General features: G+C 44.0%; 1 protein-coding gene across 1 annotated transcript; it reads left to right on the top strand.

Annotated features, from left to right (window-relative positions):
* The first annotated feature begins 200 nt into the window (after window positions 1–200).
* On the top strand, window positions 201–48,988 carry CCND2 (cyclin D2). Its single transcript, XM_060254103.1, has 5 exons — window positions 201–737; window positions 3,177–3,392; window positions 13,565–13,724; window positions 41,066–41,214; window positions 48,725–48,988. Exons 1-5 carry the CDS (start codon window positions 537–539, stop codon window positions 48,872–48,874), a joined length of 876 nt encoding a protein of 291 aa, XP_060110086.1. The 5' UTR covers window positions 201–536; the 3' UTR covers window positions 48,875–48,988.
* The last annotated feature ends 9,265 nt before the right edge of the window (window positions 48,989–58,253 follow it).

Below are 58,253 nucleotides of genomic sequence, written 5' to 3'. Positions count from 1 at the left end.
CACAGCCGATTCTGTTCAGCGTCTGAGTTCTGGACGGGGCTCATCAAGGTTAGGGCTGCTTGCATCTTGGGCTTAGAGCAGGGAATGAAATCCTAGCTGTGCTTTACTGCCTTGTGCAGCGGGGTTAGACTAGATGACCCTTGGGGTCCCAGCTCTACGTTTGTATTTAAGGCCACTGATTTCAACTTTTTCAAGGGGATGGCCCTGTTCGTTTGACTCTTCGATGCAGCCAAGATTGCCGACCTCTGGGCCAGCTGGCGTGTGCTGCTCGGTAAGAACAAGAAGGCCCAGCGCTGCCTGGCGTGGATTGCCTTTATTGCAAGTTGCGGAATCGAAAAGAGAACCAGAAAGGGAAGAAGGGCTTGAGGCGGCAGCGGAGGAGGAGGAGGAAGCGGGCGGCAAACTCTTCGGCGAGGGTTTCTCCTCCTCCTCTTCTGTTTTCCCCTCCCACTTCCCTCCTCCCCAACTTTTCCACCATCGCGGAAAAAAAGGAGGCGCCGGAGGTCGTGGCATCGCTCTCCCTCCTCGGCGGAGCCATGGAGCTGCTCTGCTGCGAGGGAGCCGCGGCCGCCACGAGGCGCGCAGCGCCAGACTCCAACCTGGTGCGCGACGAGCGGGTTTTGCGCAACTTGCTGGCCGTCGAGGAGCGCTACCTGCCCAGCTGCTCCTACTTCAAGTGCGTGCAGAGGGACATCCAGCCCTTCATGCGCAGGATGGTAGCCACTTGGATGCTGGAGGTGGGTGCCCGGGTGCAGGAGGGCTCGCAGGGAGTTGAGCTGAGTTGACCGGGCGGGCTGGCTGGCGAGCTCCCGGGGAAGGGTTTGAACCTCGGGCAGTGCCGAGAGCTGCAAGCGTGCCGCTCCCGGGCATTCTACAGGGCTTGCTTCCCCGGGGGAGGGGAGGGGGGGGGGAGAAAAAGTGCGCCGTGGTAGCCGCCTACGTGCAATCCTACTCTGGAGCCAGCCCCGCTGGTCACAGCGGGCTTGCTCGCAGGTAAAGGCGCAGCCCCTTGGTGTGCGTTGCTCAAGTGAGTGCGCTCGAGTCTGGCAGAAGGACGGGGGGGGGGGGGGCGGGGGGAAGAAGGACGGGGCAATTGCCGCGTGCGCGTCTCCTCGGAAGCAAGCGCTGCTGAGTGCCCCGCGGGCCGGGCTTCGGCATTGGCTGGCTTACTTGAAAGTAACCTCTTTTGCACTTCAGAGTAAAAAGGGGGGGGGGCATCTTAATGCAGACCTCCGTACCTTTGGGCCGCTTTAAGGCGCCTGGATGGGGCCAAAGGAATCCTTCCGGGAAAAAGAGAATTAATTTTCCTTTTTCAGTCGGGGGGTGGTGGCGGCGGCGGCGGCTGCAGGGACATTAACGCGATCGCTTCCGACCTCCCCCCTCCCTCCTCCGGTCTCTCTGTTTGAGTCTGGAATGCCCTTCCGGGGCTGCGTGTTGGGGGTGCAAAAGGGGGTGGTTGGACGAGAAGAGCCGCAGCAGAAGTTTCCAAGGCGGAGGGGGTTTTCCGATCGCGGGAACAGCAGGCGTGGTTGGAAGGAAGGCCCCCTCCACACACACCCCTTTCGGGGGACCCCGTTCAAGAAATGCATGCCCCAAGTTGGGGTGCCCCCCCCCCGCAAAGTTTGCTCAAGCACTTTAGTGCCCACGTATGCAAAGTTCCGAGCATGCCGCATTTTTTCTCTCCCCCCCCCCCCTGCCCTTCGCCATGCTGCCTGAATCTCCTTGCTCAGGAAACCTCCGCTAACCCTGCCCTGCCAGGCTGACCCCCTCCCCTCTTTGGATTACAACCCCCCCCCCCCCCGTTCCTGCAAGTCAGGTTGCAATTCGAGGGGTCGTCTGAACGTTCTTTCTTCTCCTTTTGCAAAGCTTCGCAGTGCGGAATAAGTCTGAGCCCCAGGATCTCCACTTTGGCTGGTGGTGGTGGCCCCTTATTTTGCGGGGGGGGGGGGCATTTCAGCCTCAACCTACTGGCACCAGGAAGCCCACACACTCTTCGTAATATTCATATGGAATTGGGCCCTCTGATGTATTATCCTGATTTTTAATTAATTTTTGAAACCATAGTCACTGTCCTTCCCTCTTCTCTTGTCCTCCCTTCTCTTTCTCTTTGTGGGGGAGGCTGGTGCCTTGCTGAGGGATTTTGGCTGTGGTGAGGAATGATAACCGGTCACCTGAGGCTGCTGTTTCTCCAAAACTGGAACCCTGGGGGCTGTTTGGATATTGGTATCTTTTGAAATTAGGATGAAATGCAAAATTCAAAAGTGGGAGAGGACACTGAGTCTTGAAAATCTTGGCTGCCAAGTTTAGAGGGGAACTTTTTTCTCTCTCTCCTGAATGAGATTTCAACTCCCTCACATTATGGCGTGAATTCATTTCTTACTGAATGCATCAAAATAAATGCGAGGATTGCTGACAATTTCATGGCCTCTGACCTTCCCCAAATCTACCTTGCACCCCCCCCCCCCCCAATTTAATTACCAAGCACTCTTTCCTAAACTATGTCGCTCCTTTTTTTCCTCACTTTTTTTTTCTCCCTGTGGGAGCGTTGAAAGCACACCTTGTTATTGCTGGAGAGGCATTTTACTTTCAGAGGCGTGTACTGATTTGGAAGAATTTACTTACAGATCTGACATGGCTGCTCTTTGAAAAAAGGTGAGCCCAGACTGAAGACTCTAACAGAGGTGCTGCAGGGAGAGTGATTTAGCTTTGTTGCCACATTGGGAGTGATTGAATGGAGAAATCAAAGCTAGCCATGTGGGGGCAGAACTACTTGCCTCCAGCTGAGGTGGAGTTAGAAGATGGCAAAGTCAGAGCAAGGACTCATACAGAGGTTCAGCAGTCATCTTCTGTGGATGGCTCCTGGGAGCATTGACATATTTCTCAGAGCATGCACAGTGCCATCTTTAAACAGAACCACGCTCATCTGTCCGTTGAAGTTGGCATATTTAAAAAGGTTTGACTCTGCTGAGGACTGTACTGACTATGGCAATGTAGCTCTTAAAAAGACCCTCTTAAGTCCCTTACACATTTAGCAGTGCTGTTCTATGCAGAGTCGTTCTAGTGTAAGTCCATTGATATCACTGAGTTTACACCAGAATAATTCTGGGCAGGATAGTTTTTCTTTTACTCCACAGGGCGTTTGTTCCCCCTTTCGTCACTGACTCCTTTTTCCACAGGTCTGTGAAGAACAGAAGTGCGAAGAAGAGGTGTTCCCCTTGGCCATGAATTATCTGGACAGGTTTCTAGCTGTGGTGCCCACCCGCAAATGCCACCTTCAGCTTTTGGGTGCTGTGTGCATGTTCTTGGCCTCCAAGCTGAAAGAAACCATTCCCCTCACGGCAGAGAAACTTTGCATATATACAGACAATTCCATCAGACCTCAAGAGCTCTTGGTAAGACATCCCCTCTCACCTTCCATCTTCTTCACTTTGCCAGGCACCTTTTCGCACTCCCTAGTGTGAAATGTGTGCTGGTTTTATTTTATTTCCCCTAAATGGTTCTGTATATTTTGTGAGGAGGGCTGCAAATTTATTTGAAAGGTGCGCACGTGTGTGTGTATATATATTTCCAGCTTCTTAAGAAGTCTTTTCCTGTCTCATTTCTTGTTGATTTCAGTTGATAGGTTGATTGTCCAAATTTTGGAATGTTTGGATGAGAAACATTTTTGGGACACAAATAGACTGAACGGAATTTTGTGTTGAATAGAGCCCATGTGCTTGAAAGCCCCTATTTTTCTAAGCCCTGGTCTTTTTCTGAAGGCGGTTTCTTGTTGGTGTTTGACTGCCATCTGGTGTTAGAAATGTGCAACTCACGGTGACTTCACCTTTGAACCTTCGCCAGCTTTCCCCCCTCTTGTTTGCAGATATTTTTTTTTTCTTTAAACGAGCTTCCTCCAGGACAGGACCACTAAAATGCCAGTGTTTTATTGGACTGATCAAAGTTATGTGCAGAGTAAAACAAATCTCTCACAGCTAATTCACTGGAAAATAAATGGATCACTGTTATTCGTGTGCATGTAGAGTGCTGTCAGGTCGCTGCTGATGTATAGCGTTGGCAACTCCATTGGGTTTTCAAGGTGAGAGATGTTCAGAGGTGGTTTACCATTGCCTGCCTCTGAGGACCAACCCTGGACTTCCTTGGTGGTTTCCCATTGGTAGTTTTGCTTGGCTTCCAAGATCTGATGAGATTGAGCCAGCCTGAGCCCTTCCTGTGACTGTATAAGCAAACAGTTCTTCGTAGGTATGAAAAACACCCAATGAAAGCAGTGTGTGGCCCTTAAAGCTGGGACAGTGTGTGGCATTTGAATTAGTAGATGTCTCATTCTTGCTCAGTAGTTGGTGGCGTGTACTGCATTTTGTTTGGAGGCCTTGCCTTTTGATCTCCCAAGGCTGGGGAAAAACTTTCCAGGTTTCATTATCTATTGACAGTATTACAGTAACAATGACTTAGGCCTGCAAAGCGGACCAGTTTATACTTGCAATATGTGTGTAATAAAGCTTATCCTGGACTTTCATCACTTCCAAATTATGGGTGGGGATGGCATGTTTAAATACTCCTGATAAAAAAGGCTTCCTGAATGTTGAAAACTACCCCATCTTAGCTCAGCTTAGCTTTGTCCTTTCTGTGTTTGGGGAGGCAGCGTACAGGCAGGCAGATTTCCCTGTGGAGTCAGAAGCATAGGAAAGCATTACAGTTTGCTTTTTGAGGAAGGTATAGATTGGCCCCCGTGTGGTCCCTGCCGTAATCTGCATGGTATAGGCTAGCTCAGATCTTGGAAGCGAAGCAGAGCCAGCCCTGTTTAGTGCTTAGATGGGAGAGCGCCAAGGAAGCCCAGGGTCATTATGCAGAGGCAGGCAATGGCAAACCACCTCTGGGCATCTCTTGCCTTGAGAACTCTTTGGAGTTGTCATAAGTCAGTTGCAGTTTGACAGCACTTTATACACACAGTGTGTTTCCTGATGCTGTCAACACCCACGCTACTGTGAAAACAAGGTGTCTTTATCTAATCGAGCAGTTGGTTATTGTGGGAATACTGCTGCTTTGTTAATCAGCAAGTTAGCAGGTTTGATTTTTATGTTTTGGGTGTTTACAGGACAAAGAGCTACCAGAACTTTTGGTTTCTGGATGGAACTCAAGTTGTATCTCTGACCAGTGAAAGCTGAATAAACGATGGCTGAGTCACAGTTTTCTGGTTTGGGATGTTAATAATATACACAAGTTCAGGAAGTGTGGATGAAATGAGCTTCCTATTTTTGTGTGTCCAGTTTGTATCTGAAGTGGGATCACTTCCCTCCTCCAGCAAGGGAGATGGCTGTGGTTCTTGTAGTGGTAAAACATCTTCCTAGAGCAGAGGTACACAGACCTTTGCTTTGCATACGGATCATCTGCATGAATGCAGGAAACCGTGACTCAGACTTCCTGCCCTAGCATCTGTCTTTATCGTTTAAGGGTATACAAGACAGTTAACAAGACTTGAATTTGTTGATTGTGTGAATCTTCAGAACATGCTAAAAGCCCTGCTGGATCAGACCAGTGTCCCATGTAGTCCAGCATCCTGTCTCACACAGGGGCCAACCAATTCTTCTGGAGGGCCAACAGTGGGGCATAGAGGCCAAGGCCTTCCTCGGTGCTGACTCCTGGTGTTGGGATTCAGAGGTTGACTGCCTCTGAAAGTGGAAGTTTCCTTTAGTCACCATGGCTACTTGAAACTAATAGACCTACCCTCCATGCATCTGTCTAATCCCCTTTGAAAGCTGTCTACACCTGGGACCCTCACTACATCCTCTGGCAACAAAGTCAATGTTTTAATCACCCTCTGTGTAGAGTAACATTTCTTTTTGTCTGTCCTGAATCTACTTCCCATCAACTTTGTGGATGCCTTCCAGTTCTAGTTAATTAGAAACGGTCTCAAATACAGGGAGGAGGGGTGGCTACTGGGAGGGGGGATCGATGCAGTAGAACCCCTTGTTTCTTTTTGGTAGTGCACACTCTTTCTTGTCCTAGGCTTTATTGTCTGAAAAATTATTGTTTAATAAGGCCCTCACCACAAGCCTTGAATTCAGCAGGAGCTCACAGGAGCACAGCTCCTGAACCTTTCTGAGGGTTTCCCCTCTTCTTCCCCACCTACCTACCTTGTCCATTGAATAGTAGGTGCAGCTGCATAACAATCCCTGGATGAGCTCCACCACCTGTTTTCCTGCAAAATGACCCCTGCCCCACCATATGGAATGGTCTACCTGATGAAGTCAGGAAGGCATCCATTCTCCTTGCTGTTCATTTATTTATTTACTTCATTTCTACCCTGCCTTTGTTCCCAGTAAGGACCCAGAATGGCTTACATAATTTCCTTGGCTTCCATTTTATCCCCACAACACCTTTTAGAGGTAGTTTAGGCAGAGAGTGAGTAACTGGCACATGGTCATCCAGAGAGCTTCCATGGCAGATTGTGGATTTATGCTGACCTTTTCCAGCAAACTATGCAAAACTGTTACTCAAAAAGGCTTTTTTACACTGATAATAGGGTTGTACTGTAACAAAGTGGTTCCGAAAGTTACTTGGTTAAAGGGTTAGCGATGTGGTCTGTATGGTTGGTGCCTGTTGCTGTAGGAAGTTTCCTACTTATGTAATTTTTGTATCGTTTAACACGTCAGGTTAGGCTTCTGCTTTGCTTCAGTTTTGTTTTCAGATTTCTGGTTAGTTCCATATTTCTGGAATCCATTGTTTATTGGAGGTCCCATTGTTATTTATGATTTATGATTTAATTTGTTTGTACCCTGGTTTATGTCATTCTCCATTTTATCTTCACAACAACCTTGTAAGATATGTTGGGCCAAGAGAGAGGGACTGACTCGTGATCACTCACTGAGGTTCCATAGGTCTCCCAGATACTAACTCTTTCACACACATTACGTGGCTCTCGAACCCCTCACCGCCCTGTCGGCTGGCTTGGGGAAGACATTTCTCTCTTTAAATCACTTTTCCAAGCCAAGCAAGCCAGCAGCTTGGAGAATGCATTTAAAATTAAAGTTGCTTTCTTTCCAGCTCTCCTCCCTCCCCCATCTATTTTCCTTCTCGCCTGTCTGCTCTCAGACATCTGATGTTCATGTGTTGGCAGCTCTCAAATATCTGATGTTTATTCTATGTGGCTCTTGCATTAAGCAAGTTTGGCCACCCCTGCTCTGAAGTTTGCAAAATTTGAAGGACAAAGGGAAGCAGTTCAGAAAACAGGTGGCCAGGAGGACAAAAGGAAGCAATTATTTCATTAAGCAGGGGGTCAGGGGTCACCTAAAGTTCCAGGCTTCATGGTTCCCTCAAGTCTGGAAAATATGAGGTTCAGAGGATGCCTACAGACATGTCCTGGACTCCTGGCTTGACTTGCATTTGGGTATGGGATGACCCATTTCCAGAAGTGCAGTTCAGCTCAATTTGAGCTTTTCCATGAGACCATGGGCATGAGGGAAGCTTTGATAGAGCACAAACACAGGGCTTTTACCTGCTCCTACTATATACTCAACAATTCAGGTTACAAAACCTACTTTTTCTTGGGGTCATTCAACCACCAATTCCAAAAGTGTTGTAAAGCCTCAAAGCCAAAAAAAGTCTGCTTTCTTGTCCAAGTTGTCCTTCAATGCCCCCACAAGATGGCCTCCTAATCTCAGAGGAGAAGGACCCCTCACGGTGAGTGTCCAAGAGTCGTTTTCACTGTTTGCTCCACCTGTCTATAAAATGGAGATAATAGGTATTGGTCTATCTATTTAGACACGTGAACAGTGCTAAAATTATTTTTTCGATGTAGAACCCCAAATTACAATTATGCTTAGTGCTTTCATATTCAAGCTAGTTCTGTTGGGGGCCAGATTGACCCCATTTTCCCTTTTGATGAAACAGAAAATTAAAAAAGAAAGGCAGAGGGGAGAGGGGGGACTTCATGGCACTGCAGTTCACTGAGAAGAAAGCATAACAGGAAGCTGGTGTCTAGAAAGCTTTAAATGGGTAAACCCAATTTCCCCCCATGATTCCAAGGTCAAAAACACACCTGATTTCTTGGGAGGGTTAAAGACCAACAGAATTTTCCAGGATATAAGCTCACTTCCTTTGGCACCAAGTTTATTTTTGTATTTTTGTATAGAATCATAAAGTTGGAAGGGGTCATACAGACCATCTAGTCCAGGGGTGTCAAACATGCAGTTTGGGGGCCAAATCAGACCCCCGGAAGGCCCCCGAGCAACTGGCTGTCCTCTGCTTCCTTCTCCTTATATCTTGCTTTGTTCTGCATAACAGTTTGCTTTGCAAGGCTTGCTCAGTAGCACAGGAACTACAAAGCAAAACCTCTTATTTTCTCCATTGGGGAGGAAGGGGGGGGAGGCACAGCTTGTTTTTCTAGGCTACTGGAAAATTGCACAGCAAAGCTACTGAGCCAAGCCTCTCTTCCTTCTATTGGCTGTGGCTCCCCAGCCCTATTCCCTGGGGAAGGAAGGAAAGAGCCAGATCTTCCTTTGCCCAGTTCCCTGGATCCCATGGGAGAAATACAAAGAAAGCACCTTTTAAGACCAACAAGCGCTAATGTTTTCAGCATGTTTTAAGTTTTTTAAAAAATACATTTAATTGTGTTTGTCTATGTCCTTTAAAAAGTTTTTATCTCTGCTACCTAATCTTAAATAGATACACATATGGCCCAGCCCGACATGGCCCAGACCAACCCAACATGGTCTGGCCCAGCTCAACATGGCCTGGCCCCTCAAGGTCTCATTTATGTCAGATACAGCCCTCATAACAAATGAGTTCGACACCCCTGATCTAGTCCAACCTTCTGCTCAATGCAGGATCAGCCTAGAGCATCTCTGACAAAGGTTAGTTCAGCCACTGCTTACAGACTGCCAGCTACCTACCTGTCTCTCTAGGTAGCTGATTCGACTGTTGAACAACTCTTACTGTAAAAAGAGTTTTTCCTAATAGCCAGCACCTTCCTGCCCTTAATGGTAAGCCCATTATTGCGAGTCCTATCCTCTGCTGCCAACAAGAACATATCCCTGCCCTGCTCTAAGTGGCAGCCCTTCTGTCATGTCCCCCTTCAACCTCCTCTTCTCCAGACTGAGCATTCCCAAGTGCCTCAGCCTTTCCTCACAGGGCTTTGTCTCCAGGTCCTTGATCATTCTCATTGCTCTCCTCTGTACCTGCTCCATTCTGTCCACATCCTTTTTAAAGTGAAGCTTCTAGAACTGTACAAAATAATCCATGTGCAGCCTAACCAATGCAGCATACAGAGGGGCTATGACATCTTGAAACTTGGATGTTATGCCTCTGTTGATACACCCCAAGATTGCATTAGCCTTTTTTGTTGATGTATCACACTGGCTGTGCTCATATTTAAGTTAGAGTCCATCCGTACCCCAAAATCTTGTTGACACACATTGCTACCAGTGTTCCCTCTGAATTAGTGTGAGTTAGCTCACAATTTTTTAGCCTCCAGCTCATGCATTTTTGTCTTAGCTCAGGAAAAATGGCCCTAGAGCAAACTAATATATGCAGTAGCTGACAACTTTAACGTCAGTAGCTCACAAAGTAGAATTTTTGCTCACAAGACCCCACAGCTTAGAGGGAACATTGAAGTATATCCCCCAACTCAGCACTTTCCCTTGTTAAATTGCATGTTGTTCACGTCCAGCCGCTTTTCTAATGTGTTCAGATCTTGCTGAATTCTATCTCTATCTTCTGGTGTATTCTGTGTTCCTCCCAATTTGGTATCATCTGCAGATTTAATAAGTAGCCCCCTCATCCAGATCATATTGAAAAGTACCGGGCCCAGAATCAAGCCCTGTAGTATTCCACTGGACACCTCCCTCCATACAAATGAAATTCCATTGACATCTACGCTTTGAGTGTGGTTTTCTAACCAGTTCCCTATTCACCTGACTATCTAAGGGTCTAGTCCACAGTCCTCTAGTTTATCCATCAGAACATCATGGGAAACCCTGTTAAAAGCTTTACTGAAATCCAGATAAACAATATCAACATCAAGCGGTCATTGAAGATGTTCAAAGATGTTTCATGTGGCAGATGGTGAAGTCTAGCCAAGTTTCTTGTATTCTTCCACTGGTATATGATGTAGGGAACCAAAGAAAATGTATGCTCTGGAAAACGTTGGTCTTTGAGATGCTGCTGGTTCCAAATTTTGTTCTGCTGCTAACAGCTACTCACCTGAAACTACCTTACACAGGTCAGTTTTGAACAAGTAAATAGATTTATGAGGTTGTGAAGAACTGAGGCCAGCTTTTTCAAGATGTATCTTATTTTTTGCCATCTGAGAAGTAGGAAATAATAAAATTGGAAAATAGAAACCAGATTTTGTACAGTGTGTTTGGGCAGAAAGAGCCTAATGGGGCTAGTAGTATGCTGAGTATTGTGCTAAATGTTACAATAGTGTATGCAGACCTTATACACATAGCTTATTGTGAACAAAATTAGTTGCACTTAATGTACACAACTTTGAAAATATGGTGTGTGTGTGTATATAGGTATATAACAGAGTTATTGTTATCTAATGCTGTAGATAGTCTAACATAATAACCTTCATGCTGTATGTTCAGAATGAAGAAAACCTTGTCTTAAAAAGCATTTCACTCATTCCAGAAGATAGTATTTCATAGGAATTTCTTCAGTGCTCAGTAAATGCTTAGAGATTTGCTAGAAAAAAAATCTGAAAATGCAGTGTATAGTTCTTACATGAAGCTATCTTATATGAAGTAAGACCATTATTCCACCAAGATCAGTATTATCTTCTCTGATTGCCAGGTGACTCTTGGGTCTCGGACTGAGGAATGGGCTTTCCCAAAACCTGCTATCCATTGATCCTTTCAGCAACAGAAGTTAGATAGTTTTTATTATGACCACTTGAAGCAAGCTTTTAAGTTCCCCAATACTCTTCTACAATTAGGTAACAAACAAAAAAGGTTAAGGTGCTGGACAAAAATGTCTTTTGGGGTCAAGATATTTCTAGCATTTTTTTTTAAAGCTAAATTTGGGATTTGCAAGGCCTTGATTCTGATTGGGGCTGCACAATGAGGTAAAAGTGGGATTAAATTAGGGTTGCCAACCTCCCAGTGCAGTCTGGAGATCTCTCGCTTTTACAGCAGATCTCCAGATGTCAGATACCAGTTCCCCTGGAGAAAATGGCTGCTTTGGAGGGTGGGCTGTACGGCATTGTAACTTACTGAGGTCCCTCCCCAAACCCTGCCCTCTCTTGGCTCCACCCCCAAAATCTCCCAAGTATTTCCCAACTGAGAGCTGGCAACCCTAATATTGTTCTCCCCCCCCCCATTAGCCTTACAAGGAGAATAGTTATCCACGGTTTTTGTGTGTGTGTTTTTTATTCCAAAGCTAACTGATGCTTATGTTTGATAGGCACAATTGAACAAGATGGAAGGATAACTCCTTTCCTTCACTTTCAGTTTGAATTGGTGCCTCCATGTGTCTGAAATTAACCTTTTAAAGGAGAGGGGCTGTGTCTCTATGGTAGTGCCTCTGCTTGGCTGGTAGAAGGTCCCAGGTTCAATCTCTAGCATCTTCAGTTTTAAAAAAAAAGGTCAGGTGTGATATGAAAGATCTCTACTTGAGAACCTGGGGAGCAGCTGCCAGTCTGAGTAGACAATACTAACTTGATGGGCTGGTGGTCTGATTCAGTATAAGGCAGCTTCATGTATTCAGAAATACTGAAGGATCTGTGGTCTGCATATTTGTTAGCTCATCCGTCTATTTGGTGAGATTGTGCCTGGTGCAAAACAGGTTTCTTGGGCAGTGAAGCAGTGACCTCGCCTCCCTTTGATAACATAAAAACCAGCAGTTAATTGAACACTGAAAAGCTTGCTTGGTCATTTGAAATATTTTTTTTAGTAACTTCCTAATAGAAGTCACTGCATTGTGATTTGTCTGTTGTCTTTGCCTATTTTCCCCCCTAGTGGAACAACATGGCAACTGGTAGTTTTTAACTTGTTTTGAAAAAAATCTGAATTTGCTGATCCAGAGTGGTGAATGCTAGAACTGGACCAACTACTGAGGGGACTTTGCTGGTGGTGGGTGTTAAACAGACTTCCAACCACTAGGTATTACTGCCAAGTCTGACTTTTATCAACCTTTTACCTAACATGCTACCTAAAATTACGTGGCTTTACTGTTGATGGACCATCACTTTTTTCTTTGTTTTCTTCTCCTTCCCTTACAAGGAACCTTTTTGTTTCTGTTATAGGTAGGAGCAGATAGGAATAAGATTTTTTTATATTCTTAAAGCAGGTGTGGGTTGAATCTCATGCATTGATCATATTAATGATGGCTCTTTCCTCTGACTTCTCAAGGTCGTTTTCATCTACCTACCTACCTACCAACCAACCACTAAAATCAAGCAGTAAAGCGTCATCACACATTAAAACAACAACAAAAGCAGCAATCATCCAAACACAATGACAAAAATGACCAAAGCAAAATAGGAGATGAAAATCATCTGTTAGCAGGTTCCACAACTGCTAAAGCTCTCTGGAAAACCATTGTAAGAGATTTAGAGTAGAAGTCAAACTTGGATAGAACTCTAATTTGGTACTTGCTCTCAGCTGCTAGGACATTGTATGTGCAGTTGTGGAAGCAAGAAAAAATACCAGAGAAATGGGATTGGATTGTGAAAGTTTTATCGTGGAGTGAGATGGACAAATTAACAAGAACTTTAAGAGATTATGATTTGGATGTGTTTAAAAAGGAGTGGAAGAAATTTAGAGGATATATAGAGAAAGAGTGGAATGTAAAAAGACATTGGACAATTTTTTAACATGAATATGAGAAAAGAAAGATATTGAACTTTGATTGGTTAAGGGTACCTTTATAACTGAACTTAAGTATATAACCTCGGCGGGAGTCTAGTAATGGAGGGAGGGGAGATTGGAAAATATCATATGGGTTAGAGACAGTAATGATAAAATTAGATATTGTTACCATATGTTATCAATAAAATTGTTTAAACACAAGAAGTCAAACTTGGGTCTTTGGGAAGTTCTGGAGGATGAAGGAAGTCCTGCAATTGCTGTGATCATAAGCCACATGGGGCTTTAAAGGGTAACACTAGCACTTGGCTTGCACACAGACCGGCAGCTGGTGTAATTGATGTAGTAATGGGGAGATATGATCTCTGTGGCGGGTTTCATTTAATGCCTTTGCTGCATTTTGCTCTGGTTGGATCATTTTCAAAGGTAGCCTTGTATAAAGCGTGTCACAGTAATAGGCCTCTAAGTGTATGTGTTTAGAGAAAGACCACAATGACCTTGGCAGTATCACAGTGCAGGCCAACCCTTCTGGGTGGGCATTCAGTACCAGCTACAAAGAAATGAATTTTTGGCAGGCGCTTCTAGTCCTCATTATTTTCAGCAGAGGCTGACATTTTTCAATTAACAGGAATAAAATCAGCAACTTCAAAGCTTTGGAGCATATTGAAAAGCGACCGCTCAAGACAAGGTGAAGTAGCAAAGATAGGCTTGTCTTGTTGAAAGAGACTTATTTTTTTACATGGCTTTTGCATATCTTTCAGGATTGGGAGCTGGTGGTCTTGGGGAAATTGAAGTGGAATCTTGCTGCAATCACTCCCCATGACTTTATTGAACACATCCTGCGGAAGCTGCCTTTCCCTCGAGACAAGCTGCTTTTGATCCAGAAGCACGCACAAACTTTTATTGCTTTGTGTGCCACAGGTATGTCAACTAAAACTAATCCCCTTGGCTCATTTCTGTCCAGGAAAGAGAATCTTCAGTTAGGAATTTGACTGATAGTTGTAGCCAATATGGACCCATGGTTTTCATAAGCCCATTTCATCCAGGCCTTGACAGTTGAAGCAGGTACAAAAATGTCTGGCAAATTCTTAAGGTGAAGGGAATTGCAATACTGGATGGTCTATGAATAGGGATTGTGTTAGGCCCTGATTCAGGCCAGAGCTAGGAAGTGGGTTTAGCACAGTGTCATTTTGAGCCTGTGAACATCTTTGGAATTCCAAACAGTAGATTGAGCACAACCACAAAATGGCTGCCATAGGGGGTGGAGCCACAAACACAAAGAAACCAAAGTGCAGGGGAGAAGGGAAGTAATTAAAAATACACTGGGGAATAGGGGGTGAGAAAGTAAAACAACTATGGTAGTTGCAGCTGCCACTGAAATGATGTTATTTTAATTTGCGTAGCCAATCAGAAGTCCCCCCCAGGCAAGAGCCCCAATTGGCCCCACCCACTTTCTAAAAACACTTGGCAGGCACCATAAAAACGTTGGCAGATACCATAGACCCCTGTTTTAGTGCTTTTCCTTATGCAGTTCTGCCACTTCATACCAACATGCACTCAACCACTGAGCCACTATTATCAGAGGAGGTGGGGCAGGGGGAGAGGGCCTCTTTTTGTTCTCTCTCTTTCCAGAGCTAATTTACGTTGGTTTCAATTGGTGGAAATCATGCCAGGGATGGGGAGGGTGTTGGACCTTAGTCACAGTCTGAAATAGGAGCCATGTGCAGGGCTGCTTTTCCTCTTTTTAAAAATGTTGGAAAGTTGAGTTTTTGGATCTTCCAGCCATTCCAGTAGGTATGACCTTTAGGCATTTGGGTAAATATTTTGGTGCCTTTGCAGTAATGTCTACAGAATCCTACCCTGTAGCCAATATGGTTCTGTTTTCACTTGTTTATATTTTACACAGGTAAGTGTTTTAAGAAATTAGTAACATTTTGGTTTTTCAGTGATGTTTTCTTTTTGAGGCAGTTCTTTAAACAGAAGTTTATTGGACAAAAAAAGGTTGCAAAATTGACCGCTCCTCATGAGAAAAATAATCTGTTTCTGGGACCAGTCTGTCCTGTTTGGAGTTGAGCACAATGTAGAGATAGGCAGGGAGGGAGTTATTATGGATGGATTCATATGATTTTATGATAATTCAGGCTTACCCTGTTCCAAGTTTGCAGCGAAACATCAAGCTACATTTCCTGGAAAGGGTATGGCCTTTACCCCCTATCTATGAGGGGGAATAAAGGAATAGAATCAACATACAAATAGCCTCATTTGGTCAGCCTTTCAGTGCATTTGAACATCATGTGTGTGTGGGTGGGGGGGAATACCTCAAAATATATATGGTCTGACTCTTCTTGATGTGCAAAGCACACTGTGACTGTAATTTGGGGGCAGAGTGCAACAGGCTTTTCATAACTACTTTAGAACTGGTTGGTCAAAATTTTCCATGGAGGGAATTCTGAATGGCTACCCCAACTTCTGATCGACCCAGGGCAGGAACAAGTACAGGAAAACCTGCAGATAGAGGAGCTGAGGATTCAGGTTTTAGTCAGGCTTTTGTTTTGCCATGCTCAGACACTGGGATGGAAAGGGGGGGACTCTTGAACCAACTCTTGGAAGAAGGCATGCTTCTACATTGCCAGAAAGTCTAGCTACCAACTGTATTTTCCTTAGTTGTTTAGCATTCTGTCTTCTTCCATGCATCTATAGATCTTTTCCATCTATTGGTGTCTTTAATATGCATGTTTAGTCAACAAAAATGATAAGATCTGAGGTCTGATCTGGAAGAGAACTCTTGAAGAATGTTCACCAATCATCTTAAAAAGTGCTGAACAGGAAGGGAAAAGCCAATCCTTGTTTCTCTTCCTCACATATGCATGTGGGGTTTATGTCTTAAAAGAAATGTGCAAGCTGATTTGGAGTACTGACACATCCATTGGCAAACGTCAGTCCGGAAATGAGGCTGGTCTAATGTTGATAAATCTGCAACTAGCAAAGGGTTTCCCATTGGTGGCAGTGAATAAGTCTACTCAGGTTCAAAGGGTGAAGAGTTTGCCAGGTCATATCCCTGACATTCTAGGGAACAGCACAGGAACCCAAGATGGAGGGGTTAGTGCCTGTTGTTGGGGGAGGAAAATCTGTATGAGTATGAATTATTTAAAATGGCACTTGGTGCTCATGTATCCCCAAAAGCTTCCCCCTGGATGTACAAGACAAGTTTAGCAAAACAACGGAGCAGAATTTGGTGGAAGGATAAGAGAAGGTGGTGGGATTAGCTTTCAGAAACTAAAAATGCAACCCTAAACAGACTTTATATCCTTTTAAGCCCATTGACTTCATCAGTGTAAATAAATTCCATGTTGCTTAGGCCAATAGGAGGGACCTGTGAAGGGTTTGGGTTGAGATATGGTGATGCTGAAGTTCATGGTTCAGGGGGAACACGGAAGTGATGGGGTCCAGTCCTGAGGTTAATGAGTTCATGGCCATTATTGACTTCAGGAGAGTCCTGTGGCTCTGGCATCCATTTTCAATGTTCGCCAGCTAGGTACCTCTGGAAAACCCACAGGGACAAGGGAAACAGTGCTCCTTTACTGTTGGTCCAGCAATTGGTTTGTATAGGGGTGGACTGCATTCAAATATGAAGATTCTGTTTAGCTATCATGGTTCATAGTTGTTGATCAGACCTTTCCTTCACAATGACTTTTTACCTTTTTATAAAAGGCAACTAAAGTAATGACTGTTACCACACTTTGTGGCAGAGAGTTCCATAAATTAGTTAGAACTGTTTGCCTGATTTTTTTTGGCCTCCATTTGGCTTTACTACAAGCAAACTAATAGGGGTTTGAGTTCAGATTACCTCATCTTAACCTTGGGCACATTCTGAGCTCTATATTTTTTTCCAATTCCCTCCTAGTGATGTCACTGGCAGCTTGAGATTTCCCCTCCTACAGCCCAGTTGTGGGCCTCTCACATGCTGGCCCTGCTCAGATGCACAGTACATGCACGGTTGTCACTGCTGTTTCATACTGGATTAAAAGTGGCTGATCAGACAGCGACATCTGCCTCCCGGTATTAACTCGTGGTAGCCCCCCCAATCCGTCTCGGAACTGGAGTATTTTGTTACCTGCTCCTTTGTGGTGTTTTTTGAGTTCTCCGGTTTCACCTTGTAGTTTCTCCATCTGGATAGTTCTCGACCAACTTCTGGATGTCTGAAGGCTGTCCCAGAGCAAAAGGAGCCTCAGACATCTGGTTTATGGTCGCCATTTTTTTTTACTACTTAGTGATATGCGCATAACTGCATAACCACACAGTATTTTAACCTATGTGCATAGTGCATGCATGCACATGTGCATAATAGTGGAGGAAAAAAAGAACTGCATGGTGCCATCATGTGGACAGCAGAAGACGGTTTCACCGCAGAGTGATTCGAATTACAATAAGGCAGTCTAATCGATAATATCCAGAACAAAAATATTCAGAACAGAACCGGGTCAGTTTAACACGGACTCAACACGCTGTGTGAACAAGGCTGCTATGCACCTGCAGAACTGCCTATCAATGAGAGAGGCTGCTTTCTGTTATAGTGTGCTTGGGGGCATACATGTATATGATGGATCTGTCAGTCTGAAAGAAGCCCCTTTTTACCCAAGGCCAACTTCACACTGGGCCTTAACAGGGCTGTAGGTTTAGATGTTATCACTTGGCCAAGGAAGGAGGAGTCCAGGGGAGGGAAGTATGCTTCCTTGGGGATCTTGAAAACAAAACAGCAAAGCTGTCAAGTAAATGCAGAAATGACTGGAATGTAGCGGAATGATAAGAGATGGTTTATTTGAAGAGAAAAATGATACACATATGCTATCAAAGTTGTATTTGAGTATGTTGCAATAAAAGATACTGAGAAGCACACAAATTTGTGTAGCTATGCCCAGGGTTCACAAAAGGTTTCTATATTATGAACTACAATTCATGGGGAGTGATAAATCAATGGGAGCTGTTGGTTCCTTATTTCTTCCAGCATCTACCAGTGCTTTAACAAGAGTAACCTTAAGTGATTCTGCTGACTTACCCCAGCTATGATGAGAGCCATACAGTTTGTGTATCTTGGTATGTATAGGCCCCAGTTCCCTAAATTTTCCTACTCTGGTGTGTGTGTGAATTTGATCAGCATTTGCACGTGTCTTCTTCCATAGTACCTGCAAGAGTCTCCACAGCCATGTTATAATGGTGGGTGGGAGATGTGGGGATGTAGACAGGGTAAGGATGTTTATCAGGTGTAGACCATTAATGTGATATCAGTCATCATAGGTATGGTAAGTAGTTGCCTATGTTGTGGTTAAGATAGTCAAATGGGGAGACCATTTCGCAGTGACTTTTCGGCAGTGAAAGCAGCGGAGGTTACTACCCATAACACTTCCCTGTGGCTAGAGATACGAAAGCCGTGGGAAAGAACCTGGGAAAACTGTGGGGCAGGGGGAAGAGACTCGGCTGGATTAAATTGGCAGTTTCTACTGATTTTCCCTTTCTGGTACAGACCCTTTCCCATGTCCTGACCCTTTTACATTTACTAATACTGAATCAGACCACTGGATTATCAAGGTATTGTGTGGATTGTGGGTTTCTTTCTTTTTTTATTATGCCCTATCAGGTCTTGTCTACTCTGACTGGCAGTGGTTGTCCAACGTTTCTCAGGGTATGTCATATCACCTTCTACCTGATCCTTCTGAATGAAGATGCTAGGGATTGAACCTGGGATCCTCATCATGCAAAGCAGATGCTCTATCATTAAGAACATAAGAGAAGCCATGTTGGACCAGGCCAATGGCCCATCTAGTCCAACACTCTGTGTCACTCAATGGCCAAAACCCAGGTGATAGCAGGAGATTTACCAGCACCAAGAATGCAGAGCATCGCTGCCCTAGACATTGTGTTTGATCTATACCTTGTGGCTAATAGCCAGTGAGTCACAGTCTCTCCTTAGAGAGTTTCATATACACCAGGAACAGCATTCCATAGAGAGTGGACTGCAGTGGGAAGGGAAAGACAGGAAAGTTCTGTTCCAGCAATGGAACATTTAGATCAGGGGTGGCCAAACTTGCTTTAACATAAGAGCCACATAGAATAAGCTGCAAGACATGAATGTCGGATGTTTGAGAGCAGGAAGGAAGGAAGGAAAATAGATGGGGAAGGGGGAGGAAGCGAGAGGTAAAAAGAAAGCAACTTTAACTTTAAATGCATTCTCCAAACTGCCAGCCGGCTTGGCGAAGTGATTTAAAGAGACAAATGCCTTCTCCAAGCTGGCTGATGGGGCGGTGGGGGCCTGGAGAGCCACACAATATGTGTGAAAGAGCCACATGTGACTCCTGAGGTGCAGTTTGGCCACCCTTGTTCTAGATCCAATCCAGATGGTTTTTAGTACTAGGCAGTTAGAATTCCTATAATGCTGTGTAGATCCCTACAGTGTTCTCAGATCCTCTGGGCTGCTTCAGAATCTTTTCTGGTATGTCAAAGTAACTGGCCTGCCTTTGGCAAACTGAAAATAGACACCTCAAATCAAGAAACAAGCAAATGTCAAATGGCAGATGTGAAATAGAATTTTAAGCTCTTTTCAGAAACTAATTTTTGGTACAGAAGAAACATGGTGGTCGTATTGAAAAAGATATTATTGAGTGTGCAGTTAATCAGTCTTAAACTCTATCTCTGAATAGCTTAGAATACTGGCTAAATCTGATGCTGGTGCCATCCTGGTGTAGAATGGGGTGGCATCATAAGGAAACAGGGCTTAGTTGGTATTCTAAGTCTGTCTAAGCTGTTCTTCAGTATAATGCTGTGCTAGCCACGCCCCATGCATAATTAGAAGGTTCCATAGCGGTCATGGAGAGCGGAAATATGTCTCCTTCCATGCCTCCATTCATAGTTCAGCTCTGTATAAATTTTAGCCACATCTAGATCTCAGATGACAGGATGCATTGCACGGAGTTAGGTCTCACTGACCCCATGTTGGACAGTAGGGAGGACTTTGGAATTTCTGGAGCTAAGGTACTTTTGCATATGCACAACCAAGAAAGAAAACAAAGAACCCACCTCTTCAACTCCATTAATTAAAACGTTGGAATATGTATAACCTGTTGATGATGGGTTATACAAATTCCAACATTTTAATGAATGGAGTTGAAGGGGGATTTTGTTTGTTTTAAAAATATGTTTGTCTGTAGTCCAACTTCTGAACCACAAATATGTTAAAATTGCAATTTTCTCCATGCTTATGTGCTGCACCCTGGGTTTGTGTGTGTGTGTGTGTGTGGAGCACTTGGGATGGCTGAGAAGATTAGGGCCAGGTGTGGTAATGAACCCCCCCCCAGAGCAGCTTACAGCTGTGTGATGTACCCCATGTGGAGTTTAAACTGGGCCTTTGGAGTATGCTATATTTTATTTTGGTATTCATACCTCACTTCTTTCCAACAGGGACCTAGAGCACCTTACAGCTGTTTGATGTAGTAATTAAAGTGTCATACAAAGATCTGGAAGATTCAGGTTCAGATTTCCCCTCTAACATGAGTGACTTTGGCCCAGTCACACACTCTCATCCTAACGTATCTCAAAGGGTTGTTGTGAGGGTAAAGTGGAGAATGATACAAGCTGATTTGGGTCCGTATTGGGGAGAAGGCAGGGTATAAATGAATGAAATAAATGAATAGTGACTGTTACCATATGTTGGAAAGATAATGAGAAACAAATGAGAACTACTTGTTTTAACTGACAGTAGCTGAAATTTATACAAAATACTTTTAAAAACAGGCTGGAGGATGGGCTCAAGAAACCCATATTTTCACAGATGTACAAGCCAGGTTTTCAGCCAGAGATGAAGTTCTTATTGGCCCTTATAATGGAAGAATGTAGCATTCTGAGGAAGGGACATCTTTCTGTACTTGGCCGTTGGTGTAAGAATTAGAATTGTCCCTGGTATCTGCTTGGCAAAGAGTACTGAAGGAAGAGGAGTTAAGACTTCATACAGGCCCAATTGCAGGAGGGCCATGTGGCCTGGGATTCACATTTATGGAGGGCCTCAAATTTAGACTTTGGTATTATCCCCAAATGCAACAATACATATAGTCACAGAGGTACCCTGACAGGATTGAAAGATGTTCATCATACAACTTTACCCTTTTTGCCCTTTACTAGGCCACACCACCTGGTTGCTGTGAATTAATAACCTCCAGTGGTTGTGAGGTCCTGAAGAGGCCTTCGTAGCTCCCTCCCGGCCCACACTGCCCTTGGTTGTCACTGGGGCCTCAAAAATGGAAGTGGTTTTGGCCTCTATCTCTGAGAGGTGCTGGCTGTATATAAACTTTGGCTTTGTGCAGTTTTTATTCAAATGGTTTAACCTTACAACTTCAGGGAAGAAAGTATTTTCCAGTGTCAGTTGGTATGAAGAAACTGACACTTAAACATTTTGCAAATGACAGGGCTTTATTCTCACATGCCAAGGGAGGTGTGTCTCATCTTTGGGCAACTTCAGATATTTTGTGGGGTTTTTTTATATATTGAGTATTAAGTATGAAAATACTTTTACCAGGAGATCCAAGCCCACAGATGGCATTTTAATAGTCGCAGAACTGAACAGGTTAAATCATCTCTGGGAATTTACTTTTCTGGTAGGTATTTGGAAGGAAAAACATATAATCAGTGGAATTTCAGGGCCAAACTAGATGTAGCGCTGTAAGCCCAGTCATGATAGGGTGGCATTTTTAAATTACTTTGAAATGACATGGTTTCATGAGGATGCTGTCACATCTAGTCTGGTCCTTAGTTTTGGAGTATTGGTAGATAAATTTATCCTACTCTGCCAAACGATTTGTGGCTGGACCATTCTAATATCAGTATCACTGATATCTAATATCACTGAGCTATTAAGGGTCCAGGATATGTTTTTTTGGAGCCGTGTTAGGTATGCATAAATACTACCATGGTTCTTCTTTGTTCCAAAACTGTTATGCTCTGTGTAGTTCTGAGAATCCACTCTTCCATTTTTGGTTACTGGTTGAAATTCTTTCAAGGCTGAGAAACTGTTTCACCAGGAGCAGCATTTTCTCAGTTTGCTAAGAGGAAGATTCTGGTGTCCAAAAAGAAATCTCTTGAGCAGTTGTATGGTTTTTCATCACTGTTTTTTGGGATGCCAATCTGTAGTCGTCAAAAGGGATTTGCGGATGGACTTAGAAGATGTTATTGATCTATCAGCGCTTCCTGAAATTAGAATTCCCCCCTTAATGTTGCAGGATAAAATTCAGTTTTTACTAAGAGAGTTACTGAACAGAACTCACATTTCTGATCAGAGGGTCTCTGACTTCACTAAGTTCTTAATAGATGCCCTCTGCAATTTTAGCTGATGGTTTTAGAGATGTACCGTTTACTCTGTGATTGTAAGTTTTTGGGAAGTTCCTCATCAAAGGCTCCTTAGTAAGATCAAGAGTCATGGAGTAAAAGGACAGGTCCTCTTGTGGATCAAAAACTGACTAATTAATAGGAAGCAGAGAGTGAGTATAAATGGGCAGTCTTCGCAGTGGAGGACGGTAAGCAGTGGAGTGCCACAGGGCTCAGTACTGAGTCCCCATGCTCTTTAACTTGTTCATAAATGATTTGGAGTTGAGAGTAAGCAGTGAAGTGGCCAAGTTTGCAGATGACACTAAATTGTTCAGGGTGGTGAGAACCAGAGAGGATTGTGAGGAACTCCAAAGGGATCTGTTGAGGCTGGGTGAGTGGGCGTCAACGTGGCAGATGAGGTTCAGTGTGGCCAAGTGCAAAGTTATGCACATTGGAGCCAAGAATCCCAGCTACAAATACAAGTTGATGGGGTGTGAACTGGCAGAGACTGACCAAGAGAGAGATCTTGGGGTCTTGGTAGATGACTCACTGAAAATGTCAAGACAGTGTGCGATTGCAATAAAAAAAGGCCAACGCCATGCTGGGAATTATTAGGAAGGGAATTGAAAACAAATCAGCCAGTATCGTAATGCCCCTGTATAAATTGATGGTGCGGTCTCATTTGGAATACTGTGTACAATTCTGGTCACTGCACCTCAAAAAGGATATTATAGCATTGGAAAAAGTGCAGAAAAGGACAACTAGAATGATTAAAGGTTTGGAATACTTTCCCTATGAAGAAAGGTTAAAACGCTTGGGGCTCTTTAGCTTGGAGAAATGTCGACTGCGGGGTGACATAGTTTACAAGATTATGCATGGAATGGAGAAGGTAGAGAAAGAAGTCCTTTTCTCCCTTTCTCACAATACAAGAACTCGTGGGCATTCCATGAGATTTCTGAGCAGTCTGGTTAGAACAGATAAAAGGAGGGTACTTCTTCACCCAAAGGGTGATTAACATGTGGAATTCACTGCCGTAGGAGGTGGTAGCAGCTACAAGCATAGCCAGCTTCAAGAGGGGGTTAGATAAAAATGTGGAGCAGAGGTCCATCAGTGGCTATTAGCCACAGTGTGAATATATGTGTGTGTGTATAAAAATTTTGGCCACTGTGTGACACAGAGTGTTGGACTGGATGGGCCATTGGCCTGATCCAACATGGCTTCTCTTATGTTCTTAAGATGTAGTGGCGTTGTACCATGAAGCTTTTGTATTTGTAAATAGTTTCTTGTGTGATGGTTCCTTTCGGACAAATAACAGAAAACCGATTTTCTGCTTTCTAGTTGCCCCCAGTCTATAACAGCAAAATTGTTTTATATAGCTTTGCTGTAGATTATACCCAAAAGAGTTCTTTTTCGCTAATATAGTAGATTGTGTAATAACTTTGAAGAATTGGGTATTCTGCAGTTTGATTATTGTCTATAATGTGCTGTCTTTTTGTAAAGTCAGATCAAGTTCAATTCATTACATGTTCAATTTTATCCTTTATTACTATGACACACATTACTTGGTGGTGGTGGTATGTTATTAAATTGTTTGTTGTTGTTCTTTTCCTTGTATCTCCACTGCACAAACTAAAACAGTCTTAGATGGCTCTGCAACTGCTTGCAAGATTTGTAATTAATATTTGAATAAATACATACTTTGAAAGTACTTCTCCTACTAATATGTTCATTAAGTTATACATAATGCTTGTTATGTTAAGAGCATGAGAAGAGTTCTGCTGGATCAGACCAGCAGTCTATCAAGTCCAATATCTTGTCTCACATAAGAGCCAGCCAACTACTCTGGAGGGCCAGCAACAGGGCATAGAGGCCAAGGTCTCCCCTGATTTTTGCCTCTTGGTGCCCATATGTGGAGGTTTACTGCCTCTGTGTGTGGAGGCTCTCTTCAGTCACCATTGCTAGTAACCATGTTCAGAAAGTAGTAAAGTTTAGATGTGAAAATTAAATAACATATTTTGTCTCATTATTTTTTAGGGGGCTTTTCTTGGGTTGACTATTGCAGTGGAAACTGTATTTTGTAATTTACGCTGTAATTGTGGGTATTCCTTCTAACCACTTAAGTAATTCCCAGCAATTTAAGTGTATCAAAATATGATTGGATGTATCAAAATATGATTGGAATGGCTGCCTGGCTATCTGCCTTTGAAGAAATACTCAGTTTTTTCCTTCATGCTTTAAAAAAAATCTTCCCAGAGCTATATATGTTTGGCTGCAGTCTTGTTTCTGCTGAACTTGGGGTGGGGAACTGAAGCAGTAGGCTCAGAAACAGTGTTTAACGCCTTATGTTGCTTTCCCCTTACCACTCCCTTTTCTCACCTGGTTTTCCCATAATGCAGTAAATCCATGCCCAGACCTAACAGGGGGGAGGAGGGGTAGTGAAGGAAGTATGTCAAATTGGTGGAAGGTTAAGCCCTGTTGCACTCTTTCCACTTCATGTGGCACTCTCCCCCCACCACTTGTGGAATGGTCAACAGAGACCAGGGTTACCAGAGCCAGGCCTCTACAAACATGTACTTCTGCCATACAGTGCGGGAACTTGTGGATTTTTATTCCACGTATTTCTGGAGCTGAAACTGATTTATGCTGATGGTTGCGAGATCTGCTTTTGGTGCTATATACATTTGACACATTCTACTGTTATTGAACATTGTGGAGAAAAATAATAAAACTGCTTTTTATCTGGTTTATAAAATAACATTTGCTGTACTCTATACCTTGTCCCCAAAACTGAGAATAATTTGAAAACCCCGGCTGTTTTCTGGCTTCTCTCTCCTCCCCCCCTTTCCCTTCCAAGTCCCTCTTGTTCACAGATCTGTTGGTTGCCAACTTCAGAACACTGCCTGAATTCATCCTTACCTCTGCGCTTTGCCTCTCCTTAGATCTGTATTCATTGCTTAATTGCTTCCTGTCCCCTTAATAGTTTCCCTTCAGCAATGGCCTTCTGAATTTTAAAAGAGCCAGGAGGCTATGGCCAGGCAGTCCTGTCGCTTGAAATGGCCACGCTTCCTTCCTTTGGAGTGTCTGTCTGCTTCCAAATTGAAAAGGCCCCTCTGGTAGCTCCAGTAATTCTGGTTTGATTACCTTATGTCTTGGTGCCCTCTCTTTTCCACTACTCCAAAGTTTATCAATGCAGTTAAAATTCCTTATTTTTACTGCCTATTGTGCTCAGAGCTCTTTAATTTTTTTGCTACATGTGTTAGAGTTTCATTCTTTCCACCTGGACTTCACTGGATTGTGTGCATCCATTCCATATGGAAGGCAAGGCTGTCTTTGTAGTGTCCTGAGTGAGGAGAAAAATCCTTCCACTGGAGGGAAGTGATTTTGCTGGTAGAACAGATCTGCATGTTCCACCCCTGTATCTTCCATGTAATGATGCTGTAGAAAGTGGTTTATCACATCCCATGCCCCAACTGTTCTGATTGCCCCGGAACAATCTGGGAAGTGCTGTCAGATTATCAGTCAGGGCAGTGTTTTTGTTGCATTCAACGAAAAAGAGGGCAATACCTTCTGAGTTGAAGTGTAGAGATGTTGAGAAGTATAGATAGAACTTTTTCAGTTGTTCTTCCTCACCTGTGGAATATCTTCCCCATGTTGGTTCACTATGTGCCCAGAAATGCTGCTATGAAGAAAGGTGTTCAGCTGTTTTCAGTGCTTTATTTAGATTATGATGAATTTGATTCATAACATAGCTAACAATCAGTTCTTTCTGATTTGGAAATCAGACCATTAATCCTGTACTTGCTGGCAACAGAGATATATGTGGCGGGGGGAGGGGTATGTCAAGATATCATCTTTAGAGGTGACCTATGATCAGATTCTACACATCTTCTTCGTGGTCTCTGTGCTTCACACTCATGGGCTAGAGCGCCTGTGTTGATCCCCGAATGGGTACCTAAAAAGCCCGGGATTTTTTCACGGTCTCCACAATGGGCATGCGCAGGTGTCCCAGTGCGCATGCTCGCTGGTGCCAGCGCGAGGATCCCGCTAGTTCCTTTCTGACCGCTGCGCTGAGAGGATCCCCTTTCGTGTCCCCGGTCGGTAAAGTAATCTTAGATCGCCTTTCTTGTTGTATATAGCCCATTTGTTATTTTCTTAGTGTAGTTAGTTGTTAGTTGTAAAAAAAAATAAATTGTTGGACTTGCCCTTCGGGGCCCAGTTTTCCCCCGTTTTTCCCCTCAGAGACTTTCCTGGGTGGGTTTTTTCCTTGGCGTCTATGGAAAGACGTTGGGTTTTTTTTAAGAGGTGTCGCTCATGTGGGAAGAAGATTGCCCCCCCCCCCCCGGACGGCTATTCCCTCTGTCTCCTTTGTTTGGGCGAGGGACATCGTGTGGATTCTTGCTCACACTGTCTGAGTTTTTCCAAACAAACTCGCAAGAATCAAGCGGCGAGGCTTTCGGCTGCGTTGGTTGAGTCGGCACTTCATCCTCAAAAGATGGCATCGGGCACGTAGGTACCGATGGGAGAGGCCGCGGCCCCAACGGTCACATTGGCCGATACATCACCGATCAGGACCGAGATGCCAGTCGAATGCTGGCGTTCCACAAAGCGACCTTCTGAAGGGTCAGTGGACACCCCAGCTAAGAAGCGTTGGGATGACTCGGGGGCCCAATCATCCGTACCGAAGAAGGTGAAATCTAAGGAAGAAGAGATCATCCCACACTCCTTCCCCTTCTCATGACACTTCGACATCGATGTCGACCGCTCCACCGAGGAAGATCTTGGTGTCCCCACATCGTAGCGCTTTGGTGTCGAGAGGCAGTGCTTCGCAGCAGTTGCGTCTATCGGCATCAGAGCAAGAGATTGACCTCACTCAGCGCTCCCATTCTTCGGGGTCAAGGCGTCGCAGTGAGAGCGACTCTGTCTTGGAGGTGGAGGTGTCGGCACCGCTGGAGCCGTTGGCACCGCTGGATCAGGCAAGAGATCAGAGAGAGCTGGAACCGACCACCGTAGCTCGCCGCTTCCCACCATTTCCACCGCGGGAGCAGCGCCAGTGGCCTCCCTACGCCTATCCATACCCACCGTACCAGTGGTACCCCCCTCGGGAGTTTACAGACTGGGACCAGCAATCCGAGGCATCCCATATGTCGAGGCTTTCCCAGCATTCTAGGCGGCGTCCCTCGGCATTGATGTCCGTCCCGCCCGAAAGACGCAGTGTGGTGGTGGAGGAAGTCCAGCCTAGGTTGTCGGTGTTGATCCGGTCACCCGTCAGAGAGTCAATGCTGGTGCCCTCGGAACATTCTTTGAGGAGAGAGTCTTCATCGTCGGACTCCGAGGTCGGTACCGATGATCTGGACAGGGCTTTGGAACCTTCGCCAGTGTCTCATACCGCTGAGGATCTTCCCATTTCACCATCGGAGGATCTAAAGTCGTATGGGGACCTAGTGAAGAGGATGGCACTCTCCCTCTCTCTCCCAGTGACACAACCTCAACCCGTTGTAGACGACACCGTATTCGACATCATGCAGCGGGATATGTCTACAGCGGTTGCCCTGCCTGTTACGAAGGTCATCTTAGAGGTGGTGAAGGAGCCCTGGGTGAAGCCTGCTGCTACACCTGTGTCATCAAGAAGGTTGGACCACATGTATCGCGTCCAAGAGGCCGGTGCTGAATTTCTCTTCACGTATCCAAAGCCCAATTCAGTGGTCGTATCCTTCTCGTCAAAGGCCCACAAGACGCACTCCTCTCCACCAGACAAGGAGGGAAAGAAGCTGGACAACGTTGGGAGGAAGTTTTACTCTGCTGGGGCGCTGGGAGTAAAGGTATCTAACTATGCTGCGTGCATGGCTAGATACCAATACTCAGTGTGGGAACAACTTACCCCCCTTTTGTCTTCCCTGAGTGAGGAGAAGAGGTCTGCTGCAAAGAAGTTGCAGAAGGAAGTCTTTGCTGTAGCCAAACAACAACTGGCTGCAGCAAAGCATATGGTGGACGTCTCAGCAAGAACCATCACTTCTGCTGTCTGCCTCTGCCGCCACTCCTGGCTTAGGTCAACGGCCCTCCAGCAAGACACCAGGGCCTTTGTTGAAAATCTGCCCTTCGAGGGCGAAGGCCTCTTCAGCTCGACCACTGACAATGCACTCCAGGAAATGGATAAAAGCATAAAAACTTCGAGGGACTTGGGTGTCCCGGCATCTTCCAGAGCTACGAAACCAAAACAGTGGAACAAACCTTGGTCAAAGAAGCCGTATCAAAAGTTCTCCCTGGAACAGCAGTGGAGACCTCGCTCTGCCCAACCTGAGAGTAGGTCCCCATACAGGGGGAACAATAGAAACCGCTACGCTTCTGCACAGACCACCGGCAAGTCCAAGGGTGCTCGCCCTCAAAAGCAGGGCCTTTGACTTTCGGGTAGCATGCGTCACCGTCCCCACTTCTTCTTTGTCTATCCGCCTCCGCACATTCCTGTCAGCCTGGGAGTCTATCTCTACGGACAGGTGGGCGCTTTCCATCATCGCGGAAGGTTATAAAATAGATTTTGCTCAGATTCTGAACCAATTTGTGGTAATCACCACACCCCCTGCCCCACCTCTACTGGCGGAGGTCAGCAACCTCCTACAGAAACATGCCATAGAATGGGTCCCGGTGGAGGCCAGGACGGGGGCTTCTACTCTCGTTACTTCCTGGTTCCCAAGCGGGACGGGGGTTTGAGACCAATCATGGACTTTCGGAATCTGAACAAGTTTATTCTGTACCAGAAGTTCAGAATGTCCACTCTGCAAACAATTCTGCCCCTCATCAACCAAGGGGACTGGATGGCAACACTGGACCTCAAGGAGGCCTACTTCCACGTCAGCATCCATCCTGCGTTCAGACGTTTCCTTCGGTTTGCAGTAGGTTCTCAACACTTCCAGTTCAAGGCCCTTCCGTTCGACCTGTCCACTGCACCTCGGGTGTTCACGAAAATGATGAGCGTTGTGGCTGCCCACCTCCTGCTTCAAGGGATAGTCGTCTTTCCATACATCGATGATTGGCTCCTTGTGGCAGAGTCGAAGGAAAGTTTGTCAAACCATATTGCCACCACTCTTCGTCTTCTTCACACCTTGGGTCTGCAGGTCAATTTGGAGAAATCACACCTTACTCCATCATGGACAGTTCAGTTCATAGGGGCTTTGCTGGATATGAACCTTCATCGCGCTTTCCTGCCTCAGCAGAGAGCGATGGACATTATCAACCTTGTCGAACTTCTGCAGAGTCGAAAGTGGGGCACGGCGCAGCAGCTGCAGCGGATGCTGGGGCTGATGGCGGCGACTACAAGCATGCTGATCTTTGCGAAGCTGAGAATGAGAAGCCTACAACTTTGGTTTCTTTGTCAGTTTCGACCGTTAAGGGACTCACCTCGAAAGTGGTTTGTAATTCCACCTGTGACACTTCAAACACTGCAGTGGTGGAAATCAAAGGACAACATTTGTCAGGGAGCTCCCTTCCACCTACCTGTACAAACAGTGACGATCACAACAGATCGGTCTTTATGGGGTTGGGGGGCCCACATGGATGCTCTGTGTGTGGGGGGCCCTTGGCCTTTGAAATTGACTCACTGCCATATAAATTACCTGGAACTGCTGGCAGTTCATTTTGGTCTTTGATCCTTCCGCCCCATGGTGGCGGGGAAGGTTGTTGCTCTGCTTACGGACAATACCACTGCCCTGTGTTACATCAACAGACAGGGAGGAACAGTTTCTCGACGGCTCTGTGCGCTGGCACTGGAACTGTGGTCGGAGTGCCTGGACCACGACATCTTTGTGAAGGCTGCGCATCTCCCAGGGGTGCTCAACCTGCAAGCAGACTCCCTCAGCAGGGGTGCAGCTTCCCCGCATGAGTGGGAGATACAGTGGCGCTTCCTTCAACCCATGTTTCAGATCTGGGGGTATCCTCAGGTGGACGTCTTTGCTACAGCCGAGAACTGGAAGTGTCCTCTGTTCTGCTCCAGAGGGGGCTCGGATCCAGAGTCGTTGGGAGACGGTCTGCTGTTCCCATGGGAAGGTCGGTTCCTATATCTGTTCCCACCTCTGCCACTATTGACAAGGGTGGTCAACAAGATCGCAAGAGAGAGACCATGCTGCATCCTGGTGACTCCGTGGTGGCCTCGGCAGAACTGGTTCCCGATCTTGCTCCAACTGGCGAGGGGGGTCTTCTACCAGTTTCCGGCGGAACCGGATCTTTTGTCAGCTCAAGATGGTCATGTATTCCATCACAACGTGCCCCACCTGAAGCTGACAGCATGGTTCATCGACCCTGTGAGTTCTCCAGCAGAGTCCAACACGTTTTCCTGAATAGCAGGAAGCTGTCTACCAGCGCTTCTTATGATAGGAAGTGGCGGAAGTTTCTTCAGTTTTTAGTTGATCCTACAGTTTCGCCCCAGAGGGTGGGACTGCTGGTTATTTTTGAGTTTTTGTTATCTCTGGTGGATGCTGGCCTTGTTTTTTCCTCCATTAAAGTTTATCTAGCGGCAATGCCTGCATTCCATGAACCAGTCGAGGGGCATTCAGTTTTTGCACACCCTCATTCTAAGAGATTTTTGAAGGGTTTGCTTAGGCTTCATCCTCCTTCAAGATCACCCCCACAGTTGTGGGATTTGACTCTTGTGTTGGACAGGCTGACTCGGTGTCCTTTTGAGCCGATGGCCACATGCTCGTTACAGCTCCTATCTTGGAAGACTGCTTTTTTGGTAGCCATCACATCATCACGCCATGCAGGGGAGCTCACGGCTATGCGTTGTGACTACCCATATTTAGCTTTTCAGGAGTCTGGAGTGTCCTTAGCTCCTGATATTTCCTTTCTCCCCAAGGTGGTTTCTCAGTTCCACCTTAACTTAGAAGTTTGGTTGCCCATGTTTTATCCTACACCTTCCTCGGATGAGGAACGTAGGTTGCATGCTTTAGATGTTAAACGTGCCTTATTGTTTTATTTGAGTCGCTCCAAGAGTTTTTGTAAGGACCAGCATCTTTTTGTTTCTTATGCTGCTCCTAAGTTAGGTTCCAGAATCTCGTCTCAGCGGCTTTCAAAATGGCACATTGAGACTATTAAACTGTGTTATTTGCTGGCTAAGAAGCCGTTATCTGGGCCTATTCACGGACACTCTACAAGAGCGATGGTGACATTGGTGGCGTTCCTGAAAGGCGTTTCGCTGACGGACGTTTGCAAGGCTGCCACCTGGTCCTCTCCGCATGCCTTTATGAAGCACTATGCGTTGGACGTGCATGCTCAACAGAGGACTCGTCTGGGAGCTGCAGTGCTGCAAGCTGTTTCTTCTGGTTGACCGTCTTCCCGTCTCCAGGTATGTCTTGCTTGCTAATCTCTCATGAGTGTGAAGCACAGAGACCACGAAGAAGATAGACAGGTTGCTTACCTGTAACTGTAGATCTTCAAGTGGTCATCTGTGCATTCACACTACCCGCCCTCCTTCCCCACTGCTGATGGTCTTCCTCCAGTAGGGGCTTTCAGCGGTCAGGAAGGAACTGGCAGGATCCTCGTGCTGGTGCTGGCAAGCATGCACATTGGGATGCCTGCGCATGCCCATTGCTGCCGAGCGCGAAAAAATCCAGGGCTTTTTAGGTACCGATTCGGGGATCAGCACAGGCGCTCTATCCCATGAGTGTGAATGCACAGATGACCACTCGAAGATCTACAATTACAGGTAAGCAACCTGTCTTTCTCATGGACTAGGGATGCTACAGAACTGGATAAAGCAGTAGCTGCTGATAGAAATGGCACCACAAATTCTTAGATGTGATAGGCAAATATTTAAATAAGGGGGGAAACTCCACTTCTCCCAGACTCTATAGCAGGGGTGGCCAAACTGTGGCTCTTTTACACACATTGTGTGGCTCTCGAAGCCCCTACTGCCTCATTGGCCAGCTTGGAGAAGGCATTTCTTTCTTTAAATCACTTCGCCAAGCCAGCATCTTGGAGAATGCATGTGAAGTTAAAGTTACTTTCTTTCCACCTCTCCCTCCTCCATATATTTTCCTCCCTCCCTCCTGGTGGCTCTCCAACTTCTGACATTCATGCCTTGTGGCTCTTCAACCTCTGAAATTTATTCTATGTGGCTCTTATGTTAAGCAAGTTTGGCCACCCCTACTCTATAGTGCACTGGAGTGTCCACCCTCCGAAGCTGCCCTTTCCTTCAGAGGAACTGATCTCTGTAGCTTGGAGATCAGTAATAATTCAAGGAGAATTTCAGGCTTCAACAGAACATTGGTCTGTGTTTTAGAATATGCAATTTGTACTTAAAAGGAAAAAAAAAAAGCCCAAATTTTGTAAGTTACTTTTGAATTCTTTTTTCTAAAAACGTAAAGTAAAGCAGGATAAATAATAAAGTAGGAGATGCCAGCATGTCTGAAAACACCTTTCTCTGGACTGCATTTGGTTTTTTTAAAATTAAAAAATAAATATTTTCCTTATAAATCTTCTGGGGCTAAGTTCAAGAGTTCAAAACAGCTTCCTGGGCTCATGTCTGAAAAACCCACCTGAATTATGACCTAGCTAGCTTCCTACAAAGCCATCCTTCCTTCTCAGAGTGATAGATGTATTTGTTAAAAGATCCCTTCCTGTTAGGGTTGCCTGGTCTGACTCAAGAACTATCTGGAGATTTTGGGGGTGGAGCCAGGAGCAAGGTTATGACAAGCACAATTGACCTCCAAAGGGAGTTCTGGCCATCATATTTAAAGGGACCACACACCTTTTAAATGCTTCCCCTTAACTGGAAATAATGGAAGATAGGGGCACCTTTCGGGGCTCATAGAATTGCACCCCCCAGTCCAGTCTTTTTGAAACTGGGGTGTTTTTTATTTTTAGAATAGGCACCAGATGATGTGCTGAAAATTTGGTGCCTCTATTTCAAAAACCAGCCCCCCGCCCCGCCAAGCCCCAGATACCCACAGACTGATTTTCTATTATACCCCATAGGAACCATTCTCCATATGGTATAATGGATTGCCTAGCAGGCATTTCCCTCCCCCCTCCCACTTTCTGATAACCCTGAAGCAGGGGGAAGGCCTCCAAACTGGGGGATCCCCTGCCCCCACCTGGGGATCAGCAGCCCTTCTTCCTGTGGCTTTACTGTTCAAATTCTGATTGGACAGCAGCATCAGCTGTGGATGATTTAGCAAAAGGAGTATTCATTTAAAAGATTTACATTTTGCATTCTTCAGGAGCATCTTGAAGTAGTAATAGCATAAAAATAAAAATACACTTCAGAGTTTAAAAGTATCAAATAAACTAACTGAACTTAAATAACAATAAAATCCCGATGCCTCAGAGTATTGTAGATCAGCAACCACTAAAACCAGTGGGTATCAACATAAAAGCAGGGAGAAAAACCAGGACAAGGAAAGAAAACTCAATTAAAAAACCTGGGTGAAGAAGAACATTGGCATTAATAGCAGGCAGCTGAAATGCAAATATCCTGGCAAATATCCAAAGGTTGTGGCCAGTGGTCCTTCACATAGCATTCCTAGTTTGAATCTGTCCTTTTCCTAGAATTTCAAATATTTCAGTAAACTCTTTGAAGCAGTATTTTCGTTCATCTTCCTGGCTCAAGCAAAATAGCTTGACTTTCAAGTTTGTTGGGGAAATGGATGAATTTCAGTCCGATACATAGAAGAGGTAAAGGAAGAAGGGTTTGTAATTAACAACTAGCTTTGTGGGGAAATCCTGGCTTTGAACTGCAAGGGAGAATGGAATGTCCTTGGTGGGGGTTCCTGTATCCTGCAAAATGTTGCTTAATGTTTGTTTATTGGGATTTTTCTTTACTTTGACAGATTGTTCACATTATTATACTTTTCTCGAACATGGAAGTATGATAATCACAGCTTTCCTCCCCTCTGATGCCTGCCCTCCCCCTCTCAAACTCTTCTATTCCATCTCCTAGGTGGCCCCAATTGTGTTGTGGTCTTCTGTCATTTCAATGAACTCTTTCCTCGTGAATAAGGTCCAGAGCGATGGCTGGAGTGTGTGTGTCCATGCGCACGCTGTGGCTGTGCCGCCCCTTGCTCCTTTTGTGGGCATGTCAAGTGAAATTTATATCGGCAGGAAGGTCACTGCCACAGTTCTCAATAGCCCAAGATGAGGTGATGGCACCACATAATAGCGCCACACTCTCCACTTGCCTCACCAGTTGTGGTACTTAATTAATGTGCTAAACAGGGGGAAGGCAGTGATACAAATCCCTGCCTGTTGCACAACAAAAAACCGAGGGCATGTGTAGTTTTTTTTAATTGCCAAGTTTATGAGGCCCGTTTATGGAGTGAGATGAGGCGAGAGCTCGAGGTGATGGAAGGCTTTCTTGGACATTCTGCTTTAGCCACTCTGGGCCATTTGCCATTTGAAATCTGTCTCATTTACATTATGAATGATATTAAAGGGAGCTAACGAGGTTATTGGGCACAGAAGCCTTCTCATGTGATCACACGTGGAAAGAGGACCTACAGCGATGCTCTTGGCAGGGACACTGTGGGTCTTTATTTTCATGTTGTTCGGTAGGACAGTCTCTGGGTGTACAGAAGTTGCCCAGTGTTAAATCAACCACCAGAAGAAAAAAAAGTTCTTCTAGGCAACACGGACAAAACCCCAAGATGGAGGGACATTCAGATTAGAGGTTACAATTCTGCACACCAAGCCAAGCTGATGCCAGGCACACAAGACAGTTTGTGGCAGATTGCTGGGTGTGTGGTGATTTTGGCAATGGCTGTGATTGGCACAGCAGGGGGGGAGAGGAAGGTAGAGTTCTAGGGACCTGAGGTTGTTCTACAGTTTGTGCTTTCCTGCTTTTGAATGTGAACTGGTTTAAGGAAACTGGGATTTGGAACATGGTAGTGAGGTGTATTTCCATGGGGCTTGGAGACCAGAACCTTTGGTACCTATCCTTTGTACTTGGCTTGAAAAGTTGCATTTTTCTGATCAGGCAGAGTTGAAAGCAAGAGTAAATAGAGTCAAATATCTTGGGATGCTTTCCAGTTATTCAGATCTTCCATCATAGAAGTTCAGATAAAACATAAACTAAACATAAACTACCATTCCTTCTCAGTCTGGCCTAATGAACAGGCAAGGAACCTCTTAAAAGGAGGTAAGCATTTCTTAAGGAGCAGCAGCCTTGGCCAAATTAAGGAGGGGTACAAAATATTAAGTGCAACAAAAGTAAATGGGTAAAAACAACAACAACGAAAAAGGCAAATTTAAAAATCATATTGCTACAGATGTTGAGATGAACAATAAGAATTTCTTTAAATACGTCAGAAGCTGCAAGCCAACCAGAGAGAAAACAAAGAAAGTGAAAGGATCGCTAATTGAAAATAGGGAGAAGGCAGAGCAGCTGAACGAGTTTTATGTAGAACAGGTAACCCTGTCAGAACAGCTATCTGAGGGCAGGAGTATCTGAAAAAGTCAGATAGAGATGGCATTCTAAGGTAAATTAGCAACTTTAAAAAAAATTGCAAGATTTGGGTGGCATACTCCTGAACGTACTTAACGAAAAATTTGAAATTTTTGATATAATCAGAATATTCAGTTTGCCACTAAAGTGTGCCTCCTTATCAGAAGATTCAAAAGTAGCCAGTTTAATTCTAACTTTATAAAAGGAACTGAGGGTGATCAGGGAAATCACGCACTTATTAGCCTACATTGGTTAAACTGCTTAAAAATAGAATTATTACACATATGCAGAAAAAAGTTGTACTAAATTGACACAGCTTTTGCAAAAGGAAGTCCTGTCTCAACAACCTTTTGTGGTTTAAAACAAATCTAACCCCCCATATCCAGAACCCCAGGAAAAGCACACCTTTTTTATCCAGCAATTTTCTCCCCGTGTTTGATACCATATCTCTATCTATGGAGAGCCAGTATGATGTAGTAGTGAAGAGCAACAGATTCTAATCCGGAGAGCCAGGTTTGATTCCCTACATCTCCACATAAAACCAGCTGGGTAGCCTTGGGTCAGTTACATTTCTCTCAGAACTCTCTCATCCCCATCTATTTCACAATGTGCCTGTTGTGGGGAGTGAAAGGGAAAGCAGTTGTAAGCCCTTTTGAGATTCCTTAAGGCAGAGAAAAGTGGGATAAAAAACCTCTTCTTCTGTCTGCCTATCTGATATTTCTAATAGTTTTCTCCAGGTCTTTCTCTCTCTATACCCCTGGACCATATCAGTACCTACTCTGTGGAACGGGCACAGAACCTTGGCTTTATCTTGAAATATTTCCTGTCCTTTGCTCCTCCATGTATTCAGTCCATTGCCAAATCATGTCTCGTCTCATCTCACTTTACTACACTGTGAAAATGTGGCTCTTCCCAAGGCCATTCCAGCAGCTGCAAATGGAGGAGTGGGGAAGCAAACCTGGTTCTCCCAGATAAGAGTCTGTGCACTTAACCACTACACCAAACTGGCTCCCAAGGAAACTGTTGGTACAATCCTTTAGTCCTTATCCCCCCCTTTAAAGAAGTAAGATTTAGTCAGAGCCAGTTCTTTGGCCACGCCCCACCCCCAGTGTAGCTGGAGTGGGACATTGAAGGGGAGATATAGATGCCACAGCAGAGTGCTCAGCTTGTTTGGCCTAGGATGCAACTGTTATTGCCTCCTAGGTCTGGGGGGCACTGTGGACTTGGCCCAGACCCAGGAGAGGTGGGGGTTAGCTACATGGGCTTAGTGAATGCAAGCAGTAATTTTTAAGAATGTGCTGGAGAAGAGAGAATAAACAAATGGTATGGTGGCACCCTGTGCTGAAATGATGTTTTTTTAATCTGCACAGCCATAACAGCATAAGAGAAGCTGCGTTGGATCTGGTTAATGGCCCATCCAGTCCAACACTCTGTCACACAGTGGCCAGATCAGGAGGTCCACCCGTGGGGCCAGGACACTAGAAGCCCCCCCAGCACAAAAAAATACAAAGCATCACTTGCCCCAGACAGTTCCATCGATTCCTTGTGGCTAATAGCTACTGATGGACCTCTGCTCCATATGTTTATCCAGCCCCCTCTTGAAGCTGTCTATGCTTGTAGCTGCCACCACCTCCTGTGGCAGTGAATTCTATGTGTTAACCACCCTTTGCGTGAAGAAGTACTTCCTTTTATCTGTTCTAACCCGACTGCTCAGCAATTTCATTGAAGGCCCATGAGTTCTTGTATTGTGAGAAAGGGAAAAAGTACTTCTTTCTCTACCTTCTCTATTCCATGCATAATCTTGTAAACCTCTATCACGTCACCCCTCAGTCATCATTTCTCCAAGCTAAAGAATCCCAAGTGCTTTAATCTTTCTTCATAGGGAAAGTGTTCCAACCCTTTAATCGTTCTAATTGCCTTTTTCTGCACTTTTCCCCAATGCTATAATACCCTTTTTGAGGTGTGGTGACCAGAATTGTACAGAGTATTCCAAGTGAGGCTGCACCATCAATTTATACAGGGGCATTATGATACTGACTGATTTGTTTTCAGTTCCCTTCCTAATAATCCTCATAATGGCATTGGCCTTTTTTATTGCAGGTGCACAATGTCTTAACATTTTCAGTGAGTTATCTACTACAACTTCAAGATCTCTCTTGGTCAGTCTCCGCCAGTTCAGACCCCATCAGTGTTGTATTTATAGTTATGATTTTTTTGCTCCAGTGTGCATTACTTTACACTTGTCCACGGTGGACCCTCATTTGTCACATTGACTCCATTTGGCCGTCATCAACAGATCCCTTTGGAGTACCTCACAATCCTCCCTGGTTCTCACCACCCTGAACAATTTAGTGTCATCCTCAAACTTAGCCACTTCACTGCTTACTCCGAACTCCAAATAATTAATTAACAAGTTAAAAAGCATCGGACCCAGTACTGAGCCCTGCAGTACCCAACTCCTTAGTACCCATTTATACTCACTCTCTGTCTCCTGTTACTTAGCCAGATTTTGGTCCACAAAAGGACTGGTCCTTTTACTACATGATTATTGAGCTTACTTAGGAGCCTTTGATGAGCAACTTTCTCAAAAAACGTTTTGGAACTCAAAGTAAACAACATCCAGGGCTTTTTTTTGCAGCAGGAACTATTTTGAGTATTAGGCCACACACCCCTGATGTAGCTAATCCTCCTGGAGCTAACAGTAGGCCCTGTATGAAGAGCCCTGTAAGCTCTTGGAGGATTGGCTACATCAGGGGTGTGTGGCCTAATATGCAAAGGAGTTCTTGCTACAAAAAAGGCCCTGACAACTTCTTTTGGGTCCCCCTTGTCCACATGTTTGTTCACCCCCCTCAAAGAACACTAACAGGTTAGTGAGACAAGATTTTCCCTTGCAGAACCCATGCTGAATCTTCTTCAATAGTTTTTGTTCATCAATGTGCGTACTAATTCTCTCTTTAATAACAGTTTCCACTAACTTACCTGGTATTGACGTCAGACTGATTGGCCTGTAATTTCCTGGATCTCCTCTGGAACCCTTTTTAAAGATGGGGGATGACATTAGCTACCTTACAGTCCTCGGGAGTGGAGGCGGATTTAATGAGAGATTACATATTTTTGTCAGGAGATACACAAAGAGATTACATATTTTTGTCAGGAGATACACAAAGAGTTCTGAAAGAACTCTTGGATGTATGCCATCCAGGCCTGGTGATTTATCAGTTTTTAAATTGTCTATCATTTGTAGGACCTCCTCTCTCGTCAGCTGTTCTGTAGTTGAGCAAACACTTCTCATCTTCCACAATGAAGACAGAGGCAAAAAATGCATTCAGCTTCTCAGCCATTTCCCTGTCATGCTTCAGTAATCCTTTTACCCCTTTGCAGGGGTCATTTTGTAGAAAAAGAGGTGCCAGAGCTCATTAGCACAACTTATTTGCATTACTCAGTTGCATATGCCACACTCCCCTGACATCACTGGAAGGTGTATTAAATTATATCAAAACAGCATCTACCTTAAAATGCTTCTTTAATTAAATTTGTCGTGATAAAACCCTACTCCCATCATACTTTTTAAATTACTTTCTCCTGCGTGGCCACAGTGACATAATGAAGATTTCCATCTGCATGCTTTATATGATTTTGTTATTTTACCATTTTTTGTGGGGGGAAATATTAGGAAGTTCGTCAAATCTTAGAGTTCAGCAAAATTCACACAGGGTATTTGAACAATGGAGCTCAGAAGCAATTATTTGAGGGGGGGGAAGAGCACAATAAAATTTAGAGATTCCAAAGCTCTGTTCCTGTGAGTTCCTGTGCAAAATGAGGCCTGGCCCTTGGTCATCCAAGGGCCCCACTGCCTCTCTGGCTGGTTTCCTGTCTCTAATGTATTTGAAGACATTTTTATTGGTTTTTTGCAATATGCTCCTCATATTCCGTTTTCGTCTGCCTGATCACAGACATGCATTTTATTTGCCATAGCCTGTGTTCCCTTTTATTATCCTTACTCAGACTAGCTTTCCACTGCTTAAAGGAATCCTTCTTACCCTTTACAGCTTCCATTACTTTGTTAACCATGCAGGCCTTTTTCTAATCAGAAACCCTGCTGGCCCCAACAGGCTGTACTCCGTTTCGAAAAACATTTGGAAGGCACCAGAAAAGGCACTGGGCAGGCATCATGGTGCCTGTAGGCAACTACACGGGGACTCCTTAATAGGATAATTGGTTAAAGTGTTTTTCATTAGCCTCATTCACATGTTAACGGGGAATGCATGCATAATTCTGCATGTGAATGTATGCATACATCCACTTTGTTAGAAAGTTCTGATGCCTGTTCACTTCACAAATGAAATTGGGGACCAGTCCCTGGATAAATGTGGGATTTAAATCACATGTTCAGCTGTACGTGAGTTGAATGTACCATTAGAATTATTCAGAGCACATACAAAGAAAAATCAGGTGTACTCTGTATGCAGGCTATACAAACACCATATCTAGTGAACAGGACTTCTCTATGTTTAGCCGTGTGGGTTGCTGGAGTGCAGTTTGTATGTGAGAAGGGGGCTCTCTCAGTGATAAAGCCTCTAAAATCCATAGTAGGCATCACTCTGGATTTCTGCAGGGTGTAATTGGAAGCAAAATTGTTCACGAGGATGCTAACCTTCAGTCCTCAACTAATGTGTGCTAGGTGGTAAGTCCCATCAATTGCAAAGGAATTTACTTCTAAGTCAATAGGTGTACATATGTTCAGGTTATAGCCTCAACACATGTTTTGATAAACATTTATTTGCTCCTTAATCAAGGAACAGGGTTTGAACAGCTGGTCGCTCATGCATATGTGTGTTTATGAATTTTTGTTTTAGGAGGGAGTCATTTGTAACATTCTTTAGAGATGTTTGCAGGGTTGTTGTTTGTTTTTTAAAAATTCACTGCTGCTTGCCTTAGTGCACAACTGCTCCAGCATTTCTGTTTTGATTTGGCTCATTGAAAAACAGTTATGTTAATGTCATCTGCAAGTGGAGCTTTAATCTGGGCCAAGGAATAGAAATCTACTAGTTCTGCAGAATCTTTCCATGGACCAGTTAAGTAATAAGTTGTTCGTTTCTCTGCCCTGTGTATTCATCCTAAAACAGTGACTTGTGGAGAGCTGCATTTAGCAATTAACCACCAGAAGAAAGAGCCTCTCTAGCTTGAGGCCTGACCTTCAGGGGGGCTTGAAGCTTATCCATTTTTTTTGGAAGCGATTTTTTCAAGGCGAGAACCACCTGCCAAGCACAAGCCCCACCAGGCAAGGGCCTTGCCCACTTTCCCTGAAACACAGGGCAGGTGCCACAGTGGAGAAGGATGCTCAGAAGAGCAGCAGGTGACTTCTGGGTATTGCAGTCCTACAAGTCAAAGAAGCCATCATAAGTCAGCTGTGGCTTGACTGGGGGTGGGGGGGATTGTTTGTTAACTTTGCTTAGGTTTGGAATAATTCCTGGATCTCTTCCTACAGATTTTAACTTTGCCATGTACCCGCCATCAATGATAGCGACAGGGAGTGTGGGAGCAGCTGTCTGCGGCCTGCAGCTGGATGAGGGAGAAAGCCTTCTCTCTGGTGAGGTCTTAACAGAACTCTTGGCCAGAATCACAAACACAGAAGTGGTGAGTGTCTCTAGAATCTTTGACATACATTTATATAGGTTTCTCCCCCAATGAGCAGTTTTTGGCATGATGGACTTCATGAAGTGCTGCCCAGTTAACATGCTGTTGCGGGATAGATCCAGGTGGGCAGCTGTGTTGGTCTGAAGCAGTAGAACAAAGTTGGAGTCCAGCAGCACCTTTAAAACCGACAAAGTTTTACTGAGAATGTCATATGCTCAAGAGTTGCAAAATGATCACTTTGTCCTCAGAGGATCTGATTTCAGGCTGATGGGAACTGTTCTAAAGAGAGGGGATAAAACCTTTGGCCATTGCTCCCTATCCCAGACATGCAGTTTGTTTTGTTGTGCATTTGGTCAAGATGTGGCATGTGGGGAATAGGTACCGGGGTTCAGTAGGTGGGGGGAGATCTTTCATGCATCTGGATGCTGGAGAGGTCTTCTTTCTTCTTAAAGAAGTTAAAACACTTCTATGTCAGGAGAGTTTTACAGATACTGTAGACCACCAAAAAAAGCAAATCACTGGGTCCTAGATCAATTCAAGCATGAATTTTCCCTAGAAGCTAAAAATGACTAAGGCTAGATTCAGATGGGTAGCCATCTTGGTCTGAAGCAGGAGAACAAAGTCTGAGTTCGGTAGCTATCATATTTTGATCCCATTATGAAGAAGAAGAAGAAGAATTGCAGATTTATATCCCGCCCTTCTCCCTGAATCAGAGACTCAGAGCGGCTTACAATCTCCTATGTCTTCTCCCCTCACAACAGACACCCTGTGAGGTGGGTGGGGCTGGAGAGGGCTCTCACAGCAGCTGCCCTTTCAAGGACAACCTCTGCCAGAGCTATGGCTGACCCAAGGCCATTCCAGCAGGTGCAAGTGGAGGAGTGGGGAATCAAACCTGGTTCTCCCAGATAAGAGTCCGCACACTTAACCACTACACCAAACTGAGAAGATCAGAGTCACTGGAAAAGACTATCATGCTAGGAAAAGTCAGTGGAAGGCAGCAGGAAAAGAGGAAGAGTCAACCTGAGATGGATTGGCTCCATCAAGGAATCCACAGCCTTCAGTTTACAAGACTGTTAATGAGAGAACATTTGGGAGGACATTAATTCATAAGTTGGAAGCAACTTAACAGCACTTAGCATGCAAACACAAGCCACCTTTCCACTGAATTTAGGGTTCCTGTGGCAGCAAAAGGTCAAAACATTAACATGGTTTTAAAGCATTTTAAGTACTATATTTAAGCACATATATGTGTGTGTGTGTGAGAGATACTTTTAAAAAAATATTTATGTCAGTTAACAATAAACACAGAGATACACTAACAGAGAGGAGGGCTATTAAAATAAGAGTTCACAAGGGAATGCCAAACAAAGGTAACTGGTGGAAAACAGTGATTGAGGGAGATAGATTAATCTCTCTGAGGAGGGAGTTCCAATGTTTTTGTGCCATGACTGAGTAGGGCCTTTTTCAGGTTGTTTCCTGTCAAGCCTCAAAAGGTAGGGGCACCTGAGGGAAGAGCCTTTGAAGATGACTGGAGTGAGATGGGTAGGTTCATATGGAAGTAGGCGGTCCTTCAGTCTCTTGTTCTCTCTCTGGTGCAGAGGGTAATCCCAGCATCTGGATTAGTGCCCCTTCCTTGGTACGAGACAAGGCCAGCTTCTGATTCCACCAAGGCTTCCCAGACCAGACTTGTCTTTGGGGCTGGAAGAAGGAATTCTTGAGGCTTTCGTGTTTATTTTTCCCCTTCTGGCTTATTTTTCCTGTTTCTCTTCTTCTCGAAATGATTCCATAGTCAGGGGAACATTTTTGGATTGTGTGAGATGCAAGAAGAGGGGTCAGTCATCTTCCTTCCCAGGCTGAAGCAACTTGTCTTTCCAGCTGACTGTAGCAGCAATGGAAGATTTTGACCCCCCCCCCGGCAAGGTAAAGAAGGGAGTGAGACATTCATGTATAAGATGTAGTGAGGTAATGATACATACACAGCCCAGTGTGAGAAGTGGTCATCACTGAGGGCATGTCCAGACATCCATTACCTCTTCCAGCCCCACTCCCATGAAGGACATTATCCTGCCTCCCATATTGGTCAGCAGGAGGCACAAAAACAAAGTACAAAAGTACTGGGATAGGGAAGAGTGAGGGAGTATTCCTCTTTTATCAGACATTTGGGAAAGCCTTGTTCTATATTCTGAAGCCAAGCTGGCATTAAACATTTGTGAGCAGAAGGTATTCATTCACCTCAGCGCTGAGGTGGCTCAGCTCCCTCTTTTCCTCATTCCCCTTGCTTAATATGCATAGGCAATTTGCTTCAGTGCTCTCTCTCTCTCTCCCCACTCAAATGACCCAGAAATTGCAGACCCAGAGTCTGGCCAAGACTGTGGCTTGGAGGGAAAATTGTTGGCTGCGTCTTCACTTGCTTCCCTAGGTGGAATGACAGAGTAAATGTTTGTAGGGCATTTGTAAAGGAGATATACCCCCCTCCCAGGTTCAGAGTTCTTGGTTTGCTGGGGATCCATGAGATCATTACATTTCTTCTGGATTTCAACAGAAAAGGATTGGAGAGGGAGGGGGAGAAAGCTTTTTTCTTTCTTTAGCAAAGAGCATGTGGAATCTGGCCATTGCCACAGTTCTGTTCTTTCCTGAACTCATCAAACGAAGGTGGAGATAAAATTTGTGATATGACCACTTTGGTAAGTTGGTCATATGTATTTGACCAAGTGTTCTGGAGAATCCTCAGCACCTGTAACTAGGCAATATTAGGAATCAGGGCTGGGAAAGACCAGGGGCCGGAGACTTTGGACAATGCCGCATTGTGGGGAGGCTTCACTTAAGCTAATGAACTGTCTCCCCATCCCTTGTCTGTTTGAGGATGGGAAAATAATGCGGGGGCAGAGAGGTCCCTGTCTCTAAGCATTGATCCAAATTGAGCCCCCTCTGTACGTGGGAAGTACAGAACATCAGAACAGACCTGGGGATATCCCTGGGAAACATGCAGTGTTAGTCACGGAGAGCCTTTAGTCTTGGGGAGAGGAACAGGATCTGTACAGGAGCCATTCCTATCCCTCTCCCCTTTCCAAGGTAGATTATTTAAAACAATATTTCCCAACAACACTGGTTTAGTGAGACCTCTGAGTTTTTCTTTGGGGGAAGGGAAGTACCAAATGTTGGGAATCTCCTGATCAGAGCACTCGAACATTGCAGTCCTGTCTAGAGTTGCTCCCATCTCAGCGCTCTAAAAAATCGAAGGCTTTACAATGGCATAACTGAATAGGGTTGCCCTGTGGGAGCCCTCTGATTTGAGGATTTTCAGCACGTGGGACTCATTTTCCTCAAAGGTAATATGAACTTCTTCCCCTGCCTGCTGCATCCAGGCCATTTCATCCTGCCTTCTCTTCAACGACATCCTGAAAAAGGAATGGGTCAATCCATAGAATGCCAGCATCTGACCATGCCTCAGTCTCCCTCCACACAGAGAATTGCTTCTTTGGAGGAGTAAGTTTAAATCATGAAGCAGCTTAGGAAGTAACAGCTAAACATAACTTCTCCCTTGAACACTGTTCCCTGGTCTCCAAAGCAGTTGCTTGGAAGTGCTACTGACTAGCTTTTAGATAAAAACCACGGATGATCCTAATCACGCATCTTTCTTCTTGTGCCAAGTTTAGTTTGCCAACACATCAGTATAGAGGAGTGCCAAGAGACATAAGCTGACTTCTTTGTCCTCCATTTTGTTTCTGAATTTTCTATAGGATGAAAAGAGGTCTTCACACAAATTCAAAGAGAGCTAAAAATGCTGCCACATTCTTGATTATATATTACCGCTGAGTGTTGCTATAAAATTACAGAACGGCTGTGAGGAATGGCAGATGAACATTGGGCCAGTGTTCTGTCTGTGAGGCATTCATCTGACCTTCACTGTTTGCAGACTGGTTTTGGAACCTTGTGACAGGGCCTGCTGTATCCTCTCCTGCCACATTTGCAGCAAGCTGCATTTTGTGTATGCGAGGAAGCGACAAGACAGAATAGGATCCTGGAGAAAGGAAGAATGAGATCGTTTCCTCCGTTGTCTCTGGCCTGAGTTGGCAGCTGCTTGGTCTCATTCAGCTTTTTGTTCACCACTGAGTGGTGTGCGTGTGTGGTAGACAATGAAGAGACGCAGTTAAAGCTGCAGGGTAACCGTGGAGTTCCGACAGAGTCATTTATAAGTTAAGGAAAGGGAGGGTGTGTTGCGGGGAGAGCAGGCTGACATTTGGAGGAAGTGAGTCTACCCCCCCCCTCCCCCTATGTGAAGATCCCCTTGTCTTGGTTCTAAATTGTCATCAATTGGGATACTGCCCCGATCTATGCTACAGTGGATGCATGAACAGCTCATACTGAGGAGAATGACGACACATATTCTCAACGTAACTGGAGTGTGACAGCTGAACACCTGGAAAGGAACTAAAAATGGAGTTCAGAAGCCACGTAGTATATTGGTGACAGATGTATAATTCAGCATTCTTTTAATGAGTTTTGTCAGCCAGGCTAGTTCAAGATATTTTTGTCACTCCAAGCTTAATACCACATCCTAAGTATTTGGATCCTTATAGCAATGAGGCTTGCCAGGCCCCTCACTGGAGGCCGGGGATCTCCTACCACAGGGCTCTTCCACCTGCTGCCAATCAGCTGGCCAGTGAGAGGATTTACCGGTAGGAAAAGGAGGGCATAGGCCAGCAATGCAGCGATGTCACTTCCAGGGTGCCCCAGAAGTGATGTCATTCCAGTGATGTAAGGATGCTTGGTATTTGGGCAAAAACTCTATGGCAAAAATGACTTCTAACATTCAATTTTTGCCCAAATACCACAGCATCCCCATGTCACTAGCAACATGATGACATCACTTCTGACGATGTCTGCCTCCATAACTAAACACTCTCTTTGATGCTGGGAAGCTCCTACTCCCTTCCCCCTTCCGACTGGTTGCCACAAGGTATCTGACTACACTACTGGCAACACCACAGGAACTTGGCCTGAACTTGGCCAGTGGTTACATTAATTTAATAAAATTCATTTATTTTATGGAATTTTTATACCACCACTCCAACCATCTAAACCCAGCATTAAAAAAGCCAGAGAATACAAAACAAGTCATTAAGAGTTTAAAACGAACAGCACAATTTTTAGACTAAAAGCTCACTTTGAAATGATTTTTAAAAGATTAATCCCTTAGTAAAAAGCCTGGGTAAAAAAAACATTTTGGTCTGGCACCTACAAGAAAATAACATAGGTGCTAGGCGAGACTCAAGGAGCAGGGAGAGAATTCCGGAGGCATGGTGCAACCACAGAAAACACCCTTTCTGTCGTCACCACCCACCTCACCATTGGAGGCAGGGGAACAGAGAGCAGGGCTTGTGAGGTAGACCTTACTGGATGGGTTAGATAGTAAAGGAAGAGGTGGTCCTTGGCATGGGTGGATGAGGAAAAGCCAGTCTTCTGTCATGCTCCTAATGGCTGGGAGTGAGCCCAGATCCTACAGTGCCTCAGCACTCTCGTTGTGCTGGCCTGAGCAGACAATCAGGTTATAGGGTTCCCAGGTTGGGAAATACATAGAGATTTTGGAGGTGAAGCCTGGGGTTTGGGGAGGGGAGGGACTTCTGTGGAGTATAATGACATAGAGCGTAGCTTTCAGAGTGGCTATTTTTTCCAGGTGAACTGATCTCTGTCACCTGGAGATCAGTTGTAGTAGCAGGAGATCTACAGCCATCATCTGGAGTGACATGGCCGACAGAGTCATTTATGTTAAGTCATTTATAATATACATGTGTGTTCACCATAATGTGTGAATAGGGCTGTGTTGTGTAGTAGTTAAGAGTGGCATGGTGTAGTAGATAAGAGTAGTGGACTCTAATCTGGGGAACTGGGTTTGATCCCCACTTCTCCTCCACATGAACATGCTGAGTGACCTTGGGTCATTCACAGTTCTCCCAGAACTCTCTCAACCCCACCTACCTCTCAATGTAGGGAGGAGAAGGCAAGGCAATTGTAAGCCACTTTTGAGACTCCTTAAGCTAGAGAAAAGTGGGATATAAAAGATATTTCTTCCTTTTAAGCTTTAGAATGGACTCAAATGAACAGAGCATGCTTCTTGAAGACTTTTAATATCTGACACAATAGTTTGCTGCGCCTTCTAAATGGGTTTTCAAGCATTTCAAAGAAAAGATCACAAAGGGGGTGGCTGTGTTAGTTGTAGCAAAAGCAAACAAAAATCTAGCGGCACCATAAGTACATTTTATTTCAGTATAAACTTGCATGTGTGTGTGTGTGTGTGTGTCTGCACCTGGAAATCATGTCAGCCTCTGATGACTGACCTCTACTGTGGGCCTGGAGGATATTCCAGTAGGTGGCTGAATAAGTCTGCCCCCCTGCACTAATCACAGTCCACCCGGCTTAGCTTCTGAGATCAGGCTTGCCTGGGCTACCAGGTCAGGGCTCCAGTATGAACTTTTGTGTGTCACAGAAGTTAATTTTGAAATGAAATGTTAGCCTTCAAGGTGCTACTAGGTTATTGCTTTATTTTACAGAAAGGGAAGCCAGTTTTTCCTGCCATGAGAAACGTTGGTTGAGAAGGTCATTTCATTGTTCCTTCTCAACTTAACCACTACACCAAACCAGCTCCTTGGAGAGCCAGTTTGGTGTAGTGGTTAAGTGTGCGGACTCTTGTCTGGGAGAACCGGGTTTGATTCCCCACTCTTCCACTTGCACCTGCTAGCATGGCCTTGGGTCAGCCATAGCTCTGGCAGAGGTTGTCCTTGAAAGGGCAGCTGCTATGAGAGCCCTCTCCAGCCCCACCCACCTCACAGGGTGACTGTTGTGGGGGAGGAAGGTAAAGGAGATTGTGAGCTGCTCTGAGACTCTTTGGAGTGGAGGGTGGGATAAATCCAATATCTTCTTCTTCTCCTCTTTTGTGCTATGACAAATCATTAGAAAATATACAATTAGTAGAGCTGATTTGCATAATATGAAAATTGTTTGGCTTGGGAAAGAGTGGAGCAGAAGCCAGGGGGAAACCTAGAAAGTCAACGATTAAGGGACCGCAGGCAAACTGTCCCATGCTCCACCAAACTGAAGCAAAATCTCCATGTGGAAGCAATTGAGGTGGGGAAGAGCCTTTTTCAGTGTGTAATCGCACTACTCAGGAAGTGATAAGAGCCTGTGTGGTGTAGTGGTTAGAGTACTGGACTAGGATTTGGGAGATCCAGTTTCGAATCCCCACTCTGGCACGGGAGTTTGTCGGGTTACCTTGGACTAATCACTCGTGCTCAGCCTCACCTACTTCGTAGGTTGTTAAGAGATAAAATGGAGAAGAAAATTATGTAAGCCAGTTTGGGTCCCCATTAAGAAGAAAGGCAGGGTATAAAAGAAGTAAAATTATTGGTGTGGGGGAACAGGGGTGTTATGAGTACACACATGTGAACGTTATTTGATCTGTGGAAATGTTGCCTGTTGTTGCTATAAAACACAGGTTGTTTTGTTTTCCTAGGACTGCCTGAAAGCATGTCAAGAACAGATCGAGTCAGTTCTAGTAAGCAATCTTCAGGAAGTCCCACAGCACCCAGGCGATGCTTCAAAGACCATGGATGAGCTGGATCAGTCCAGCACTCCCACGGATGTGAGGGACATCAACCTGTGAAGACATCGTCATGGAAAGTTGTGTTCCACCAGCCCCATTTTATTTTTGTTTTTTTGGTGTTAAATCTTCTCTCTCACACACAGGCACATTTCTATTAAAAAAAATGTTCCCACAGAATGTATTTGAAACTTTTTAGATCTTAAAAAAGCACCAAAGGCAAAATCCATCGGGAAATTCCCTTGCACAAGCCCCGCTGAAATCAGGCTTGTGCTCTCAGTGGGCTTCTGCAAGGAAACATCTCGCAGACTGTGATCAACCGTGATGGATTTTATGTGTGTGTTTGTGTGTGTATGCGTGCGTGTATATATAGCATTTAATGCCTATGATGTACAACAGAAGGGAATTCCACAACAATATACTTTATAGTTGCTGTTTTGATTATGTTCTGGTGGCAAGAGAAGCTTCTAAAAGCATTCCAGTAGCTAGTAAGCTAGTAAGAGTTGAGCCTGCACTCTGCAGGAACAAAGCAGAGAACACTTCAAAAAAAAAATGCGGTTAATGACCCGATGCATATACTCCTTCCATTAAGAAAGGAATAACGAGAATCATTTTTAATGGCTTACATGGATTGCAAAACCAATAGATATAAAATGGGGTAGCAGGATGTGTGTGTGAGTGGGAAAAGAGAATAGAAGAAAAGATTCTTGAAAAAGTTGAGTTTTGAGAATACAAAAGATATTTAGGGTGCAGGACATGAATGCTCTTTGTGGAAGTGTGTATTCATTTTGATGCGGTACAAACAAGATTTGACATTGATTTGTCTGCTACCTTGATTGATGTTAGTTTTGATTGTTAGCTTTTGTTCTTGTTTCGTAGGTTGTACCTAAGGAAGTTGTGTTGTTTTTGCAGACAGATTAGCAGGGCTTTTGCCTCTTTATTTCCCTCCTCCCCATATATACCAATGCCCCTTATGTGGAAAAGAATATATCTGGTGATTTTGAAAACAGCAGTCTCATTGGCAGAACTGTCAGATTCTTTATTCAGCTGTGGGCCAAGCTAAAGTAAACTTGCAAGTTATATCTGAGAAGGAAGCTATTTTGCATAGGTATTTTACCATTCCCACTTGATTCAACAGGGCTTGGGTAGGAGAACTTCCCCCACTGGGTGTTGTCTTTGTTGTGAGGCCATATAGGTAGCTATTTTGCCACGCATTACATACAATTCTTTGAGCAGTCTGTCTATTACGCTTTATGAAAAGCAATACTGCTTGCTATAGGGATCCTTGCTGTCTGGCAGACAACAGAACGTATTCTGCTGCACACATACATGATTGGTCGATTCATGGCCAAATTGGTAGGATGGTGTCAGTCTAGATTCCATATAGGATGCAGTCCTACCCTGGGGGGTACGCTGGTTGTTCCTGTGGGCTCATGGTATGAGGCAGAAAAAGGCACCATGTTAAAATGACTAGTCAGCAAATGAGAGTAGAGAGGTGAATTTTTGAAGCCACGGAGGAAAATATCCCCCCGCTCGGGAGTGGGCGTGGGGAAAGAAATTTGAGGGGAAATTGAAATAAATGCAAACCCTGTTTTTAAAGCAACCCTTAACTGTAAATTTTGATAGTTTAACAATATAAATGCACCACTTAGAACTTCAGCATATACTATACTTATTGTCTTAATTTTCTGCAAGCAAATTTGAAAATATACCTCAAACTGGAGAGAACTACAAATTGCTGTTCCTTGTGCTACTTGTAGCACATGTATATTAGTTTTCACCATCTAAGGCCTATTATGCATGGGTATTTTCCCTCGTTTTCACCCTGCATGTCTATTGGGTTTTCTTTGTCATTCTACATCAATTTTCCTTCCTTCAGCGCTCAGTTCGTTTTCTGGTCGCTGTTTCCCTGGTTTTTTAAAGAGTGCTTTTGTGCCAATTTTCTCCTTTTTTCACTTTCAGGGCGAGGGTAATTCAAAAGCATACAGATTCCCCCCTTCCTTTGGCCTTCTCTTAAAGGTCACTCACATAAAGATTGTTCTGCCCACTCTGCACTTTCTGCCATCCCCCCGACTTCATCAGTGTTCAAGCTCCACTCCCTTTTGTTTTTTTAATTATTATTATTTTTACAAGTAGCATGAGTCTAGTGATATGAGACTATTGCTAGTCTCAATTATTGAATTTTTAAAAATTAAAATGATGGGGGGAGGAGTTTAAAAGGAGCTGTGCAAGGTTTAGTTCCCTGCTGGTATTGACTTGAAAGGAGGAAACTATTTAAGTGCTACATGCAAACAAAATTGTGGGGGGGGGGGGGTGGAATTGTCAGCGCAGAATGAGATTGACATGAGATGTAAAGACACTGGAATAGGAAGGCTAAAGCTTTGAAAACAGTTTTCCCTTTAAGGCTTTGGGGAAGAAACCATTCTGGCAGCCTCTGGAAGCCTAACATTAAAATGGTGGCTGAGGCACATGAACCTTCTGTGAACCGCTGAACTTAAGAATTGCTTGGGAGTGATTCATTTGAAGGAAGAGTGCAATCTGCACATACAGTACAGGCTTTTAAAAACTGCCAAGATCATGACCAGTGTGCAGGATCAAATTAGAGAATCACAAAAAGAAAACCCTGCAAATTTGCAAGGAAGGGCAGGAGACTAGTGTTACGGTGTACCTGTGCTAGGGCATCAGCAAAAATACCCCCTCCCATTTTTAAAAATTAGTTGGCACTGGTTTAAAAAAGATCTCCAGAGTTTCTGCCAGAGGACTCCTCCGTTATACAAATTGCAACCCTGTGCAAAGTGTGGTAGAGTTGCAGCCAACTTTGCACAGGCACGTGCACATGCATACACATGTTGCCAATGATTACATCTTGCAATGCCAGTGTCAGTGGCTTTGACCATGCATTTTGTACACTCAACATGTTCCCCCATATTATGAGATTGTATTACTCTTGCCCGCTTTTCACAGTGGCCAATAACACAGCATAGACTCTCCTAGGCTGGCAGCTGCTTGTCAGTTTCAGAAAAAAGTTTAGTTAGTTTCAATAGTGGGTCCCCTCCCCCCTTTGCCTGCTTCCTTTCTGTTTCCTTTCATTCAGGGAACTAATGACAAAATGCAGGCACAATACCACAACCAAGAGGATTTAAATGGAAAGTGGTTGCTGGACACTATTGCGCATCTGCGATAGAGCAATTGAGTAAAAAAAAAATTAAAAACCCGTTTTGATGCAACTCCCCCACACATCACAAGTAACTATCTACCCTAATTTAGAAAAGTGCATTTTTAAAATTGTAGATGCAGAATAAATACACCAGAGGAAAAAGAATCATGCACAAGGTGGGCACAGAATCCGACATCAGGATTAAAGGCTTCCTGCTCTGAAAATCTGCAGTAAGATGTGCATGTGTAATGGGCCTGAGAAATGCTAGAAGTGGCACAGTTAGCTTTGCACTGTGGAAAACATTAAACTCTTCAGTGATGCATATCCATCGCATACACTGGGTTGAAGCCAGCCACCAAAAAGGCTATGCTAGGGATCAAGGGACCTGCAAGGACAAAAGCTATGTGGGACTGGAACTGTAATAATAATAAGAATTTGCTGAGATTGAGCAGAGAAGTTGATTGGATCCAATCCATAGCCTATTAATTGTGGACAAAGTTAAAACAAATGTATCCTTAATAATACTGTATATGTCTCTACACTTGCAAAAGAATTATCTTCTGCAGCTGTTATCTTGAGTGAGTAAAATCTTGTCTCAAAAAGCATTTCACTCATTCCAAAAAAGCATTCCAGAGGGGATTTTGTTTTTAGTGCTTTCCAAAATTTCCATTGAAAAACTGAAGATAAGTCCTGAGAAGGGGGAAATGTGCCCACATATGTCTCTCCCCCTCCCTTGGCCAAGGCCCTCACATCTCTCCCAATCAGACTGTTTAACAGTGTTGGGCTCCAAGGCCCTTTTCCAACTATAGTTGTGGGTCACCTGTGTCATGTCAATGCTGACAGCTCCAGTGGAAGAGATGAATCTTCATATGCATCAAAAGATGTGTTCTTGGATGAGCATGTGGAAGCTCATAACTTGCTTGCTCTAAAGACAGATTCTGAATTAATAAATCCCTTGCAGCATTATGGCATAAGGGTGTAACTATCTTGGTTTTACCTGATATGTGTATATGTATAAACTTGCATGCAAATTGTTTTGTACAAGAATACACTTTGTTTTTGGTTGGTGCATGCTCATCATTCAAGTAACATCCTGTCAATCTTCCTTTTTAAAAAAATTCTTTGGTTTATTTTGAACTTTCAGAAAATCAAAAAGAGAGAGATTGTAGGTTTTTGCGGTCTTTCCTCGTTTTTTGACGCAATGTTCTGCTATGTTAAAAGGGATGCTGTTTGATCTCTTCCCCCTTGCTCTGCTTCTCCCCAGTCTTCCTGGAAGAAGAGATCTTGTATGGTTTGTTTTTAAGCTTTTGCAGTCCACAGTTAGCATTATTATAAACCATTTCATTCTAAAAGCACTTTGAAAACCTATTCCTAAGGGAGAAAAAAAATGAAATGGCTTATGACAAGCAAAGCAAGCCACAGACTTCTAAAATTATGTGCATATATATCTCCTCTTTTGGTATCTTGTGTTCCCAATGACTTGTGAAGTTGCTTGAATTTCCAAACACCTGCTTCGGGTGACATTCCCATGCCAACATTCCAAAAGGAAGTCATGACAGACGACAAATCTGAATTCTCAGCAAGATCTTAATATTGGCTGTGAGCTTACCTATGAACAGTGAGACAATTGCTCCTGCAAAACACACACAGGAAGCAAACATCAAGTTGCGTGATTTTTATCCTTTGTTTCTTATTATTTTATTATTATTATTACTACTACAAGAGTGTATTCATTGTACTTGAATTTTTAGTTTCCTGCTCCGTTTTTTTTTTTAAAGCTTTTAGTTTGGCAAAAGAGATGAGATGAGTGAATTATTTTTTGTCTCCTTGCACAATTATATTAACAGGTTTTGAATATACAGTGTAAAACTGTTGGATGAATTGTTAACCGTTGCATTTTTAAAGGTAAAATGTTCTGCAAGAGAATGCACGATAGCTCTGAAGAGTCTTTAGTGAATGGACTCTTGGCACGTTTTTTTGGCTAGTCAAGGGTAAGAAAAATGGAGTAAGAATCTAAGGGGGGATTATTTTGCGCTGCTAAAAAGCTACGATTTGTTTAATTCTTCACATTAACAGTACTTAGCTGTATTGTTTCACTGAGTGTGCTGCTATTTTATAAACATTTTTATAATATATTACTGCTTAAATTTTCAGATCCTGAAGTAAGTGGTTAAGTGGAGATATGCTGAGTTTCTTTGATTTTACTGGAAAATGCCTGCACAGTTTCTCCCTCCTCATACAGTGTGTTATTCTTTATTTTAATTTCTTATCACTTCCTGCTCTATTTTACCTCAGGTTTACTGGACAACAAATTGGTTCCCATTTTTACATTACCTCACAACTTTACAGTTTTCCACAGAGAGCCACACAGAACAGTTAATGGAAGAGGCATCTGGGGCTGATGTTTTTCCGAAGAAAAGCGCTCTGGTTTCAGCTGCAAATGGGGAACTTTTCTTTTTGTCATTTGGCTCCCTTGTGGACTTTGGTATCCTTACCATAGTGGGAAAAAATGCAGTAATATTGAGAATCTGGAAGAGTTCTGTCATACTCGCATTAAAGCCCGAGAGATTTTATGGTGAATTGCAGTTACAGGGTTACAGTTTTTCAAAAGTATATGCTTGATTGAAATGCAGGGGATATGTGAACAGGAAATACTTAGGATAGGGGTCAGCAACCTTTTATTAAGAGAGTCAAACTACATTATAATTCAGAACAAGAGGTTACTAAAGTTAGCCAGTAGAAGAAAGCCCACTTGTGTAACTCAAAATATATAATTTGACCTAACTGGCATGACATGTTGATTACGTAAAGTTTCTGCACCTTAACTACTGGTTGTTGGGAGTCATGTATCCTTTGCTTTTATTATTACCTTTGACCAAAGGTTTTGAGCAAAGTCAAAATAGATATAAGATAAACATTACAATAGAGTATGGCAAATGAAGAATAAAATCTCTAAGAATAAAATGAAGTGGAGTTGTATTTCAGGAACTGGCACGTGCTACGCCTCGCAATAAGCAATAAATATATACAGGAGCACTTTGTGCAGTTTTAGTGGCATAAATCTGTGCATAGTTTGCACTAGGATTACTGATAACTTAGTATTTCCCTTTCTGTAAAGTATCTATCAGCAGCTTTTTAATCCTTTAGCCTGCTATTTGTACCAGTTATTCTAGCATCCCACCTACCCCCCCCCCCCCCATATAACTTACCTTAGAAGATCTTACTTTCTTTTTTAAAGAGCCACATTTGACTCTGGTTGTTAATTGCAGGTGCCTGACTTGGGCGGACATGTTTCACATTATTCTATCTTTTTGCACATGTGTTGAGGAAGGCCAGTCATCCCTTCCCAAGCCCCATCAAAATGAATGGGAACTGAATAGAAGCTCCTTTAGCGAGCATACAAGACTACCCTGTTGCAATTAATTGCACTTGAGCAAAAGACGCTCCCAGAGGATCATGCCCATGACAGAACACAAAATCTCTTCTTGACTGGACGCAACCAGATTCCCAACAGAATCACCTTGAACACTGTATTTTTCCCCACTGTGATTATCATTTACCTCAGAAATCACTGACAGTTGCACAATCTCTGTTCTCAACTTCTTTTTTTTTCAAGTTTGCTTTAACAAAATGTGATGCCATATCAGTTCAATGTTACTCTCACGAACATGCTGTGTTTAAGGGGTATGGACGTTTTTTATATGGTCAGGGTATGCTAGCAGATGTGTATAAACATGATTGGGTGTATAAAAATGTATTAGCAAGTATGTGAGACTCTTGCTTGGTTTTTGATGGGTAAGAACACTGTAGTCTCTTCTGATTACCTTCCAAAAGGTCTTCTGTTAAGTCTTCTATGTTAATAATCAGGTGTTTTGACTAGTTATGAGAAGGTTTATATGCATTGTGTTTTTGGCAGGATTAGATATATCATATGGACATTAAACTCACCTTGACCCAATCAGTCTGGTTTTTCTTTTTTAAAATTCATGTTTGTGTGTTTTTTTGTCAGCACCTAAAAATGGCAGTCATTGTATAAAAATGTAATAGAAAAGAATAAAATTAAGGCAGGGGCCTTAGACCTGCAGTCCAAACTGAGCATTCATTTCCTATTTTATTTACTCATTTAATTTGTTAATTTCTAGGCTATCTTTCTCACTGGAACTCAAGATGTAAATCAGTGCAGTCAACAGGAGGAGATGTCTGATAAATAATGTGATGGGATTAGGTTTATAAAAATCTGAAGCAAAGCATGCAGTATTAGAAATGATGTGTTATACAATAAAGGAAATGGTATTACATAAGTAGAAAACAGTGCAGTGAGAGCAAGATCATACATATAGCAAACAGATGAAATACACTATATATTGGGTGGCCAAACTGCAGCTCAGGAGCCCCGTGTGGCTCTTTTTCACTCTTCCTTCCCTCCCTTAAACGTCTGATGCTCATGTCTTGTAGCTCTCAAACATCTGATGTTTGTTCTATGTGGCTCTTAAGCAAGTTTGACCACCATTGCTATATATAGTAGTATAGTTCACAGCCATATTCCCTCCTGAGCCATGCTGTATGATTGACTCTTTGTTTGCTATCTTGGTTAGTAAAAAACTCACCTGATACTTATCAGTAACTTTGTAAAACAGTTATGAATTAGGAAACCTCTGGTTTGAATCTTCCCTTCAGTCATTTGCTCAAACTTTTGGATACACTACAGGGGACACCCTACTTAACATAATTGCAATTGAGTGGAGGAAGTTTTACATATATTTTTACCTTAGACTATCACTTGTACAGTTTGAGAACTGTACAGAATAGGTACGGTAAGTGAGCACCACTCAAATTATAATGCTTAAAAGTACTTAGAATGTGGATCGTTTATTCATTTGTTCCCCACCTTTCTCCCCAGTGGGAACCCAAAGTGGCTTATATCATTCTCCATTTTGGTCTCCCAGCAACCCTCTGAGGTAGATTACGCTGAGTGGCCTTTCCAGGGTCACCCAGGAAGTTGCCATAGCACAAGTGAAGAGTCAAACCTTGGACTCAGGTGCTAGCCAAACGCTCTGACCCCAAGACCATACTGGCTCTTGTGGTCATAACGAATCATGTTTTGCAACCCCACAAGCAACCTTTAAGAAAGGGGAGCCTGAGGCTTTCAACATGAGGAAAACAGTCCATGTAGGGCAACTCAGAAATCCCTCAGCTCTCCTCAGTTTACACATATGCTTTATGAACTTTCCTTGGGAGATCTCAAACAAAATACTGTTGTGTTATATAAGTGCTTGCAAAAGAGAAACTTTGGTATCCTGTTAACAAGGAAAGGGGGGAAGGTAGGATGGGTCATGGATGATAATGGGACAGCCAAACCAATTTTGGACCTGAAGCTACCCTGAAATGGGACTAGATAAGTCATCTTTAAAGACCTGCAGTTGCTCAGCTCCTTCATAGAATCATAGAGTAGGAAGGGACCTCCAGAATTATCTCGTCCAACTCCTTGCGCATTGCAGGAACTTCACAAATACCTCCCATGCACACATACATCCCCAGGCATATGGGTGGCATTTTACAGCTGCCTTCATGGAACATGGCACCAATCCCCTCCAGGTTTTAAAGGGTTTCAAAGGTAAAAATCACTTTAAATTGGCCCTTGAAATGAATAGGTACTGATATCAGGGAGACTTCCCTGCACCACATGGCAACAAGCTCATGTGCTGAGAACTGACAGGAATTTTGCATTAGATGGTGAGAAATTTGCCCCAGTGTGTCAGGCAAGAATCTGGGAGACTCAGGTTTAATTCCCCCCCCCCCTTTCCTTGAAAGCACATAGGGTGACTGGGTTGGTTGCTCTCAGCCTAGCTTATGGGGTGCTTGTGAGGATAAAATGGAGGAGGGGAATGTTGTTAAACTACTTTGAGTCCTCATGGGGGAGAAAAGATACATAGCTAGATGTGTGTGGGTGACTAAAAGTAGGTTTCCCCAGCAAGGGGCTTTCAAGGTAAGTGAGAAGTAGAGGTGGTTTGCCATTGCCCTCCTTTGCAGAGTCTTCCTTGGTAGCTTTCTTTCCAAGTGACAACCCAGCTTAGTTTCCAAGATCTGACATAATTGGGCTATACGCTGTGGACTTCCCTAACAATACAAGAGACGAAAGATAGTCTTCAAGGTTGTATGTTTGAAGTGAAAAAGGCTGGAGGTGCAGAACAGAGGGACAGAGTGGAAGAAAGAAAATGGTGTTCCCTTTAGAAGCTTGCCAAAGAAAGGTGCCAACCTATATGTATGTTCTGAAATCCGCTATTG

Source organism: Heteronotia binoei, chromosome 14 (assembly GCF_032191835.1).
Source record: "Heteronotia binoei isolate CCM8104 ecotype False Entrance Well chromosome 14, APGP_CSIRO_Hbin_v1, whole genome shotgun sequence".
NCBI classification, from domain to species: Eukaryota; Metazoa; Chordata; class Lepidosauria; order Squamata; family Gekkonidae; genus Heteronotia; species Heteronotia binoei.
This window is presented reverse-complemented; position numbering and strand designations above follow the sequence as displayed.

Excerpts from the sequence above, each read along its gene's own strand:
- CCND2 (XM_060254103.1), top strand. The coding sequence starts at position 537 with ATGGAGCTGCTCTGCTGCGAGGGAGCCGCGGCCGCCACGAGGCGCGCA. Across the intron at positions 738-3,176 it reads TAGCCACTTGGATGCTGGAG|GTCTGTGAAGAACAGAAGTG; the intron begins GTGGGTGCCCGG and ends CTTTTTCCACAG. Across the intron at positions 13,725-41,065 it reads TATTGCTTTGTGTGCCACAG|ATTTTAACTTTGCCATGTAC; the intron begins GTATGTCAACTA and ends CTCTTCCTACAG.